Below are 71251 nucleotides of genomic sequence, written 5' to 3' on the forward strand. Positions count from 1 at the left end.
TCGCCCATCGACCCGACCCGACCCGGTCTGGTCCGGTCCAGTACGGTGCGTGGCGGGGTGGGGTGGCGGCGTGTGTGTGTGTGTGCGCGCGTGAAGCACACAAGAACACAATGGACCATCACACACCTTAGTAGTTGTACACTACCCATGTGTGTGATACAATATAAAGCCTACACCCCCTTTGTTAATTTTCAATGTGGGACAAAACACATTCTCATTTTTTTCAAGCTCTTTCAAGCTAACTTCAACTCCAATTCTCTATGAATTTTATTAAGAAAAATTCTTAAAATCATATATGAAAGTTTAAGTTCACATATCATGGAACAACTTCCAATCATTAGTGTTATGAATATGTGTATTAGTTTGATGATAAGTTAAACAAAACACTTAAGTAGAAATCTAGTGTTTGTAGCCTCAACGGATAAGACCATTTTGGCTATCCGTTGAAGGAGTAGCTTCACTTAGAAATAAGTTTAGTATTGTAGCACATTTCAGTCTCTGTATTTAAGTTGTACTTCTTAGATTTGTGGGAAATTATCAGTCATGTTGACTACTAGTGGATATGCAAATAGGAGGGCTAATTGTAAATATTTCATGCCTTGTAATTTTGTATAAGTGAAAAAGTATCAACTGATATTAAAGACCTTCAACGGATAAGAAACAAAGCTTCAACGGATGTCTCTAAAACTTCAACAGATAAGATCCATCAATGGATAAGTGAGTCAATGGATAAAGCTTCAACTGCTAATGCATCAACGGATAAAGCTTCAACGGATAAAGCATCAACGGATGAAAGCTTCAACGGATGCTTAGTTTAATAGCAGTTGATAGTGACAATTCATAAGCTGACAGAGGCACATGGGTTGACAGAGACAAACTGGAATGTGGCAGCCTCTAGGAGGAATCAAGAAAATGCAGCATATCCATTCTGGTGCAAACAAGGAAGTATTCAAAGATTCACAGCCAAACCTAAATTGCATTGGATAGAGAAATGAAGAAGAAACATGTGAAGAACCTTTTAATTGTATTTTACAGTTTTGTCTTCACTTGTAAACTTGGTGATATATAAACCAAGTAGTAGCTAGTAATTAGATGTGAATTTTCCAGAGCTGTTTAGAAAAATCCAGAGAGAAAATCATCTAGTTTGTACTAGGAAGCAGCTGTGATTTAATTTTTTGAATCACAGATTTTCTGAAATAACACATCTCTGGTGGAACAACAAATCCACCAGAAAAGTTTTTAAGTCTGTTGTGTTCTTTACATTTGTGTTTGAATATATATCTGTCTGCATTAGCTTAAAGCAATTCACACACACTTGTTCATCAAAACACATAGACTAGAAACTGCTCAAAACTTGAAAAAGTTTTGAGATTTACATTCAACCCCCTTCTGTAAATCTCATTGTTAGTTCACTGGGAATAACAATTGGTATCAGAGCAAGCTCTTAACATACAAAAAGTTTAAAGATCTATTCTGCTAACATCATGAGTGCACAGAATCCTCCTGCTACCAACATGAGTAGGAAGGATATTGGTATAAAGATTCCGGTCCTTGAAAAAGATAACTATCATCACTGGAAAGTGAAGATGCATTTACATCTACTGTCTCAGGATGAAAGCTACATCAACTGCATTGAAAATGGTCCTCACATTCCTCACAAAGTGGCCATAGCTGCTACTGCAACAGTTGCTGTTGGACAGTCCATTCCCAAGCCAAAAGCAGAACGGACTATTGAAGACATGGAAGAAATTCGCAAGGACAAGAAAGCCATGAACATTCTGTTTAATGGCTTAGATCAAGATATGTTTGACAATGTCATCACTAGCCAAACTGCAAAGGAAGTTTGGGATACTGTGCAAATCATCTGTGAAGGTACTGAGCGGGTTAGAGAGAACAAGATGCAGCTTCTTTTTCAACAGTATGAATATTTTCACTTTGAAGAAGGAGAATCATTAAATGATACCTTCAACAGATTTCAGAAACTGTTAAATGGATTGAAGCTGTATGGTAGAGTGTACCAAGTCAAAGATTCCAACTTAAAATTTCTGAGGTCTCTACCAAAGGAATGGAAGCCTATGACTATTTCTCTAAGAAATTCTCAAGATTATAAGAACTTCACACTTGAAAGACTATATGGAATTTTGAAGACTTATGAACTTGAGATGGAGCAAGATGAGCTGTTGGAAAAGGGAAAGAGAAAAGAAGGATCAGTTGCACTTATAGCTGACAATGAGAAAATTGAAGCCAGGAATGAGGAGAAGACAATGCCAAGTCTCAAAATTGGCACAAGCAAATCAGAATCAAGCAAGGGAAAAGAGCAAGTAGCTGAAGATGAAGACAATTCCAGTCAAGATAACTCTGATGATGTTGATGAACATCTGGCTTTTCTGTCCAGGAGGTTTGCAAAGATGAAATTCAGGAAAAATACAAAATTCACTAAGTCAAACAAAAACATGGTGGACAAATCTAAGTTCAAATGTTATAAATGTGGCATTAGTGGACACTTTGCAAATGAGTGCAGGAAGCCAACCTCTGATAAGAAGAAATTTGAGCAAGTTGATTACAAAAAGAAGTACTTTGATTTGCTCAAACAAAAGGAAAGAGCTTTTCTCACTCAAGATGATTGGGCAGCTGATGGCGCCAATGAAGATGATGATATGGAATATGTCAACCTAGCCCTGATGGCTAATTCTGATGAAAATGAAACTAGTTCATCAAGCAACCAGGTAATCACCACTGACCTCTATCAGCTTTCTAAAAATGAATGCAATGATGCCATAAATGATATGTCCAATGAATTATATCATTTGCGTGTTTCCCTTAAATCACTAGCTAAAGAAAACACTAGGATCAAAGAGAATAATGTGTTTTTAAGTGATAGGAATGTTGTGTTAGAGGATCAGGTTATTGAGCTTGAAAAGATTAAACTTAAATGCTTGATTATTGAGAGTGAACTAGAAGAAGCTGTTAAAAAAGTAGAAATTCTTTCTAAACAGTTAGAAAGTGAGCAAGAGGTAATCAAGGCCTGGAAAACATCTAGGGATGTTAGTGTTCAGATTGCCAAGGTTCAGAAAATTGAATCATTCTGTGAGAATACCTGGAAGAAAAACAAAAAGGAGTTAGAATTAATTGATGGATTATCAACGGATGTGGAATCAACGGATGATGAAAGTTATCCGTTGAAGGAAAAAGAAGAGCATCCGTTTAAGGCTCATCAATTAAAACAGGCAAGTGATTCTAAAAAGAAAAGTTTCAATAAGAAGGATGGTTCAACTTTCAAGAACTTTGTCAAAGAAGGAGCTAGCACATCCAAAGATGCCAGTAAGGTGAACATAGGACACATGACTTTAGATCAGCTGAAAAATAGGCTTCAATTGGTTGAGGATAAAAAGGAAACTAAAAAAAAATTAATAGAAATGGGAAGGTAGGGATTAATAAACCAACAATTACACACCTGATAAGTATGCTCCTAGAAAAAGCCGTGTGCATTGTAAAAGTGTTAATCATCTATCTGATAACTGCAAATCTGTTAAGAATGCTCCCATGCCTTTAACTCCCTCCATGCCTAACATGTCTATGTCACCTCTGCATGCTATGCCAGTTATGTCTCATCGGAATCCTCATGCACATTTTGCAAACATGCCATATGTTAATAATCCTTATTTTACTGCATTCAGTATGCCTCAGATGCCATACAACATGCATATGTGGAATAATATGTTTGCACAATCCATGCCTTATCAAATTCAATCAAATGTGCTAAATGATTCTGTGACTAACCCTACTCTTCAACCAACTACATCTGAGATCAAGGTTGACCCAAAGTTACCTAAGTCAAAAGATGCAGGAGGAATGAAGTCTAGGAAAAAGACTAACAAGGCTGGACCCAAGGAAACTTGGGTACCAAAATCAACTTGATTGATTTTGTTGTGTGCAGGGAAAAAGAAGGAATCTATGGTACTTGGACAGTGGCTGTTCAAGACACATGACAGGAGATTTCACCCTGCTCACAAAGTTTAAGGAGAGAGCTGGCCCTAGCATAACCTTTGGAGATGATAGCAAAGGGTTCACTATGGGATATGGCTTGATTACAAAAGAAAATGTCATCATTGATGAAGTTGCATTAGTTGATGGTCTCAAACACAATTTATTGAGCATCAGTCAACTATGTGACAGAGGGAACACTATTTCCTTCAATTCTGAAGTCTGTGTTGTCACAAGTAAGAAGGACAACAAAGTGGTTCTAACTGGAGTTAGAAAAGGGAATGTGTATTTAGCTGACTTCAACTCTACAGATGCAGAATCAATTACTTGTCTTTTCAGCCAAGCAAGTCCAGTTGAAAGTTGGCTATGGCACAAAAAACTGTCCCATTTGAATTTCAAAACAATAAATGATCTAGTCAAAAAGGACTTATTTAAAGGATTGCCCCTAGTAGAATTCACAAGGGATGGGCTGTGTGATGCTTTTCAGAAAGGAAAGCAAAAGAAAGTATCATTCAGTAAGAAGCTTGAATCTGCAATTGATGAACCACTACAACTGCTACACATGGATCTTTTTGGACCAGTCAATGTATTGTCAATTTCAAGGAAAAGATATTGCCTAGTGATTGTAGATGATTTCTCAAAGTTTTCATGGGTTCATTTTCTTGGATCAAAGGATGAAGCTAGTAAAATCATTATCAATCATATCAAGCAAGTCAACAATCATCCTGATTTCAAAGTAAGGAATATTAGGAGTGACAATGGAACTGAGTTCAAGAATTCAACCATGAAGTTGTTCTTTGAAGAAAATGGGATCATGCATGAGTTCTCAGCTCCAAGAACTCCACAACAAAATGGTGTGGTGGAAAGGAAGAACAGATCACTAATTGAAGCTGCAAGAACAATGCTTGAAGAGTCAAAACTCCCAACATACTTTTGGGTTGAGGCTGTTAACTGTACATGTTACACTCAGAATATTTCTCTAATTAATCAGGCAAAAGGCATGACTCCCTATCAATTGTTCAAGAGAAGAAAACCAACTTTAAATTTTCTGCATGTCTTTGGTTGCAAATGCTACATTCTAAGGAATCAACCTGATCACAAAGGAAAGTTTGATGCAAAGGCTGATGAAGGAATATTTGTTGGATATTCTGCTGGAAAATCATATAGGGTCTACAATCTAGGAACCAACATTGTCATGGAATCTGTGCATGTTGTGTTTGATGATAAAAAGATTGATGGACTAACAGATGAGGGACATCATGAAGGACTCAAATTTGATAACATTGAGATATATTGTGATGATAGTGAAGATGAGAATGATGAAGAAGGCACCTCGAGAAGAATACAAAATCTGCCTTTGGATAATGCACAGAATGTTGCATCCGTTGAAAGTCTTAATTCATCTTCCGTTGAAAGAAGCATTGCAGCATTTGTTGAAACACAAAGTGCATCATCCGTTGAAGTTCATAATGAAGCATCCGTTGATCATAGTCTGTCAACGAATAATCAATTCACTTCATCAATTGATAGAACTCCCAATTCTTTTCAAAGGATCAGCAACTCAGGGGGAGTTTCAACCAATCAACATTCTATCTCACATCATGACAATACTGAGGCAACCTCATCTAGAGATAATCTACCACCTCAAAGGAAATGGACCAAGGATCACCCTTTTGAACTGATCATTGGTGATGCTACATCTAAAGTGCAAACTAGAAGGGCTACTCAAGATGAATGTCTGTATAGTAGCTTTCTGTCACAGGAGGAACCTAAGAGAGTGGAAGAAGCTCTATTGAATCCAGATTGGATTTTAGCAATGCAAGAGGAGCTAAACCAATTTGAGAGGAACAAAGTATGGAAGCTGGTACCCAAAACCAAAGAACAAGAGTTCTATTGACACAAAATGGGTATTCAGAAACAAGATGGATGAAAATGGCATTGTCATAAGGAATAAAGCCAGATTGGTTGCTAAAGGCTATTCTCAACAAGAGGGGATAGATTTTGATGAGACATTTGCTCCAGTTGCCAGACTTGAAGCCATCAGAATCTTTCTAGCCTATGCAGCCCATGCCAACTTTAAGGTCTATCAAATGGATGTCAAGAGTGCATTTCTGAATGGGGAATTGGAGGAAGAAGTTTATGTAAGCCAACCTCCGGGATTTGAAGATCCAAATTTTCCAGACTATGTGTATTATTTGTTGAAAGCACTCTATGGAGTAAAGCAAGCACCTAGAGCCTGGTATGAGACTTTGTCAAAATTTCTTCTATATAATCACTTCACAAGAGGTACTGTTGACAAAACTCTTTTCTTTAGAAATGTTAATGGCTCTACAATACTTGTTCAAATTTATGTAGATGATATTATATTTGGATCTACAGATGATAAGCTTTGTAAAAAGTTTGTTATGCTAATGCAAAGTAAATATGAAATAAGCATGATGGGAGAGCTAACTTATTTTCTTGGTTTACAAGTTAAACAAGTTAGTGGTGGAATTTTCATTAATCAAACTAAATATATTTATGATCTCTTAAAGAAGTTTGACCTAATAGACTGTTCATCTGCAAAAACTCCCATGGCCACTACTACCAAGCTTGAATTAAACAAGGCTGAAAAGTCTGTGGACATTTCAAGTTATAGAGGCATGGTTGGCTCACTTTTATATTTAACTGCTAGTAGACCTGATATAATGTTTTCTACATGTCTCTGTGCTAGATTTCAAGCTGACCCTAAAGAATCTCACTTAGTGGCTATTAAAAGAATTTTCAGATATCTCAAAGGGACTCCAAATCTAGGAATTTGGTACCCTAGAGAGTCTGGTTTTGATCTAATTGGCTACTCAGATGCAGATTATGCAGGCTGCAAAATAGACAGGAAAAGCACAACTGGCACCTGTCAATTTTTAGGGAATAAGCTTGTGTCATGGTTCAGCAAGAAGCAAAATTCTGTTTCTACATCAACAGCTGAAGCTGAGTATATTGCTGCTGGTAGTTGTTGTGCACAGATACTATGGATGAGGAATCAACTATTTGACTATGAACTAACTGTTGACAAAATTCCTATATTCTGTGACAACACAAGTGTCATTTCCATTACTGAAAATCCAGTGCAGCACTCAAGAACCAAGCACATTGACATCAAGTACCACTTCATTAGGGAACATGTGATGAAAGGTACAGTGGAACTTCATTTTGTTCCAAGTGAAAAGCAGATTGCAGACATATTTACCAAGCCACTTGATGAATCAACATTCACAAGATTAGTAAGTGAGCTAGGTATGCTTAATTATTCATAAATTTATGTCCTCTTTATAATCTGCTTTGAAGCCTAAAATGAATTTGCTACAAGAACAAAGTTGGCTTTAAGTAAAGATTATTCTATCAATAGATATTCCCTATCCGTTGAAAGCCAAAATTGTTCTATCAACGGATGTTCATTATCCGTTGAAAGACAAATACATTTCTGGTAATTTTATCCTTCAACGGATAAAAACTGTGTTAATATTCAACGGATAACTATTTACCTCATCCGTTGAAGTGTCACATCAGTTACTTTAAGTGAGTCACAGCCGTTGATTCTTTTACTTACCCGTTGATACATATATGTACAGGTGTATGTATTTGTATTAAAGGCAGTTTTTTAGAATTTCTACAGTTTTCTTTATTCTCAAACGGCTGTAATTTATTTAAAAGTATCATTTAATCATTTTATTTACATTTTAATTCAAGAAAGTAAAAAAGCCCATTGAATTCTTATTTTCACTTTACGCTTTCTTGCAAATTTTACTCTCTTTCTCTCCCAAAACTCTCAAGTTTTTCTCTGCAACCTCTACTCACAACAATGGCACCAGTAGTCAAAATTATGTCTCAGTCTGGATTTGTTTATGAAAAGAACAATTTCGAAGCCTCGGTTGAAAAGAATGAAGCCCACTCTGATTATCACAAGATGATGGACTTCATCAAAAACTGCAAACTAAGCTATGCAATGCTGGAAGCCCCAACCATTTACTGTGAGGTAATTGAGGAGATTTGGACAACTGCAGAGTTCAACTCCACAGATATGACCATTGCTTTCTCTCTCAAAGGTAAGGATTAATGTATTAACTGTGATGATATACAGTCTTGCTTTAAGTTTCCTGAGAATAATGTTATGACACCACACACTGATAAAGATGTATCTGCTATGTTAGATTCCATAGGCTATTCTTTTAATTCTGCTAGTTTAGGAAGCATTAAAAGAAAGGATGGAGTTTTCTTGGAGATGCCTTTATCAAGGTTTTCTCTGGGAAGATTAGCAATTTTGATGCCATAACTTCATCTCTTATTAATCTACTCTACATGCTAGTTTCTGATAGGTACTTTAATTTTAGCAACTATGTCATGCTAGAATTAGGTTCCAGGTTAGGTAACAAAGCTAATAGACCTCATAACATCTACTATGCTAGATTCTTTATGTTATTGGCTAACCATGTTGCTGAAGGTTTGGTCATAACTAATGAGAGCAATAAACTAAAATGTTGGGCACAAGAGAAAAGGGTCCTTGCAGACCTTTTAAGAATCAACCTCAACAGCCAGGTGCCATTGGTATATTTACCAATAATGAATGCACCCCAGGTAAGTGAGGTAAATACTGCTGCAACTCCTACTTTTTCCAACCCCATTGTTTCTTTGCCTTCTAGTGCGGCCATGAAATCTGTGTCTTTGTCCCAACAGATTCCTACCAAAGCCACCAAAACTAAAATTCCAAAACACAAGTCAAAGAAAACCATCTCTGTTATTTCTCAAAAGACAACAGTTGTAACAACTACCAAAAACCCTGAAGGGAGTGAACAGGGTATGAGTGGTGAGGGGAGGGGTGAACATCAAGAAACCCCCCAGGATAAGGTGGGAGAGGTGAGTGGTACCCTAACCAGCCAAGCCACAGTCTCTCAAAAGGTTGTGGTGGTTCAAAAGGAGTCAAACACATCCCTAGTTGCATCATCCCAAAAGGATGCAACTATTGAAAATAGTCCCCAACCAGGGACACAGAACAAAAGAGGGAGGGACACTGAAGCCACACTTTCACCTGTCAAAACTTTTTCAAGAAGAAAGAAGGCTAAAACCCTAGTTTCCACACAGGGGGCACACACTGCACAGATACATCCACATGTATCTTTGCCTTCTCAAATTCAGCTTGATGTGGCTCCAGTAAATGTGGAGTCACAGCCCCATTCTCTCATAATAGACACACATCAATCACCAAATTCTCCATCACCCTCTCTGGATGTGGATATGATATTCACATCAATTCCTGATTCTCCTTCTTTAAAACTCAGGGAGGAGCCCCACTCAAATCCTGGTGATCATCATCTGTTAGATGACTTGTTGGATCATCAGCCAATTCTTTCAGACTTAGTTAAAGAATCTGTGTCACCTCACTTAAAATCAATTCACACAGATTCAACAATTATGTCACTTTCAATATCTACATTTTTTCCTTCTTCAACGGATATCTCTCATCCGTTGACAAGTGATTGTTCTTCGACGGATAAACTTAACAGCAGTTATCCGTTGATATCATCAGTTTCCACTTCAATGGATACTCCTATCCGTTGATGGTCTCTACACACATAACTGATTCAATTCCAAGTGTAGAAGACATGGTTACTGTGCAATCACTTCTAGGATTGAGGGAAGGGAGTGATAATTTGAGTGAGAGGCTGGGTTGCTCCCAGGCAAAATGAGAGGTTGCGAGTCAAAACATGCATGCTATTTCTTCCAGCATGGCAAAAGTAAGTGAGGGGAGTGCCACCTTAGTAGGTGAGGGTGAGGGTGTGAGGGTGTGTGTGAGCCAGGGGGAGCCCCTGATGCAAGAATATAGAGAAAATGAGAGAAAGGCAGGTACAGAAGCTATAAGGGTGGATCCAGCCATTGCTAGTGAGTCAATGATTATGGATGATGCTGACAAGGGAAGACAATTTCAGTAACATTACAAAGCTGAAATTGATAACATTTCCTTGGATACTGACACTTTTACTCATCCTGTTTCAGCCTATCAACTATTGGCTGCTCAGGGCAATGTGGAGGCAGAGCAGACTTTGAACATTGTACACACTTCAGAATCTCTTATAAGAGACAAAGCTGCTGTTAATAGCTCGCCTTCTCAAGCTGGTGAGCCATCTGAAGAATTTGGAGCAAATTCTAATGATGATGACTCTAATTCTTTGGATGGGAGCATGAACTTAGGGGGAGATGCAGGCCCAAGTTCTGTTCCAAATCTACCAGAATGGGCATGGGCAAAGGAATCTACACCAGGACAGTTTGGTGTAGCTTTGGTCAAGCAAGTAATGTCTATTCAAAAGGCCCTTTAGGAGACTACAAATGTTGGTACAAAGGCTATACTTCAAGCTCATCTAGACTTTCTGCATCTCTTGCAGTTGCAGCATATCAGACAGAATTTAAGTGTGGATGAACTCAAGCAGGATATTGCTGATCTGAAATCCTACAATGCTGAGAAGTTGGATTCAGTTATGCCTTATGGTACTATGCAAGATTTGTTGGTGAGATTGAGGAGAGAATCTGATGCTGACAAGAGGCTGGCCAGGTTGGAAAACAGAGTTCAAATCATTGAAGACTCTATGGTCACCATTCTTCAGAATCAACAATCTCAGACAAATCTACTAATGCAGCTGGCAAAAGCACAAGGCTTGACCCCTATCCTTGATGATAACAAAAAGGGGGAGAATAAAAGGGAAGGAGAAGGAGAGCCATCAACAACAGTTCAAATATCTAAAGTGTTAGTTCCTGCCATCACCACTTCTCCAACTCTTCAAATCAAAGGAAAGCTTGATGGAATTGATCTAATTCAGATAGCAGCAGCTGAGATGAAAGTCAAATAGCAAAGGAAGAAAATTGATGAAAGGATGCAACAAATCTTTGGTTCTACAACTTCTAAATCACAATCTGTGAAGCATAGCACAAAGGTGGAGCCAATCATTATGGAGCTCAAGCCATTTATGAGGAATAAGGTTGGAGAGACTTCTTCCAATAATCTGAAACATATGGTTCTCAAGCCCAATAACAGATGTAACACCCCCAAATCCGGGGTCGGGAATCCGGGTTGTCACGAGTTCCATTTCCCTTAATAACACCCAATCTTAATAAACAATCAACTACTCTGTACTGTGACCCCACAATAAACACACACACCACAAGTTATAGTCTCAGAGATGAATATCCAAAAGTAACACGAATCATTTTATTCCAAAATTATATGCCATTACACCTTAAAAGGGTTTCTGAATAGATTTACATTTCTTTGCCATTATTACAATTCATAAATATACATAATCTTGTACATCAAAAGTTGAAAGCCTAGCCTATTGGTAGCTCCTACCTCAGCTACGGCGGCATCAACGCCTATAGGAAACTGCGGAACGTTTCCTATCCGCTCACAAATCGGGAGCTTGGTCCTGTTCATCTTTTCTATCTGTTGTTGTGTGATGAAAGAAGAAAGCAAGGGTGAGCAGCAAGCCCACCAAAATAATATGTATAATGATTAACAATATATGAGCCTTCTCATAGTACTCATGAAAGTCTTGGTCAAAAGAAATGAACCAAGTTTGATATCTTAATGCGATGAAGTCACAAAATATTCAGTATATATACATATATACTTTTCAAAATCTTGGAAGTCCTCTTCCATGTATAATATACACAAAGTTCCAGTTTATAACTGTATAAAAAAATATCGTTGCAAGGTGATCTCATATATCTAACCTTGTCTCAACGTTTTTCTGAAAGTCTTTGATATGCATAAGATAATCATTTACTAGATATAAGTTTAAAAGATGAAGTTACAAGATACTCCAATATACTTATATCTTTTCCGAATACTACTTGAACTACCACCGTTCAAGTTATAATTAGTTTCAAAAGTTCATCACACTGATGAGACTACAAGATAAGACTTGAATAGATTCAATCTTTGAAATATTTTGAAGGAAATGAAGTTATGATATACTTCATTAAGTCCCGATATATATATACACCTATATATATACATACGTTTCCTGAAAACCTCTGTCATGTAAAGTATGAACAGAATTACAATATCCAATAAATTTGGAAAGGAAAGAATTTTGGCATAAACCTGATATCTTGCTGATCAGGCAAAGATACCAATAAGTAACCTTTTCTACTAGTAGATGGACGAATTCCCCACTGGTCATCACCCTGGTCACAATAGGACCTTATGTTGGACTGCCACTCAGCCACTTATGCATTTGATGGACTCCCACTGAGCCACTTACACTATCATGGACGCCCACTGAGCCCATGTTGCTTATGCCGACTCGATAGATGGACTTACTTCCCGAACGTTGGGTAAGTAATCAATTCATTTACCAAAAATGCAACCTTGTTGCGAATATAAAATACACCATAGAGCCGGATCCCTCAGGTTTTGAGCGAGTATTTAAATCCCCTTTTTAAAAGGAAGATCTTAAATATAAAAATGAGTTTTGGGATCCGCTCTAACTTTTAAAAATCATTTTGAAGACTCGAAAACACTTTAAAGAGTGTTTGGAGTAATGCTGATTTAATAAGATAAATCAGTCCCAATGTATTTAGAAAATATCTGAATATTATTATTTAAATAATATTCCCATAAAGAATAATCTTTATACAAATAATTGAAGTAGAAGTTGTAAGACTTATACTTGAAATGAGTATTAAATAACCAAAGATATACTTATACGAAGGTACTATCTTTATTTGAATAATCAAAAGTAAGTTTGATTATCGAACATTATTCTTTAATAAAATAAAGAATATTATTAAATAATAAGCGGAGTCATAATACCTCGAATGAATATTATAAATAATATTCATTAAATAAATAAAGGAGTCATACATCCTCAAATGAATATTCAATTAATAATCATTAATAATATAACTGAGTCATAAGCCCTCGAATGAATATTCGAAATAATATTCAATAATAAAATAAAGGAGTCATAAGTCCTCGGATGAATATTCGAAATAATATTCAATAATAAAATAAAGTTAAAGTTATCGAATAAACCTTATTCGATTAATAGTTTTGAAAACTATAACCATATATATATAAAAATATATATATTATACTCGGGAACATCGACTCCCGGTTTAGAAATATGTTCACCTTTTGATCCCCTATACTAAGGGTAAACTCAATACCTCTTATCTCTAGCATAGGTATTATGCAACTGTAAGCATTTTAACCAACAGATATATAATCCAAGAATATGAAACAGGCATGCATATATACCATATCACATGCTACAATATATCGCAAGAATTTGCTAATAACAAATATGCATTTATCACAAGATCATGCATATACACATATACATCACAACAACAGTATAACGGGTAGAAAACTTGCCTGAGTGCTCCCGGATAGACTTAAGCTTAGAGTGGGTCCGATAACCTATGAACAACAACATAAGTCGGAATTAAACCCCGGTCGCTTAAGAAACTAGACTTTAACCATTTAGAGTCCTAACGTTCGCTTTCGCGCTTAACGATTCACTTAAGTCGCTCGAGTACTCTCGGCTCCACCATTTTTAATAAATTAACCATTAAGGGTTTTAAGGCGATTCTTACGCGAGTGTCTTACCAACTGCCTAACACACTTAACATAATTGTTTCATACTTCAATTAGTCCTTTAAGGTCTCTAACCTATGTTTCGAAGTAAGGCGAGGGGTAATGATTCGTTCGCGAAACGTCGTTACTTAAAACGGTCGTTTCTCCTAAACCGTACATCGGAATCAAACGAACCACATATCAAAACGAAGCTCGTAACATGAACTATCTAAACATGGCAATGGTCAAAACCTAGCAGGGAGTTCTCGGGTCCTAATGTTATGAACAAAAGCAGTCTAAAGTAAATCGGACATTACGACGGCTATGTTTACGCGATTTCCCAATTTTATACCATTCCAATTCAACACCAAACCATCACCAATCAACCCACAATCACAACCCAATCAAAACCCCATCCATACTTTATCATAACAGCCCCAACAACTCAACATTAACAATTTATACTATTCTTTATCATGAATTTAAACTACACTTAAGTTCATTAATCAACAACCAAGATTTACAACTCCAAAAACATCCCAAAACCAACTAATCTCTACATACACAACCATCAAGCCTCTCATGAACTATAACACTCATATTATGCTCTTAACATTCAATAACAAAGCTTGGTTAAGATATTATACCTTCCTTGAAGCTTCTTAACACAACACAAGAGCTTTGAATGCCTAAAGAACCTTGATCCTTGCTTGTATAACCTTAAACTTTCATAAAAATTCAAGAAAACTAAAGTTATTTTTTGAAAGTTACTATTCACCATCTTCTTCCTTGAATTAATGGAAGAGATTGTGAAGGAATTAGAAGCTTAAACTTATAGGACATCCATATCTATGTACAAGGAACCTTAGATAATTACCTTGTGATTTAACAATGCTTGGAACTTGATTTTTGATTTTTCTTCCTTTGAAAAGAAGAAAAAGCCGAGAGCAATGTTGAAGAAATGAAAAATTTTGTGTTTGCTTTGATTTGTTTTGGCTAGCTAGGTTGTTTTGGTTTAGTTTTTGGTTAATTACCTTTCTAACCTTGAACTTTGTGTGGTTTACAATCATCCAACAATTCCTTCCCTTTTGTCATGCTTATGTCACCTTGCACATGTCATAATGCTTCCACTTGTCCACACCTTGTGATTTGATGATGTCACAATCCTTGGCTTCTTGTACAAGCTTGTCTTTTGGTCACTTATTTGTTTTACGGTTCGCTTATCTTTCGTTCTCGTTTATCGTTTGAGAGATCATATCCGGGATCTTATTACTTGGGTTCCCTTAACCTTTCTCAATACATTATATTCCTTTTATGATCCTCTCTTATAATCCTTTAATTTAAATCCTTTTTATCCTGTTACCTTATACTCAATTCTTTCCGTATCTAGTGGATTTCCGGGAAAAATCAAAGTGTTCGGAATTGGATTCTGACGATCTTTACATACACTTATATACCATATAGAGTACTAATAAAATCTCAGAATATCCATAACATAACCCCTATATAGTGTGGCATGAAAAGTTTTCTCATTCAGCATAATCTGCAAAATCACTATTCATAAGGGTTTCAAAAATTTCCAAAAATTGGGGTTATTACAACAGATCCAATAAGGACTCTGCAAAGAACCCTCTAAGCCTTGCTCAGCTGAAAGAAGTGGACTTTCCTCTTCCAAAGCCCGATGAAGACAAGGTTTTGGGTGGTAATATCATGAAGCACAAGGAGACCAAGGATGTGGTTGAAAGGAGGAACATGGCTATTATCTTTAGAGAGGGAAAGAGTATCTGTGTGATACAAGGACATCCCAAATTCTCAATAGCCAAGAGGGAAGAAGTCAGAAGGTTGAAGGAAGAAGCTAAAAAGTTAAAGGCTGACAAAAGAGCACAAGCAAAGCTTGAAAAACAGCTAAAGTCAAGTCAAGCTGAAGATAAGAAAGAAATTGAGGACAAAAGTGAAGATGCAGGTATGGGGGACATGATTAGTGATGATGTGGAAGAAAGGAGTAAGGAAAGAAAGGAATGGCAGAAAGGGAACAGAAAGAAGGCCAATGTAAAAAGAAAGATGGTAGATGAGACTGAAGAAACCCAATCAAAATCCAAACCACTACCTTCTATTCCTGAACCCACTATGCCTGACCCCTTCATAAACATCCATGGTGAAACAATCACTCCTAAGGAGGAACCAATTGATTGGGACACCATCAAATTGCCCACCTTCTTAACCACTTCTCCACCATCAAAGAAACAGAAAAGGAAAATCAAATCAACACCTCCTCTAACCTCAATCAAATTCACTCAGAAGCCTAAGCCTAAGCCACAAGCCTCTAAGGATGATTATGTTCACATTTGTGACATAAAGGAATTTTCAGACATTGAACTCTATCTGGATGAGCTGGAGGAAATAAGGGGAATAGATGCCTACAGACAGCTTCCAGAAAGACTAGTGTTCAAATACAAAGGAAGTGGGGAAAGGACTTGGCCTCTCTACAGGATTCTGAATGAAGGCTACTCTACCTTGGTTAGAGTCTACTCAGCCATAAAAAGGGATTCTGGCTTTACCAGGACTGCCAATACTGAGATTCTCAACAAGATTGCCAGCATAAGGAAGACTTGGTGGGAGCCCAATGCCTTGCCTAGAACATTACTCATCCAAGAAAGAGGAATCACAGTTCATAAATCACCTCACTAGTTGATGGAGTTCAGAGACAATAAAGGAGTCAAAAGATTTTTCAGACTTGAAGATCAGCTCAAGATTGCCAGTAATGAAACTCTCAAGGATATGCAATCTAAGTTGGACATCAATGAAGAAGATGAAGCTGAGTTCTATAGACAACTCCAACTCCAAATGGAGGAGAATGACAGGAGGCTAGGAAAGAAAACAAGGGGTCAAAGGAAAAGAAATTAATCTGCTCAGGTTAAAGGAGCACCCTTGGAAACAATGTAATTCTTCAATTCCATCTCAGCATACACATTTTTGCAGCACTTTTGAATTTCTGCTTTATTACAGTTCATATGTTTATTAAGTGTTTTTTTATCATCAAGTTAAACCCAAATTTATGCCTACAATTCTAGTAGACATAAATAGGGGGAGATTGTTAGGAATATGTGTATTAGTTTGATGATAAGTTAAACAAAACACTTAAGTAGAAATCTAGTATTTGTAGCCTCAACGGATAAGACCATTTTGGCTATCCGTTGAAGGAGTAGCTTCACTTAGAAATAAGTTTAGTATTATAGCACATTTCAGTCTCTGTATTTAAGTTGTACTTCTTAGATGTTGTGGGAAATTATCAGTCATGTTGACTACTAATGGATATGCAAATAGGAGGGCTAATTGTAAATATTTCATGCCTTGTAATTTTGTATAAGTGAAAAAGTATCAACTGATATTAAAGACCTTCAACGGATAAGAAACAAAGCTTCAACGGATGTCTCTAAAGCTTCAACAGATAAGATCCATCAACGGATAAGTGAGTCAACGGATAAAGCTTCAACTGCTAATGCATCAACGAATAAAGCTTCAACGGATAAAGCATCAACGGATGAAAACTTCAACGGATGCTTAGTTCAATAGCAGTTGATAGTGACAATTCATAAGCTGACAGAGGCACATGGGTTGACAAAGACAAACTGGAATGTGGCAGCCTCTAGGAGGAATCAAGAAAATGCAGCATTTCCATTCTGGTGCAAACAAGGAAGTATTCAAAGATTCACAGCCAAACCTAAATTGCATTGGATAGAGAAATGAAGAAGAAACATGTGAAGAACCTTTGAATTGTATTTTACAGTTTTGTCTTCACTTGTAAACTTGGTGATATATAAACAAAGTAGCAGCTAGTAATTAGATGTGAATTTTCCAGAGCTGTTTAGAAAAATCCAGAGAGAAAATCATCTAGTTTGTACTAGGAAGCAGCTGTGATTTAATTCTTTGAATCACAGATTTTCTGAAATAACACATCTCTGGTGGAACAATAAATCCACCAGAAAAGTTTTTAAGTCTGTTGTGTTCTTTACATTTGTGTTTGAATATATATCTGTCTGCATTAGCTTAAAGCAATTCACACACACTTGCTCATCAAAACACATAGACTAGAAACTGCTCAAAACTTGAAAAAGTTTTGAGATTTACATTCAACCCCCCTTCTGTAAATCTCATTGTTAGTTCACTGGGAATAACAATTAGATTTTAGGATTATCATCAAGAACATAATAAAATTTTTGATCTAAAATCCATTTTTCTAACACAAACAACTAGCATGAACTGGTTTAATTCAATTCCCTTGACAATTCTGAAGTGATACATCTTAGTTGATTATCTATTGCTTCAAACACTGAACCCCTGATCTTTAATACTTTAAATCAAACTATGTAACTGATACTGGAAGTCCTTTGATGTCTTATTCATCATGGAGTCTTAAACACAAAAATGAACTTCTTCTCATGACTTGATTGTGGACTTAAAGAGTCATTTGCATCTTTTAATTCTTTGTGTATATCCTGTCTTCATATTTAGGGTTCATGTGTTTCACAATTTTAATATTGTTTATCTGATCTATGACATGTTGAGTTATAATTCCTCGATTACATATTATGTTACATAATGCTTTACAGGGTTGGATGTGGTATAATCGTCTAAGTGAATACCTTACGAAAAATAATTATATTAATAATGTGATTTGTCCATGTGTTTTTATTAAAAGGACAAAAATGGGATTTACTATCATTGGAGTTTATGTTGATGACTTAAATATCATTGGGACCCCAGATGAACTTTATGAGACCATCTAATATTTGAAAAGTGAATTTGTAATGAAAGACTTAGGCAAAATAAAGTTATGCCTTGGTTTTTTGATTGAGCATTTATCTAAAGGAATCTTTGTCCACCGGTCCTCATATATTGAAAAGATCCTTAAAAGATTTATTATAGATAAAGCATATCCCGTGAGTACACTCATGGTAGTTCGCTCACTTGAAAAGAAAAAAGATCAATTTTACCCAAGAGAAAAGGGATAAGAACTTCTTGGTCCTGAAGTACCATATTTGAGTGTCATTGGTGCACTAATGTATCTTGCCAATTGTACACGTCCTGATATTTTGTTTTCTGTTAATTAATTGGAAAGGCATAATTCTGCTCCAACTCGAAGACACTGGACTGGTTTGAAACAAATATTCAGATATATTCGAGGAGCAATGGATATGGATTTGTCTTATTCTAAAGAGTCAAGAGTGGAATTTGTTGGTTATGCAGATGCAGGATATCAGTCTGATCCCCACAAAGGAAGATCATAAATAGGTTACATATTCAAATATGGTGATACCGCAATATCTTGGTAGTCTACAAAGTAGTCTCTTGCAGCAATTTCTTCGAATCATGCTGAATTTCTAGCACTTCATGAAGCAAGTCGAAAGTACGTGTGGCTAAGGTCTTTAGTCCACCATATTCGAAAATCTTGTGGCCGTTTAGTCAATAAAGGTAGTCATATAGTTCTCTTCGAAGATAAAGAAGCATGTATCACTCCGACTAGAGAAGGCTATATTAAAGGAGATCGAACAAAGCACATTGATCCAAAGTTCTTCTTCACCCATGAACTTCACCAAAGAGGTGAAATTGATGTTTGTCAGATTCAATCATGTAAAAATTCAACAAATTTATTCACAAAAGCGCTTCCTACATCTTTCTTCGAGAAAATGGTACACAAGACTGAAATGATGAGGGGAGATATGATATTTCTTTTACATTACATTATATACAACACATATACTCTTTTTCCTTTATTAAGGTTTTTCCACTGGGTTTTTTCTAATAAGATTTTAATTAAGCATGATGTTAGTACATGCCATCCAATGGGGAGTGTTATGTAATTAATTGGATGACTCTTGAATTACTCATAATTATGTTAACCTTTGGTTCCCCATATTAAACATCTAGACCTTTGACTTCACAATTTCTTAGTAACCTACACTGGTATACCCTGTATAAACACTCTATGTACTTTGTTGATAGATGGGTGAATAAAATGATGATATATTCTCTTTAGTTTTCTCTATTCTCTCTATATCTTGTATATATAATTTATTCAATTATATTAACACATACTTTTGTTAGTCATAGTTAGAGCTAGATTAGATAAGAAGTGAGATCAAGGTTGATCAAGTAAAATGCTAATTCATATTAAAAATTAACTAAATGACAAAATAAGTATTAATTAATTCATATTTACTAAGTAGCTAAATTACGGAACAAGTGGATGTCAACTTACAGTTAAACCTCGATCAAGTAATAATCGATAAAGTAATAACCTCGCTAAAATAATATTTTTCTCTGGTCCCAACATAACGGATACAGTGTATTTTTACTTCGGGTAAAGTAATAAACTCGCTAAAATAATGTTTTTTCTTGGTTCTGATCCTATTACTTTAAAGAGGTTTAATTGTATATTATCAAGTAGCTAAGCGAAATCAGGTGTATGCTTTTAAAAAAACTAACATTTAATTTTTCAAAAAAATAATTTTATTTATCTTTTCAATATAATTGTTATCTTTAAATAGAATTTTATAAACATAATATTTAATATATATATACACACACATAAACACACTATAAAATTAATATAATATATTTTTAAGTTATTTAAATATTTAAATATAAAATATATATATTCGGATATTATCGGATACAAATATGTCTATATATGTTTCTGTATCCACAATCGTCAGATTCGAATACAGATAATATCCGCTATTTAAATATTTAAATATAAAATATATTTATTCGGATATTATCGGATACAAATATGTCTATATCCGTTTCCGTATCCAAAATCGTCAGATTCGAATACAAATAATATCCGCTATTTAAATATTTAAATATAAAATATATTTATTCGGATTAGGATATTATCGGATACAGATATGTTTATATCCGTTTTCGTATCCACAATCGTCAGATTCGAATACAGATAATATCTGTTTTGTTTCAGATATGAATAATATCCGCTTTATTTTAGATACGAATGCAGATTTTCGGACGAATATCATATTTTTCGAATTTTTTTGACAGCCTAAATCTGGGAATGCGGTCCCAAATTTTAACCATTTAATTTAAATTTATTCAGATTAATGAAATTTTATAATCAAATATTTGATTTTATGATAAAACTATTCAAATAATTTATATTTTATAATTTTAGGGTTTAATTCTAAATCTTAAAATTTCAGACCAGATCCAGCTTTGGATCCAATTTCTAACCCGAACATGTTCGTTGGGGACCGATACTGCCCGAGTGTATAAGCTCACCGGAAGAGAAAGTTAAAACTGTAGAAACCCTAGCTGCGCCTGCTACAAATATTTGAGGAAAAAAGGGGCTAATTGAGAGATTATTTGATTCATTCATCTGAGAAACCCTAGCTGCTACAGAACCCTTGTTGTTTGGATTTGAGGGCCAATCCAATGTACGGAGTTGGTGATACTGAATCAGAGCGTACTGCTTTCAGAAAGGCAGAGAAACAATATAAGCTTTATTACCAGAATAACACTAAAAAGTCTCTCTCTCTCTCTCTCTCTCTCTCTCGCCCCCCCCCCCTCTCTCAGTCCTATGATTAAGCTTTAACGATTATTATTATTATTATTATGTAGGAAAAAGCAACCAAGAGCAGTGGATTTGACGCATGTTTTGGACTTCAAGTCAATCCTAAAATCATACAATGCGAATGCTCAACTTCCTTCTGGAGTTTCATTAGCAGCTGCCCCTCAATTTGATATCCCGGTCTTCAACTTAGACAAACACCCTGGTATATAAAATACTTTGTCATTGCCTCAAACTCACTTCTTTCTTTTCTCTTTACGCGATTGGCATTGTTTGCTAGTTATATTTGTTCAATTTTACGATTCTCGTTGCTTATAGTAATTATTAAGGCTTTTATTGTCTTGTACTGTAGGGTTTTGTTTTATACCACAAGCATTGAGCGTTGCAGAACAGTGTCATTGGATAAGGGAAAGTCTAACTAATTTTCCCCAACCACCGAATAGAACAAATCACAATGCAGTTTATGGTCCGATACATGACTTGTTCATTTCAGCTAAAGAAAAGAAGGTTTTAGTTGAAAAGCAAAATTGTCTCCCTGATAATGATCCGTTGCCAACTGATCTAGCTTATGGATGGGAATCGTCTCGAGAACCAAGTGCAACAAGTACTTGTAAGTCAATACCAGCGTCTACTTTGCTGCGGAAGTTACGGTGGAGTACTCTTGGACTGCAGTTCGATTGGTCCAAGGTCATTTTCGTAATTTAAATTTTAATGAATGTTAAGTGCTTGTTAAAATGTAGAATTACCCAGTAGCTTGAGAGCTCCGTGGATATATGATGACCTGTAGTTAGTAGTTATATTAAAGTTGTACCTTTGCCTTGGATGCCTTGGGAATCTCAAACTATTCACCACAAGTTGAGTAGAATCCCAAAGTTGATCCCAAATTTGTGATAAACTAATTATCTTTTCTTAGTTGTTCTTTGAACTGATAATTTAAAAGTTTACCCCTTGAGTTTGGACCTTATTTATGTGAGATATGATATTCATGACAAAAAAGGGTGCTTTGGAGTTGTTGTATTGACGATGTGAAAATATGTCATCTAGTTTTAAGAAAAGAATGATTAATCTAGTTAATATGGTGAAGTAATGGTGCACAACTCAGTGTATAGTTAGTGCTTTCTTCTCATCGCGTCCTCATGAATAATGCATTATCTAAGTAAAATAATGTTAAAGGGGTGTTCAGGTATAGTCAGGTTGATATGTAGCACTTACTGGAGAAGTCCCATGGTGGTTTAGCTCTACAGTCTTATTCTAGGTTTTTGTGCTAGTTTCCCCTTGTTTGTGCAAATTGCTAGTCTTCCCGCTAATTATGTGTTGTTTAATATGGATCTTGTGTTTTTTATGAATGTGACTTGTGGACTGATTTGCTTAAAAGCAAAACTAAGATATTTCTTATGCAGCGGAACTACAATGTTGGTCTCCCACATAACAAGATCCCTGATCTACTTTCTCAACTGGCTAAAAAGATGGCAGCTCCTTCCATGTCTTTCGGGGAAGAATTTCAGCCTGAAGCTGCCATAGTTAATTACTTTGGAGCGGGTATACTTTAGGTGTTATTTTGTTCATAATAGGATGTACATTTAAATGATAGATTTATGTTGTTGTCAAGCTATTTCATCTTTACCATAATATGTAATAAACCTTTTCTGTTAGGTGACATGCTAGGTGGCCACCTCGACGACATGGAGGCAGATTGGAGCAAGCCTATTGTAAGCATAAGGTATCTTGCCAGGATCACTTCTTCATTTATCTTTCAATGTAGAGTGGTAAACAATACACGTGGCTTGACAGAGTTATAATGTCTTTCTTTAGCTTGGGATGCAAAGCGATTTTCCTTCTTGGAGGGAAGTCGAGAGAGGATGAGCCTGTAGCCATGTTTCTACGTAGTGGTGATATTGTTCTTATGGCTGGAGAAGCTAGAGAGTGCTTTCATGGTTAGTATTATTATCAATTTAGTAGTTGCAAGTTTTTCTTTTCTTTTCTCCCCTTCTATTTATAGCTCATATTGACAAATTTGACAAATTTGCATCTTTTTATCATAGACCTTGTAGTTTTGCTCTTTTTTTTGGCATTTTTTTCGATGAAAAAATCAATATTCTGTATAATACATTCACATACTACTACTTGGTTCCACATACTTTTACTTCAAAACATCTTGTAAGTTACAGCATAAATGTAATCTTTAGTCACTTCTTAGGCTCTCTGAGCATCTCCAATAGGAGTTGCCCAAAAGGTTGCCAAATTTTGCCAAAGTCAATATATATATTAGTTTTTTATTTTATCTCTCCTCCATATCATCTTTGGCAACCTTTTTCAAAAATACACTCCAATAGTTGGCAACCCCAATAGTTGCCAATATGGTCCCTACATTAGTACAATAAAAATAAATTGCCAAATTGGGAATTTAAAAATGGAAATGAGTTTGAATAAATTTTTTGGACAAAAGTTGCATTTAACTAATGAGGAAGTTGCCAAGTTTTGGCAACTTTGGTTGGCAATCTCTTGGCAACCCCATAACTCCAATAGGTTGGCAACCAAAGTTGCCATGCCACATAAGTATTGGCAACCTACCCCTATTGGAGATGCTCTTATAAGTAAGTTGCAAAAAGAGTATAATATAAACATGGAGAAGTCTGCTGCTATCGACCTAGTTTTGGTTGCTTTAGTGGTCTCAGACACCAAGTAGGAGTTACTATATAATGTTGCCTTCCAAATTCATCATCAAATTATCCTATGCTGCTTTTTTTTTGGTCTGTGTAATAGGAGTTGGAGTGTTTGGGTTAGTTGCAATAAGGGAAAGTCTAGGGAGTTCACAATTTTTTTGTGTTTCTTCTGTGGTTTCGACTTTTAATATAAATATAAAGATTAGATAATTTCATGTTCACCTTGATTTCAGGTGTCCCACGAATCTTCACAGACAAAGAAAATGCTGAAATTACATCTTTAGAGCAACAGCTGTCAAATGAAGAGGATCTTTGTTATCTGGAATACATTAACAGGTCGAGAATTAACATCAATATAAGACAAGTTTTTTGAGTATTATTATTAAATTTTGTTTTTGGACGAACTGAGATAGAGAAGGGTGAAGGAAATGACACACACATGTAGTGATTGTCCCCGAACGGTAGATTTTGGGTTTCGGTGGTCTCAAGGTCGGGGTTGTAAAACTATGGCAATCATGATCAAGGACAAGATCGTGATGCATCAACAATTTATACAAATCATTCTTCCTGAAATCCACTTGCACTCAAACTTCTTATGCTCTGTTGTGCTAGATGTTCGTGGAAAATTAAATTCTTAAAACTTAAAAATCAAACTTCAGTTATTGTGCATCCGATTGCTACCATGATATTATGTTGACCTTCCTGTTTGAAGCACTATGAACTATGCAGTTGCTTTGTTTTAGGTAAATGGTAAATGGGAATGTTGATATACAACACACTGTGAACGTGAAGGGAGCAGGTTGCTGCCTATAAGTTCAAGTCGAGGAGGAAAATATACAACAGAGTCAACTTGTTTTAAAGAAAGGTGTCGTTTCTAGAGACTGTGAAAAACTAGAATGAGTTGTCACAAATCATTCCCTCAGACTCGCCAATTGGATTTAATTCACCTATATGTTTAAATAATTGAAGTAGTTTTTCAAAATTACATGAAAACATAATTGGATTATATTATAAATATTATGATAATTGGTGACGCAATAAAAAATAGGGGTGAGCAGAAAACCGCCCACACCGCACCAATCCGCACCGTAAAACGCGGTTTTTAATTTTCGTGGTGCGGTTACGGTTTGAATTTTTAATAAATCGCGCGGTGCGGGTTGTGATTTTTAATTTCTAAAATGCGGTTTAAACCTTACCGCACCGCAATATTTAATATATATATATATATATAATACTTATATTTCATAATTCCATTTAACATAGGAGTGCTTATTTAGTGATCATCTTGTTTCTGCAAGACTAATTGTTGCGTGGTGATCATTCAAAAATAATGAGACACATGATACAAAGCCACCTATTTAATAGTGAACTCGTTTAATTGCCGAGCCAAAATTCTACGTTAAACTTTACAGTGTGAAATTCTAATTTGTATTATTAAAGAATATTGACGACTTTGTTATATTATTTGAAAATTTAATTAAATTTAAGTTTTGTATTTATTTAAAATTTTCAAACTTGTAATGTATATATCGCAGTAATTTGATCAAACCGCATGTGCGGTTTGGTTTGCGGTTTGAGGAAAAAACCGCACCGCTCGCACCGAGTTCACCCCTAATAAAAAATAAGATTTAAAACATAATTAAAAAAATAATATTTAATTATACAATGTTTTGAAAAAGAGTATAAATCCTGTACAATGCATTGAGCCATTGAGTGGTGGCCTGGCCCTGGAGGGTTGAAGTAGAATCCAAAAGGGGTCGTAAGAAATATCGAAGAAACCGAGCAGCCCCATTCCAGTAGAGGCTGTTAACAATTTCACACATTGCTTCTTCCAAGTTGCTACGTGTACATAACACTCACCACTTGCCAACCTCTACAAGTAATCTTTACATAACCATAATAAATCTTATATTTATCACATACTCCATTTTATCCCAAAAACTCTATAACCGTAAACCTCAAAACATTCATTGCCTCTCGTATTCGAAAATGGTAGTTTCGACCGTGATATCTCAGGTAGCCACCGGGCTGAGCGTGCTGGCGGGAGCTGCTCTTGTAAAGTCCCTGGTGGACCAAAATTCAATGGCAGGACCTGGTGATTTCCCCAGGTGCCCCAGCTGCAATGGCAGCGGTCGTGTTAGTTGCTTCTGTTCTCGCTGGTCTGATGGTGACAGGGGTTGTCGTAGCTGTGCTGGTTCTGGTCGTATGGCTTGTAATAGCTGCGGTGGTTCTGGTACTGGTCGGCCTATTCCTGCTCAGCTTATTATTCGCAATCCTACTCCTCCTCGTTACAAGTAAATTTACATTGTGTTATACTACTCTCTCTGTTTGGATGTTTTGGTTTTATATATGTTGTTCCAATACTTGAGACAATAGAAAGACTAGAGAGCAACCGGAGATTATGTTGTTATTATTGTTGTAATTACAATTGATTTGATACATACTTGTACAATATTTATGACATGTACTCTTTCAATTGTTGTTGTTCATTGTTTATCAGTGTTTTGTGTGTATTTAGAGACTAATTCACTAACCAATAGTAAGGTAAATTAGTTGGAATTAAGGCCTGTGTTAGTTTCATTGTAGAATCTGGATATGAGTTTATCAGAATCATTTTAATGTGCGATGAATAGTCAAAGAGCCAGAGAAACATTATTGTATCTTGCTAAGAATCTCCTAGAACTCAAAGTTGATTCAAACCAGTCATCGCGAATATTTGGTCTATATTAATCAATTATTTAGATAATTTAGATTTTAGATTACTAGACGTCTCTTCAACATTCTTCCTGGCTTTAAATTTTGAAAAATATCTTAGTTTATTTCTGGAGGTACCCACTTTTGGCTTCTCGTGTTCTTGGGGGGTTCTTTGTCTCTTTTTTTTTCTTTTGTGCTTTGAGTTGTGTCACTGAAGGATATTCACATAGGTAGTTGTCAAGTTCTATTTTCATTACTTCCCAAAGTTTCTATGCTTTCAAATATGAACCCATACATACTATTATGAAATATGATAGTTGTATACATTGAACATCTAGAGAGCTTTCCCAAAAATCCAATAAAATATAGTATGGATATTTCCGTAGCTCATGGCTTATGGTTTTTGCATACACAAAATCACATCCATTATCCATAGAAGACGACCAACAGCTTCTCTGGATTTAGAATACTAACATCTTTAGACTACACCAAGAGAAACACATTTAAAAGCAATGGATCTTTAGGTAGTAGTGGAGGAATGCCTTCAGAGAAAGATGACTTTTCTAAAAAAATGGGTAATTCAGACCAAATTTTGAGGTAATATAAAGTTCAAGTTAGGTATCTTTTCAACAATTTTCAAAGGATGCCACTAGTACTACTACAACAATTAATATTGGAGTGTGGAAGTTTATTCATACGCATTTAAAATATCCAGTTTCAATATATTAATCATATGAAAGCCTTAAAACAATGTCAAGAAAGCTAAAGCTAAAAAGCTTAAGGTTGGTTTTAAAAGTATGTGCTTCTCTTTTCTTGATTAATTTAGTAGGAAGCAGATGAGGTGGGAGGATTCTATTTTAATGGCATGTTTCTTTTTTTCTTTTGTCAAATCTAGTGGCTTCTATATACATGCATCGTGAGACATTAATTTTGAAAAAACAGAAGATTAGTCCATAAAATTCTATGGACTTGCTAAAATTTGAAGATCTGTAAAATGGAATAGAAGTAGTTTAAGTTATAATGGCTCTAGCTGACCACTGGTTTTGTTATTGAAATGGAATAGGTCTCATGACCAAAGGTTTATTTATGCCTTTAAATTTGTACCAGAATCCTTTGGAGATCTGTCTATATATAAAGAACAATTCTTCAATTATGGTTTAACTAATTATTGTTTCCTTGGATCAATCATCATAACATGCATATCCTTGGTCATCGTATTAGTTTGGCCTTGAAAATTTTGCTACTCAATGGAGTAGGATGCAAGACATTGTTGAGAGATGAGAGGAGTCCATTGAAAAATACTGCAAAATTCAAAAATGTAAAATTTGGAACCTGAGTTGAGCCACGGATTAAATTCATAAAATTAGGAGTTTTTTTTTAATATGAGATGGGATGAACTTGTATATAGCCCCCAATAGATATGACTCGTGTGACTTCAGGTGTGGACAAATAAACTTAACACTCAGCTTTCGACGTGCCTAGTAAAAGTGATTCACTGAGAATGTAAGAACACTAAATACCCTGGTCGCATGATATTAAATTTATGTAAACACAAATATTTTTTCAGAAATTAGTATTGCTCAACTTTTAAGGTAACAGGCTTACATGGGTTGAATTTTGCATAGTCTGCCATCATATTCAAGTATAAGCACCTGTGTCGGACCTTTGATACAGTGTGTGCTTCATCTGCTTAGGGACCTTAAGAGTCGAGATATATGTTGCATCAATCAAGTCCGTGCTCAGTTTATCAACACCACCGATGAATCACATTTTTAAGATAATTTGAAATCCTATAATGTTTCTATCAAGTCTTTGAATGACATCTCCAAAGTATAACTTTTGTGCAATGATAAAAAAAACTATATGCTCATAAATTTTCCAAAGTAGGCAGTCTCTTTAGTTATGGACATTGAAATTATAGAGTCTGCAGACTTCTAAAATTACTTTATATAACATTAAAAAACGAGGAAGAAGCTAAGTTGGCTAGCATACTAGTGGTAGTATGTGACAACCTTGGATGGACTTTGTGACCTTAAAGAAACATTAGCTGCTTATAAATGGCTACTAGTGCACAATACAAAACTTTTAGATAGTGAGCAACTTGTTAGAGTAAAATCTAAATGGAGCTGCAGGTTTCTTTCGACATCTACAGAGCTTCTGTAATTTAGGAATAGGTTATACTTAAAACTGGGCTAGGGTGTTTAAGCTTCTTTCTAGAGATACAAAGTTTATGTAGTGCAGGGACAGAGGAAGTGGAGTGGAGGGCATGGACAGCCACACCCCCAAAATCAGGAACATTAAGAAACTAGTGTTAAAATGTCTGTGTACATATAAATTCTTATTCTTGTATTTTATGAGTAAAAGTAAGTATTATATAAGTTTCAGCCCAAGAAAAGTATATATGTGTGCAATCTTCAATTTTTGATAGAATTGATGGTATTTTTCAAATGCTATAATATTTTTAATATAGATTAAAATATTTATACATTCTTCATATATATGGAGCAAGTTAAATAAAGTTTTGCCCTGGAAATCCTCATATTTTCTCGCTTTGTCCCTGAGGAAATGGATGCCTGAAAGTATGCCACAATGGTAATATTTTAAATTGGAGTTGACGTAATTAAATTTTAATGTGTTTTCTTTGAGTAGTCTCCATTGGAGCTTATGGTTTTTAGGTCATTCCTACTCCTTGCTGGGGATTGTTTAACCCTTTCTCTTGGTCACCACAGGCGTATTCAGTCTTCTGAGTTGCTTTTGCTGATTAAGAAAGGTAATCAGAGTGCAGCGTGCTACTTATCAGAAGTGGTAAGCTAATAATAATTGTAAGTGCCCGACTTTTAAATGTTTTACCAAAGAATCCGATATCATCAGAATTAATACAGTTTTATAGTATTTACTGAAGAATGTAAGTGCATTTCTTGTTTAATATAAATGGCAGACATTATGTGCCTTGACACTGTTAATGTCAATATGCCTGAAAAATGCACCTAAAAAGCTTCTTTAGCTTACTGTTCCAAGGATCAGGTGTTTTTTTTTACCGTTTTTCTAATATGATAAAAGATAGTTGAGTTCCTGATAAGGTCTCATCAGGCTTGAATGTTGAAGTAGCTATGTTAGAAGAATATAGGAGGATCACTACAGAATTTAGTGGATACATTTGTGCTACAACTACAATTACTTAATTATTTTATGTTGTAACATTCTTATGTGAAGGAATTTGTTTCCTTCTGACAGTTATTCCAATCTGCAGGCCATTCTTTTACCATGTTTGCAGTTCACCAAATGATTACCCTTTCTGTTAATTCACTTCTACTTATGATCAAGGATATATATGCAGTGATTACAATACAATGATGAATGCAGTTTTGAACAACATTTTAGATTTGTTGCGTTTTTAAGTCCAAAGAAGTATTTGTACACTACACGAAATAGATACATCACTCAAAGCACATGTTAAAACCCTTGTGGCAGAAGATCCTTGATGTTCTTGTGACAAAGAATTTGCAGTTACATGTCTCTCTTGCTTCATCTCACTTGGGGCTGAAAGCCTGTAGTAGTACATCAAAAAAATAGTAAGTACAGAACTAACTTATTCGTTGATGAGTATGAATGTGCCATATAGTTATTCGTGTATCAGAATATGTATGTGAATTAACTTATGTGACTGTGTACCCAGGTATATCTTAATGTAAAAGACAGAAATGTAGTACTATGAGGGTTGCTACTTACAGCAAATATTGTGGCATGACCAGGATCGGCAAGGTGAGCAAAGAGGTTGTCAATAGGTCCAGTACCGGTATATTCAGCTTGGAACCAGGCACCCATGACAGCTAACATAGCCAATCTTCCATTCTTGATCTCCTTTACCCTCAACTCTCTGATCTTCGCAGGTGAACCACTGCCCCAGCCAAGTGGGTCAAACCACAAGCCACCGGGGTAGCCAACATCAGTTCCTGTAAGCTTGTTGTTAGGGAAGATAGGGTCAGTGTTTACACACCCTGGCTTGAGTATGTCAGCCCACCGTCTTCCCTCAGCCCAGCCAATAAAGATCAATTCGACAATAAATAGAGTAGTTTTGTCGGTGAAGTACTCTTGTTCACCAGCTGTGTACCATGATGGGGTGTTTAAAACTCCAATCTTTGTCAGAAATTCGGGTATGAAGATACCAGCTGCACCTAACATTGCCCATCTGCAGTGTACAAGCTCTGCTTGCTGGTTCCATTTCAAGGTCTCGGGATCAGATCCTGCATAAGAAACAACATCAAAGGTTAGTGATTTTGTATTAAGAAACAGAAATTAAATCCTGATCCAACCAGTCAAAGTTAAATAGTTTGTTTACCTAGACCAAGAGGATCAAAACCAAAATCGCCTGGGAGACTGCATATGAAAATTAAAAGAATTCAACATGAGTAACATAATATGTGCAGACTACTAATAGTAATGAATTATAGCTTGTAACCAGCACGAGACCTGCCATCAAGCCATGCGGGAGGGGTGCTGCCAGGGAACCAGATGGGTCTTTCAGGGTCAGCGACAGCAGCAACAGTGGTGAATGATCGTGTTTTAACAGGTGCGCCTAATTTGCTCAATCTGAGGCTTCCTCCACTAAGAAAAGAAGCCTTTGTTGTTCCCACAATAGATCCACTTTTTTGGGAACTGGAATGTGACAATGAATCGGTTATATGATCAGATGCTCAAATTAAAATCAAAATTCTTGACATTTAAACAAAAGTATCATGCAGACTACTAACATATAAAATACTATATGAATGCACGTTTTTAAACTTTAAGGGTTCATATGTACGAAATGCAAAATGTATTAAAATCTCAGAAAATCGTGCTCGTGTCAGGAAAGGAAAGGAGCTTGCCTGTTAGAAGAGAAAGCAACAGGTGCAATGGCTGAAGCGGCGCAGGTAGCCATGTCAACAGATTAGTAGATACAGGGATTAGTATATTTGAGCGTGTGTTGTTAGAGAGTGAAATGAGAAGTGAGGAATTGCAGGCATGAAGAAGCTGGTTAAAGTCTGTAGTAGGGGCTTATCTAGACGGATATCGAATATTAGAAACCAAGGTCTGATTGGCTGATGAAATCACATTCAGGTCCCACAAAATTCAGGACCTTCACTTGTTCCAGCAAAGTTGAAATAATAATCTTGAGCTGGTGGATCACATTCACATCCGGTAGATACACTCTCACCATTCATTTTGATTTTACTTGAGCCAGCCACCACATATTTTAGGGACTATTCTGGCATATAAATGAAATCAGGCAGTGAAGCAACAAATAAATATGTAAATTCTAAGATACATTATGTCAACGTTGTTTTAACTAAATATTGGAATTTGTCATCTTTGTATACAGATTAAGATTTGAGATCTAAGAATTTATGGTTATTGATCTTCAAAATTTGCTCAGGGGGTTGTCATTCTCTTCTTCATATTTCTGTCGTAATGAGCAAAATATAGAGCAGTGCTAGTGCAACAATAGCTTTTGGCTAAAATAATTGGTTAAAAATTTAAAATGATATAAAATATTGATTATATAAAATTTATGAACCTGTAAGTGATTATATTTTAACGGAGGTGACTATAATAATTGGTTATATTTTAAAAATTGGTAAGTTGATTGTAATTCAAGTTATTATAAATAAAATATTTAATAATATGATAATAGATGATGTAGAGTTATGTTACAGGTTTTTAGCGGTTTAACAAATTTAATCAAATATGATGAGATTGACTAAAATTTTAATTAAATAAAATGTATCTTTGGAAAGTAATTTATTTTTATATAATTTCTATAATTATATATATGATATGCCATCTAAATTTGTAGCTGAGAGTTTTTTAGTATTAAAGCTTAAGGTTTAGTGATGGATTGTTTTATTTCATTCTTATTTTAACCGATCATTTTATTCTTATTCTCATTAATTCTTATTTCCATATGCCTCGTTTACATTTCCGAATCACATTTTGCCATCACCGATCCAAACGTCAACTACACGTAAAATTAGTGTTAAGTTTTATATTCTGGGTATAAAACACAAAACACAATGTAGGGAGTGTTTGGATTGATAAGAGAAATGAGATTCGGGAAAGTGAATGAGGGGTACAGATAAGATTGGATATGAAATTGTAGCCAAGGGATAAAGAGGGTATAATTTAACAAAATAATAGGAATAAAGTTCCGCTTTCAAATATTAAATTGTCGATCCAAACATATGGGTTTGAAGTTCCCATATTAATTGGGTGAAATATATTAATTAATTTATAAATATTGTAACAAAAAAAGTTATATTGTAGCTCCAGTGAAGTGGTCAAGAGGATTGAGGTTACATGTTTATCCGACTATAAAAATGTTGGGAATCCTGAAATTTGTCTGGTAAAAAAATTGTCCCGTAAAGATTATCAAATGAACATGTATAAATATGTGTCAATAAATATGTGTCTACTTGAAACTTTATTGGATTTGAATTGGAAATAATATAATAATATTTTACTTATTATTAAAATTAAAACACTTTATAACATAATTAGAATATATATATATATATATAAATATATAGATTAAAAGAAAAAGAGACTCGTGAAATCGCATGTCTACAATAAAACGAGGGCTTACAAGTAAAGCCCATATTTGAAATGAGAGCCGGTCCATGACCCAAAGTTATATATAATATAATCAAGTCTACCTATTCTTGTTCGTCTCTTGTTGCTGCATTCAGATCTACCATATTGTAAGTTACTCTATCCTACAATTGCTTCCTCGTATTATTTCTATTTAAATCCCTTAATTTCAATTATTATTTTGTTAAATCTGATATAATAATAATGACGCTGTTGCTGTGTTAATTATATTTGTTAATTGTTAATTGTATGCTTAGCTAAGCCAGGGTTTTGAAATTGGCGTTGTTTGAATAGGGGGATTAAATGGCGTTTATAATGGAGTTTGCGGAGAATTTGGTACTCAAATTGATGGAGGATCCTCGTGAGAGGGATCGAAAGTTTCGAGAGCATTTGTATACTCTTAAGGACAAATGTGCTAAGACTAAGGAAATGTGGGCTCTTCCTATTCGTCCTTATGGTTTCTGGACTTTTGATAGGCATAATTCTCAGATCTTCTGGGACTCGCAGATTAGTCAGGTCCCCGGTCGTAGGGATCCTTATGATGATCTCCTTCAGGATAGTAGTAACGACTCCTCCACCTCCACTTGAAATTGTATGTCCCTCCCTCCTCCCTCGTTACATGATTTTTTATTACTAAATTAATTGTATTTTGGATATTTATGTTACTGCAAAGACTGTCTATGCGTTTTATTGTTTCAATTAAATATCCCCCTATTTTATTCATTATAAGAGATTTGTGTTATTAGTTAAATTAGAGTAAGTTAAGCGTTAGTTTAGAAATTGCATGTATCATTGGTTAAATCGTAGAAAACGATTTTTGGATAATAGGATACAGTAAAGAGCTATTTGCTGAGTAGGAAGTTTGGTAAAATACAAAGATGATGTTTTGTTAATTTACTAAGATATTTTCTTCTTTGAAATCTTCAGACACAAAACATATTTTGTTCCACTAAAGAAACCTTAAACCCTCCTCAGTTAGAAAGACTTTTCAAGCACCTATCTTTTTAAGCCTCCTCTCTCTCGTTATGTGATTGTTGATTACCAAATTAATCGATTTTGGATATTTACGTTCCTGCAAAGACTATGTTTATACAGTGTGTAGTTTTGATTAAATATCCTGTTATTTTATTCAGTAGAGAAATTTGTGTTAGTTATATTAGAGTAAGTTAAGCGTTAGTATAGAAATTGCGTGTATCGTTTGTTAAATTGTAGAAATCGATTTTTGGATTATAGGAGACCTATATTGCTGAAGAGGAAGTTTGGTAAAGTACAAAACAAGATGATGTTTTACTAATTTACTAAGATCTTTTCCTGTTTGAAATCTTCAGATATAAAACAAACCTGATTGCACTAAAGAAAACTTAAACCGTCTTCAATTAGAGAGGCTTCTTAAGGATTGATCTTTTAAAAGATTTATAAATTAGTATCTCAAAAATCAAAATATTCTCAGGAATTTATTTTGGCAGTAGTATTGAATTAGCACTAGTTGTTCCACTAAGGGTAATTGTATCCTTTTTTATCTGAAGTTAGTTATAGGAAGTCAGAGTTTATAAATACTTGCAAGTGTCCTGTATTTCTCATTTTGTGATTTATGAAAAGGAAATTATATTCCACCCATCTCGCTTTGTCTCTCTAGGGTTTTAAGCTCAACCTCTCTCTAAACTCTGTTTTTCTCTCATTTATGCTCTTAATTTCTTCGAATCTCTGTTAATTCTTCTCTTTGCTTCTTATCTCTTACTTTTTGCACTCGTATAACATAAAATACCACAAAGTACACTAGAAACCACTTGTAAACCATCAAAAACTTGGCATTGAGTCTACGACCAGTGACACCAGAAAACACTTTGAAACTATGGAAAACTTGACACCAAGTCTACGAGTAGTGACATGGGGAAGGAATACAGTAAAGAGGAAAATGAACTCGATTATGAACTAAGAAACTAAAAAAAAGTAGAACTGTACAACTCCCGATATATATTATTAATATATATACATGTAATCAAACTTCAATTAATTTGTTTTAAGCCGAACTTTTTTAAAATAATCGGGGAAAAAAAGAAAAAAAAATAATGATTTTTTTCAAAAATCAATAGAACGTAATCAAGAACACCAAATAGAAACAAATAATGTGGTTCGGTTTTGCTCACCCCAATTTTTTTCACCCTTTCTTTTTTCCTGAGATTAAATAAACCTATTATGTATGTACTAATGTGTATGATTTATAAATAATATTTTCATGTTTAGAGTTTAGACATAGATACATACTATTAATACACACACACACACACACACATATATATTAATATTATATTATTGTTAATTGTATATGTATTAGATATTTATCTTAAATATAATTGACTAATAATAAAAATAATGTACCGTTGTATGTAATAATATTAATTTTTAACCAGGTATAAGTAGTAGTTATCAGGCTAAAAGTGATTCTATTTTTTTATATGCTTGTACTTTTATATACTCTATAGAACTCATGTACAAATATATTACAGTATTTGGGGTGAACAAATACTATTGTGAACAAAACCGAATAATATACGAATAATGTGGTTCGGTTTTGCCCACCCCAAATAATAGACTCATGTACAAATACTATTGTGACCTGACTTCTCAATTTTATTGTTGGTATCAATGTGTATTCTTATCTCCGTGGAAGTAACTGGCATAAGATTCTCATCACCAGCCTTAGAAAGAAAAGGCCCGGGTCTTAATATGTATTGTTCTCTTAGAAATTAAACAACTTTTGTGGAAGTACCTAGTATAAGGTTCTCAGAAGTCGCCCATAAAAAGGAAAAGCCTGATCTAATGTCTAAATACAGGTTGGCGTCATAATGCAATTTGGGAATAACAGTCCCAATTTGATGTTATGTGCCTTTTGTAAAGTCTTTCTTAAACGGCGGGATTTGTGTTAATTTCCTATGTTCATGTCCGACATACTAGCTATATGTCATCATTCTTTTTTGTCTGCTCATAAATTTAGTTCTCATTTTGTGCAGGTATAATGAAGTGGAACTTGCTGAGCTTGTCTGTGATGGAGAAGATAGATGGACGAGATTTATGTAAAGTCAATACTTTGTTGTTGGAACTTACATATTTGTGTGTGGCCTTGTAATTCTGTGTATTATGAAAGTTAATAATCGTCCATTATACAATGGCTGTGCTTATGGTTGGATCTATACTGTTTATTGGCATGTTCTTTCCTGAATGCTAACCGTTTTTAGATCAAATTTGTTTGCACTAATGGGTTCATTCTGCAATGTGAAAATTCAGTACTTCATATATTTCGTACCCAGCTCAGTGCAACAAAGATCAAAGCTGTAAAGTAAATTTAGTTTGAGGACATAGCCACATGCGTGCATTGCTAGAACTCTGACCTATGCACTTGGCTTGTTCCCCGATGGAATTAGAAGATGTATGACAACTGAAGCGAGCTTTGCAAACTTTTTGGCACCTTGATCAATTGTATTTTAATTTGACGTTTATGTCGGTAGTTTTAATACCTTCAGAACCCAGTTTTTTATACCTCTAGTCCAGTAATATTTAACCTTTCAATCAAAATGGGATTAAATTTATCTGGAAGAGAATGAGATTAATTTAGATTCATTTATTTGATAAGATACCCGTCGAGAAACTTGTAAAGGCAATAGCCACTAAGACTATCCAGTCTCTTAGCCTACAATCTTAGTCTTGACGAGATTCGCTAGAAGCAGCAGACTTTCCTCCGTATGCTGCTGGCTCAACCTGCTTAAAAACCCTTGCTATTTCATCAATTGGAACTGAAGGCAGATAGCAGAAGACGGAATAACCTTTGCCAGCCATGCCAGCAATGACCTCGTTATACTTCTCAGAAATGTGAGATACAGTTTGAAGTACCATTTGGGCCACAACGTTTAGGGGGGAAATCTTGTTAATTTCATACCACAACTTTGCCAATTGAATCAACAGCGACTCCTTGTACAAGCCATAAGCGTAATGGAGTGCTGCAGTTGGACCATCAGCCTTCACCACCTCGCCCAACTGCTTAGCTGCATCTGATAGTTGAATGACCACAGACTTGGCTTGCCCGATAAATTGTTTCACCAAAGGAGGAGCGAGCTTGTCATATCCATGTGCCGCTTCATCCACCTGCAATCAGCAAATCAACATATACATTAACCATTGAATCCGAACAAAAAGGCCAAGAGATTGAAGCTAGAAACTGTAGTTAGTTGGTCGCGACCAAATAGAGTAAACATTTATTCAAATCAAACTATGTTAATTTTGCAATAATTTGAGGATTTATGTAAACTGGAATGCCAAATCACAAGAAACGCGGTCAGACTAACACTCCATCTGAAATGAAAACATGACTGGTCTAAAACAATGTGTGTTTAAAATACCTTAGTGTCGAGAAAGAGAAGAACAGCATCAGGCACGTCCTTAAATTGAACGTAGAGAGGGATAAGAATCCGGGTAATGGTTATTTCCACATAAACAAGCGTAGATTTAAAAGCGACTGAATGTTCACGCTGCTGCTGCTTGGTGTGACGCTGGTACAAATCGGACAACCAAATCAAAACATGGATCGCAATGACTCTTACGAATCCCAGGTGCTTCAGTGCTTGCTTCTGCTCAGGAACTCGCTTCTTCGTCCTCTCCCCCTGCTTCTGTACAAACTACAAACCAAACAAGCAAAACAATAATAAAAGGATTAAACAAATCAGCGCTCGACCTCCGAATAAACTAAACAAAAATGATCAAATAATAATAAACAAAGTAGTGTGATAATAATGTATGTGACAGAAAACTTAACAAAACGGACCTTGTTGGGAGCCATGTACATGTATGTAAGAATTATCTCTCAGAGTCAGTCGTCAGGAGAATGAAAGCAAAATTGATATTAAAATAGTGCTATGATCTTATATAAAGGATCAGAGAGAGTATTAGTGTAACAGTAACCACATTTTCACTGTGTCCACCGTTTCTAGAGTGTAACGCCTAATGTGGTTTGGCCATACTCAAACAAGTTCAATGTACAAACAACTCAACAACTGTACATTACCAATGTACAAACAACTTCTCATCAAAACTAAGTGGGCCCCTGTATTTTATAAGCAGCATCTTGCTAATTTTTTTGTTTAAGCCCTTAACCCAACACTCCTAAACAACTGCATGCATATATGCACTCCGTCACTGGCCCCCCAAATGCTTAATTTACTAATGTTACTATAATGATTTTTATAGATATGCATCTACTTCTAATTTGTTCGTCAAATTTCCAATAATTTTTTCTTTCTATGTAGTTATTATTGGCTCAGTAATATATATATATTGTACCTAAAATCAGCCTTAAGCCGGATTTATATCCCATAGAGGGATTAGATGGATTGACATAATGGATTAAGTTTTCTGGATGATAAAGTAAGGATTATGGGCCTAAGTGGGCTGGTATGATAGGTGTAGTGAGACAATGGTTAGGGTGTGTTATGAGTATTATCATAATAGGTAATAAGAGCGGCCTCTTACAAATTAGCCAATACCCTAGACTTCTTAGAATATCCGAAAACCCAGGGGTATTCAGGAAATAGTACTTAACCGGGCTATTATGATAACATTGAGTTTTAGTTGGAAACGGACTCTATAGCGGGTCAGGAAGAAGAATACGATTCCTAATAATACACAACTACTTATAAATAGATTTACTTAATATATGTATGAAATATACATATATATGATGCATAAATATAATAATTACATGGATATAGGACCTTGTTCATGTAAATATAGGATATGTTGACCATTTACAAAAATTGGACACTTGTTTTCTTTACCAAAACACTCGGTGGAGCTCTCGCGAGACCTATTCCGGGCACCCCCCACGGCTGAGTAGGAATTACTCCGCCACCACGCTTGGAATCCTTGCAAATTCAGTCCCAACGCAGCCATAAACACCTCCCGCTTCCGGCAGATCAGGCGTATTCGGTTTTTCACAATACACCCGATTTTCGGCCCAAATCTCCGTGATTCTTCCGTTATTCCACAAATAACCTCCCCGAATGTTGTACCAAATTCCTCTCAATATCCATGTTTCTAAAATTTTACTAATGTCAGGCACCTATGCTTTTGTAGTTTATATATTTAACGAGCCTTTGTAAATTGTAATTAACTTCATTATTTTGTTCTTATTTGACAAATTTGAAATCACACAATACGGGTGAGTTAGTTAACATTTCACTGAAACTGAAGTATGAATTATGAATAGAACTTGATAACCGTGGTCAGCAACCTTCAGGCTTCATGGACTCCCATAATTTCACACCGGAGTTTTATACCGACATGACATTAACATCTAATAGAATTGAAAGATAACTGAACTGAAACGGTAGGTCAAGGTTCTATTTCAATGAAAGTTTAAACTCAAAATTGACATTAGTATCACAAAACCAATATGCCCAACAAAGTGGTGATCCAGCCCCTGAGCTGATGTTCGCATTCTTACACACTACCAATAAACTGGTATTTAGCAAGAAAAATATGTAAATATTCATATTATTATATCCTAGCAGAGAATGATGATACATATAAAGGTCTTCACTACCAGTACTTGAACAAACAAAACACAATTTCCACTTTTAATAAATGGAGGCATCTTTATCTTGGAGTTGGAGGAACATTTGATTTTGCCATTGCAACCCATGAAACAATTCCTGCAATTAGAATAACCCATCCACAAATATCATACTTCAGATCACTCGATGCAGCCTTCTTTGAGTTCTGGAACATGAAAATTAAAGAAAATTATATTAAAAATAACCATAGTAATCAACCCACGTTAAACTTTGATGTGAAATAGGTGGAAATGGTACGAACAATAAGACCATTATAACAAAACAGGCAAATTAAACTCCAAGCACGAAAATACAGTATGAGCTAGCTTGCCCTTCAAAATATTTGTCAAAGTAAACACCACACAGTACATGGCAAACTAGTAGCGCACAAAAAAAACTGCACTCAATAAAAAACGTGATTGTTCTAAACCAAATGTGGCAATAACATAACCAAAACTTCAATTTTTTTAATCACATTTTCCTATACTGCTTGTATTGAATCTTTGCAAAATTGCTTCATTGTCTACTTTCTTAAGCATCGCCTAGTTTATCCGAGAATCTACCACTGTGATCCAAAGTACTATTTTATACAAGATTCATAGCAGGAAGAACTCTTTTAAAAAATAAAAAATCAATGCTAACATAACTCACATATAAACCATAGTAAATCCAGTTTTAATTGGCTTTCAAACCATTGTTTGAGCCAATCCTCCAACCTTTTTTAGATCTCTAGATCACCAAATTTGAGATTTGATGTAATTCTCAAGATGATCGAAATGCCTAGAGATGTATTTCATCAATCTAAGAAGGATAAATTTAGTGGGACAATTTTTGTGTTTGTCAAAATCTGAGAGAGAAAAGATGGAGCAAGACGTGTTATACATGTAAGTAATTCCATATAAACATTATTAAAGTGTTAATTCATCTTAAGAAGTTAAAAGAGCGTTGGTAACCAGAAATTGTCTACCTACATATTTTGTTAGTAATAATAAAGGATCAAAGAAGAAGATCTATGCAATCATCGAAGAAGAAATATAAATATATAACCTCTGACTTTACAGTCGCAGAACCTCCAGCCATTGCCTGCTGAAAACCCCCATGTTTATGAAGCTCCATGTGCATTTCTGGAGCCTAAGAGATAAGTACAAGGTTAAGCAACACTGTCATTACATCTATGCTAATAAAGAATACAATATAACAGAATAAACAAACATGAGATGTAGCAAGAAAGAACGGCAGCACAGGCCCGTAGAAGATGGAAATACCTTGGCGGTGGCTTCCAAGGACTTAATATAGAGGTCATTTCCTGGACTCTAAAAGAACAACAAATACAATCCATGTCAGGATCAAATCAAAAGCAGAAGACCAGTAAATACACCATTAAAAACATAAATAAAAGGTGTTTACCTCGTTTACAGCTTTCTGGAAACATTCAGATGCCTTGTCAAAGTACGGCTGAGCATCACTTATGTCCAGAGTTAAAAAAGCTTGAGAAGTGAATGCATTCCCTAAACACCACAAAGCATCATGCTTTCTAGGATTGATAACTAATGCCTCCTCCAACCTTCCAACCGCATCTACGTAATTTGTCCACAGTCCACAAAAATCATTAAAAAAAGGCAAGCAACAGATTAACAAATAAGCAAACACATATGAAGTCCTACAACCAAAATAAACATAAGGAATACCTCTAATCATCTGCTTTGATTCAGTGATACCACCGAATTGAGATAATTCGAGTAGTGCTCCTCCCCATCTAGTTAGATTCTGTAAAGGTACACAAATTTACCTCCCAAACTCAAAAAAAAAAAATCAAAACTTTTGTTTATATATATATCAAGTAATTAAATGTACATACATTTAATTGCCACAGCTAAGTATGATTTCAGAGTTTTAAGCATATATAAGATGAAGTAACATTGCAATTTACATTAGCAACAAGAATATGACAAGTGATTACTTGATAAATAAACTGCCATAAATGTATATATTGTGAGGTAGCAAGGACATATATATCCACCTTATAACAGCACAAAGTGTAAGATCAAACAGATATTAAGAGGCAACAAATTTAGGTCTATATTAAGAGAGGGAGAGACAGAGAGAGAGAGGGAGAGAGAGAGAGAGAGAGAGGGAGGGAGAGAGAGAGAGAGAGAGACAGAGAGACAGAGAGGGAGGGAGGGAGAGAGAGAGAGAGAGAGGCTAACATCCGCATCGTGGGGGTTCTTATTGTAATTGGCTTCAGCAGTAATTCGAGCGTGCTCAAAGAGCATCAGTCGTTCAAGGTCAGCTTGATTAGGATCCATGATTTGTCTGTGTGCGTGTGTTGGAAGGAGCCTTGATATTTTGATTTTTCCTTTTGCTTCTCTCTCTGTGTGTATATATATGTTAGCAGCAGCAGCCCAAACTCACAACCCACTAGGGTTTTCGTTGAAAACAGACAAGTTCGCGAGGAATTGCGAGCGACCTGTTTGGCCGGTTAACTTAAAATCAACCAATATATCAACTACATTTACTTTTCCTGTCCAGATTTTAATATTACGGGCGTAAATCCCGTGCGATGCACAGGTTCTCGTTAATATTTTAAATTTTTATTTATTCAGTTATATTATATTTTAAAATATAATGATTATAAATTTATAATAAAAATAATAGAATAACTTGTGGTCATAATTTAGTTGAATAAATAAACTATTTCTAGTAGTTTAACGATTTAGTAGTTTAGCAGATATATAACACTAATAATACTATTTATTTATACGATAAGTTGTATTCGTAGTTTAGTAGGATAAGTAGACTATGTTTATATTTTAAATAAACGTACTTGCATTAAATTGAATCAAATAACAATACATCCGAGATAAATTCCGGAGCGACATGAACCCACTCCTAGAAATCTGACATAGAATGTGCAACCCTAGTTATAGTATGAGCTACACCATTCGCAGATCTGTGAACAAACCTCACTAGCACCTCATCAAAGTGCTTAAAATAATCAATACAATCTAACACAATTGTATGAAAAAATGAGCGTCCCTGAAGTCCCCTACATGCATCTGCAAGCACTTTAACATCCGTTTCAAAGACACATTTTTTTATAATTCAAAGTCTTTACCCATGAAAGAACTTCTTTTAAGCTAATCGCTTCTGCTTCCCGCGGCTGCATTCTTGCTGAAATCCTTTGAGCTCGAGCTCGAATAAAATTTCCAGCTTCGTTAATCACACAGCCAGTCCCCATGCTTCCAGTTGTATCAAATATAGCTGCATCGATATTCACTTTTACCCAACCTTGAGGCGGTGTAAGCCAACGTCTCGGACTGGAGCTAATAACAGGCATGTTAGTGTGTTTCTCAAGCTGACTTTGTTTCCAATCATGTAGCAGATTCAACGCACCTTCATGAACCCCAAAGACTGATCCTACAATCTTGCTCCACACCCAACGATTACGTCGGTTCTATAGACTCCAACAAACCATTGCTATCAAAATTAAATTCTCTCGAGTGCAAACACTAAAAAGAAAATAAAACACTTCCCATACCGTGCTTTGGTTTTGCAGAGTAATCACCTCCTGGATCCCTACTTTTAGCCACACTTCTTTGGAAATTTAGTAATGGAATAGTACATGCTCGATGTTTTCATCTGGTCCCAAACATCATGAACATTTGGTATCAATTTGTACTCGTTTCTCCGTTAAGGCCACAGCTATTGGTATCACAGACCTGCAAACTCGCCACATAAAATTCGTCACCTTCCCTGGGAGGTCCATTAACCATAACTTTTTCCAAAACTCTGTATTTGGCCATTATTGTTCACCTATTAGTTGTCTATAACAGCTTTTCACAGTAAAAATACCTGTTTGCTATAGGATCCAAAACCATGAATCTTGTTTCACATGCTTTGACACTGGAATGCTTTTAATCAGCTCGATATCCCTATCCTCAAACATATCCTGCAGAATTTCCTCGTCCCATCTGTCCTTACTATCAGCCATTAGATTCCCGATCTTCACATGTTCTAGTTCGCTGGGCATTGTAGTAACGAGATAACCATTATGCCGACAAGGCAACCATGGCATTTTCCATATATTTGTACTTTCCCCGTCCCCAATTCTCCTTCTGCATCCTTGTTGTATAACCTCTTGAGCTTGGAGAATACTTCTCCACATATAGCTAGGATTTGACCCCAACTTCGCATCTATAAAACTGGTATTAGGATAGTACTTAGCTTTCATCAATCTAGTAACAAACGGATTGTCACCGTTCATTGACCTCCACCCCTGTTTTATCAACATTGTGATGTTAAACTTTTTAAGGTCTCTAAAACCCAACTCCCATTATATTTACCTTCACAGAGTCTCTCTCATGCTAACCAACGAATTCCTTTACCACTCTCACCTGTTCCCCACCAAAAAGCATTCATTTGGCGTTGTATACCACTGCATACTTCAGTCGGGATGAGAAATAAATTCATCCAGAAATTGGGTATTGCTTGTGCTGCAGTTTTAAGAAGCACCAGTTTTCCTCCCTTTGACATTTTCTTATTGCTCCAATTTTGCAACTTCTGGCTTACTCTCTCTGTTAAGAATCTGAATGCATTATTTTTCCTCCTTCCAACATACATTGGGAGGCCTAGGTAATTTCCTGGAAATTCTGACTCTTGTACCTGGAGTATAGTACAGATTTGTTGTCTGCAAGTTATATCAGTGTTTGGGCTAAATGTCACAACCGATTTCAGAAAATTAATTGATTGACCTGAAAAACTTTCATACCTCTCCAATATACTTTTCATACTCCTTACTTCTTGAATTGTGGCCCTAAAGAAAAGATAACAATCATCTACACACAAGATATATAGATAAGGGGAGATGGGATCCCCTTGTCTAATTCCCCGTCTTGGCTGAACATGACCAAACTCACTACCATCTCGAATAAAATTATAAGAGACCGTTTCAACACATCTCATAACTCTTTCCACCCATACCCTGTTGAAACCAAATTTGATCATCATACTTTCCAGGAATGTCCATTCAAGACGATCATATGCTTTAGATATGTCTAATTTCAACCCAACCACGCCATTTTTTCCTTGAGTTTTCCGATGAATATAGTGGTTAAGCTCGAAAGCAATGAGAGTATTGTATGTCAATAATCTACCTTCGATAAATGCACTATGATTTTCTAAAATCAAACTTGCTAAACATTGCTTAAGTCGATTAGCCATTACTTTAGATAAAATGCGAAATAGGACGTTACACAATGATATCGGCCGCAAGTTCTTCATTTGTTGCGGTTGTTTTATCTTTGGTATCAAGCAAATCAACGTGCGATTCACACCTTCTGGTAACTCCCCTGTGACAAAGAATGATTGATAGAATTTAACTACATCATCTCCCGCTATGCCCCAGTAACCTTGGTAGAAACCTGGATTCAATCCATCATACCCAGGAGATTTTTCGGGGTACATAGAAAACACCGATTCTTTTACTTCCTCATGTGTGGCGCCCCAAAACCCGGGGTCAGGAGTCTCGGAAGCCACGTCATCCAAACTCACACAACTCACACTACAATATATAAATACTCACGCTTCACGACCTCACACTTATCACACACACTTACAGGTTATTGTCTTGGAAACGAACCATCATAACTAGAGTAATTTTATTACAACCCAAATATAATTAGTCTTACCGGGGTGTGACCTTCAGGTAAGGCTAGTCCGCCGGCCAAATATGCGTTTCTTGTTTCTTACCTTACATAAGTCATATTTATAAATAAGACGAACTATAAACAACTGAAAACTAATCTAGCTTATTCTGACTGCCTGTGGTACAACACCAAACAATCTACGGAACAGCTGGCCATTTCCTACCCGTTTCCTGGCTGTGGATCTCATGGCAGGCATCTTGATTCACTGTTGTGTTGTGTCAATTTAAAAAAACAAGTGTGAACTATAATGCCCAGCATATTAATGTACAGTATGGAAATGACTGTATGATAACATCATATATGATAATTATGTTTTATTCAAAAATAGTTTTCCTTTGTGATACACACCCTCTTATGAAAATAATTCTTTAAGGGATTTTAATATCCTGCGAATACCTTAATAGTAATCCCAACACCTAGGCTTGGGTTACGAGCTTGGGTTACGGTATTGCATCACAATTCCAATTGGAAGAATTAGGACATTCGTTGGAGCCACCGCATACGATGATCAGTCGTACTGCGATAAAAGTAACATTTTCTACTAGTAGAGGGACGACATCTTCACATCTTGGTTATCACCCTTGCCGCATACGGGCTATGTGTCCTTATTTCGGGTATACACACACTCCGCAGGTCCATAGGTACATATTGTATCGTCTCCTACGATACCAGTAATCTATCCAATACACGAAGTACTTGGATCCTACCCCTCCCTTGTCCTTTAGGAAATCCTATCATATCTCGAGAACTCGAACCACATCGAAGTTCCTCCAAGCGTTTTGCTTGTTGATAGGCATATCTTTACTTTATATATATATATATGTACTTCCGAAAGTTTCGGAGGAAGTACTAAGGATGTGAGTTGACCGTTGTCAACAGATAATTAAATAAGGGGGAAAAGTTTCTCCTTGAAACTATATTCAAAATATTAATAAGTCGGGATAATATTCACCGACGAACTGAAATTATTCGAATGATATTCCGAAATCAGAAAGTACGTTTTAAATCAGGATCTAAGATTATTAAATCAATAATAAACCCTTTAATACATAATTAAATGGTAATCGATAATAATCAAATCTCGAATTATTTTACTCTCTAAAAGATTATTTAAAATAATATTCCTCAACTAGTTTGTGTCTACATAATTAATTAATCTATAATGATTAATCGGTTTTGAAATAATTAATCGTCGGAGTATACTACTCCCATAATAAGGAATAAGTATATAGTATTTATTATTCGAACAGTAAAATATAGTTAAGGGAATATGATCGTTGGGAAAATCGTTTTAATAAAAGTTCGAGGTGTTTTAATGTTTCGTAAGTGGACGATGAGTCCCTTTAAAAAAAACGTAGTACTATGGACTTATAACCGTCTTATAATATCACCGAAAATGATTCCTGGGTTTAATCTTAAATCCCGACCGATTCTCGGTCTTATATAATACGTCACGCTTAAAGCGAAATAACATTTCACGATATATACTTTATCGTACAACATCGCTATATTATGCGAAATTCAACAACTATGTATCATGACAAGCATGGTATATATGCAATGATAGTAAAACAATCCTTTCACAACACAACAGTAAAAATGGAGTTGGGTTTGTAAACTTGTCTGGGTATCTCGAGGTGGAGGATGCTCTAGGTTCCGCTCGAAAATCTATAACCATAACATAATTCATTTTGTTAGGTCCCGTTCTAATTTACGGCAACTCGAACTCATGCGCTACTTGTTATGAATCCTCTCAACTTATACTACCCTTATTATTCCTTTAAGTCATATTCACATTATGGTCACTTCATTTTTCTAAGTATCGTAGGTTCATTCTCATTATCGTCGTCGGCTCCGCTTATGGATTCTTACGGTTTCTACTCGCGCGGTCTCGGCTCCGACATTTTTATAAAATTGGAAAATCATTATTTTCGCTTGAAATTTTTATGGAAGTTAGGAAACTAAATATTTTACTCTCTGTAAAAATTTCATGATTTATGAACACTTTTAAGTCTATCCTGTATATTTTCAAAGTTCGTAATTCGTAGCAGTTTTTGTCGCGTAAATCACTTCTACTAAAACGGCCATAACTTTTGATCCGTAAATCGGAATCAAACGATTCAAGCGCCTAAACGATTCTTATAACATTGTATATCCTAAACAAATGTTATTTTTCAAAAATCTATAGTTTACAACTTCGGGACTTTCTGCAGAAACTTAAAGTTACGATTTGTTGGTTTTAACGAAGTTACGTTTACGATCGGGGTTTCGTTTACGCCCTAACTCTTAACACAACCACCAAAAATCATCATATCAACATCAATACACAAACTCCTCTCAAGAGCATCATGTTCTTGAGGCAACAACAACCAACCTTAAATCTACTTAACTTAATCATCAAGATTTCATTAATAACACTCATTACACTAGATTTACTACCTCATACTAAATGGATCTTAAAAATGAATCTTAAATAAAGTTGGGCCAAAGATTTTTACCTTTCTTGAAAGCTTGATATGTATTCTTGAGGATTGTGGAGGCTTGGAAGTGCTTGGTACGATTTTTAGAACCTAAAACCACCATTGAAATCAAGAAACCAAAGAGAGGTTACTATTCATACTATTCACTAGTGAGTTTCTTGAATTTATTCCACCCATCAAACCTTGATAAAAAGAGATGAAAGAATTTTTTTACCTTATTTTAGTTGCTAGGAGGCTTGAGAATTAATTGGGTGATTTTACAAGAGCTAGAACTTGGAGATTTTGAATTGGATTTCCCCATTTTCTTCAATATTGCCGAATGGAAAAAAGTGATGGGGGGGTATTTATACTCCTCTTGGTTGCTTTTCTTGGATGCTTTGTTAGGTTGCTTCTAGGAAGATGAGGTGATATCTTTGAAATTGATTTTATTCTCCTAGTATAGCATTCTAGGTTGATTCTTGGTTGCATATCTGAGGGACAAATCCTAATAGCTTACTAGGTTACAAGCTAAACTACAAGGTTAGCTTCTTTAGCACACTATTTTGCTAGCTAGCTTGATCATCCTATGGTTAGCTCACTATTTGATGAAGTAACCATGGTTACTTCCTTACCATGGTTTAGTTAGTGCGTTACGTTTATTTAATCGTTTACGCGTTCGCTCGGTTACTTAAATGTTCTCCGTAATACTTACTCGTAATTGGTCTGCGAAGTAATTCATTTCATATTTATTCCTTATATTTTTATTTATCATACTTGAATATAAATCCGTAGGATTTTAATCTCGTAATTATATTGTGATTCTTGTAATCCTCGATAAGTCGTAAATACGGTCGTTTTTCAAAGTTCGTTTTCTTCGAAAACTAATAGCGTTTACATACACTCATTTGGTACGTATAGTCGTAATATCAATTCTGAAACTCATTTTCTCATGCACTACATAGTGTGGGCTCAAAAGTTTTTCCCGTCTGTCAGGGTTACTATTCATTAAACGTTTTACAAGGTCTCAAAAATTCGAGTTATTACAGTCCTCCCCTCTAACAAGGATTCCGTCCCGGAATCAATTAGAAAATAAGTGGGGATATCTATTCCTCATTGCGTCTTCAAGTTCCCAAGTTGATTCCTCAACATTTTGATTTCTCCATAAGATCCTAACCAGCTTCACAGTTTTGTTCCTCAGCACTTGTTCTTTCTGGTCCATTATCCTTACTGGCTGCTCGATGTAGGTCAGGTCTGGTTGTAAATCTACCTGCTCGTACTCTATTACATGTCGTGCATCTGCATGGTACTTCCTTAACATGGACACGTGGAACACGTTGTGTACTTATTGCAAATTAGGAGGCAAGGCGAGCTCGTAAGCTAGAGGTCCTATTCTCCTCAAAATTTCAAAGGGTCCTATGAATCTGGGACTCAGCTTCCCTTTCTTTCCAAATCTCATCACTCCTTTCCACAGAGATACCTTCAATAGCACAGAATCTCCTACTTCATATTCCCTATCCTTCCTGGTCTGGTCGGCGTACTTCTTTTGTCTGTCCTGGGCTGCTACCAGTCTTTTCCTGATGAGTCCCACCATTTCCCTGGTCTGTTGGACTAACTCTGGTCCTAATATCTTGTGTTCTCCAACTTCATCCCAACACAGGGGAGAGCGACATCTTCTTCCGTAAAGAGCTTCATACGGGGGCATTCATATGCTAGCGTGATAGCTATTGTTGTAAGCAAATTCGATCAGGGGTAAGTGGGCATCCCAATTTCCTTTGAAATCAATGGCACACGCTCGTAGCATATCTTCTAGGGTCTGAATAGTCCTTTCGCTTTGTCCATCATTCTGGGGGTGGTAAGCGGTACTCATGTTCAGTCTGGTGCCTACACATTCCTGGAAGCTTATCCAAAATCGGGAATTAAACCTTGGGTCTATATCCGACACTATGGCTACAGGAACGCCGTGTCTCACTACAATTTCCTTCAAGTAAATATCTACCAACTTGTCTACGGTGTATCTTTCGTTGATTGGTCGGAAGTGTGCGGACTTGGTCAATATATCTATAATAACCCATATGGCATCGTAATTGGTCTTTGTCCTTGGTAAGCCTGTCACAAAATCCATGGCTATATGCTCCCATTTCCATTCCAGAATCTCTAGGGGTCGTAATAGTCCACTAGGTCGCTGATGTTCAGCCTTCACTCTCTGGCATGTCAAGCACTTGCTGACCCACTTTGCTACTTCTCTCTTCATGTTAGGCCACCAATAATATTCCTTAAGGTCACGGTACATTTTCGTACTTTCTGGGTGGATTGAATATCTAGAGTTGTGCCCTTCGTGCAACAACTCATCTTTTAACTCTTGCACATTTGGAATTCAAATTCGGGACACATACCTCATGATCCCTTTCTCATCCTTCTCGCATCTCACTTCTTCACCGGTCAATGTTCCTCTTTCCTCACTCATCTTCTTTTCCTGAGATACTCGTATCTTTTCGGTCAGCTCCGGTACCAGATTAATCTCAAATAATCCTTTCATTCCCCTACCGGTTATCCTTACGTCAATTTCCATCTTCTTAAATTCCTTAATCAACTCCTCGGATGTCATTATCATCTTTCCTTCCTACTAAGGGCATCAGCCACCACATTGGCTTTACCCGGGTGATACAAAATTTCACAGACGTAGTCTTTTATCAACTCTAACCATCTCCTCTGTCTCATGTTCAGTTCCTTTTGAGTGAAAATATATTTGAGGCTTTTATGGTCAGTGTAGATCTCGCATTTCTCACCGTATAGGTAGTGTCTCCAAATTTTTAGGGCAAATACTATGGCTGCTAATTTTAGATCATGCGTAGGGTATCTGTTCTCATATTCCTTCAATTGTCGAGAGGCATACGCTATAACTTTATCGTGCTGCATCAGTACACATCCTAATCCTTTAAGCGATGCTTCGCTGTATATTACAAACTCTCCCTTTCCATCGGGAAGAGCGAGCATTGGTGCTGACACCAGCCTCCTTTTCAGTTCTTGAAAACTTTCCTCACATTTCTCTATCCAACTTTTCTGTCTTCCGGGTAAGTCTAGTCAGTGGACCGGCTATCTTAGCAAAATCTTGCACGAATCTTCGGTAATATCCTGCTAAACCCACAAAAATCCTGACCTCCGTTGAGGTAGTTGGTCTTTCCCGATTGGATACGGCCTCTATTTTGGCAGGGTCAACCAAAACTCCTTTGTAACTCACCACATGTCCTAAAAACTGAACTTCTCTCAACCAAAATTCGCACTTCGAGAACTTGGCATACAATTTCTCATTCCTCAAGATTTCTAAGACTATCCTCAAATGTTCTGTGTGTTCTTGCTTTGTCTTTGAGTAGATCAGAATATCGTCTATAAAAAACTATCACATATATATCCAGGTACTTTTTGAACACTATGTTCATCAAATCCATAAAGGCTACGGGTGCATTGGTTAACCCAAACGACATAACTAAAAACTCGTAGTGTACATACCTAGTACGAAAAGCAGTCTTCGGTATATCTTCTGGTTTGATTTTCAACTGGTGATATCCTGTTCTTAAATCTATTTTGGAAAAATGTACAGCTCCTTTGAGTTGATCGAATAGGTCATCAATTATGGGAAGAGAGTACTTATTCTTAATAGTCAGCTTATTCAGCTCTCGATAGTCTATGCATAATCTCATGTTGCCGTCTTTTTTCTTTACGAACAGTATTAGCGCTCCCCATTGAGACACATTGGGCCTTATCATTCCATTATCTAATAACTCTTGCAGTTGAGAAGCTAGTTCCTTCATCTCAACTGGGGCTAGCCTATATGGGGCCTTGGATACTAGTGCCCTTCCTAGTGCTAACTCTATAGCGAACTCTATTTTTCGGTCAGGTGGCAATCCTGGTAAGTTTTCTGGAAATACATCCTCGAATTCATTTACTACCTGTATATTAGGGACTTCCTTCTTGGTATCTATCACATAAGCCAAATAGGCTTCGTTACCTTTTCTTAACAATCTTTTTGCCTGAAGCATGGTTAAAAATTTGTGGTTCTGTTGTTGACCTTTAAACACTACTTCTTTTTCATTCTGCACTCTTATCTTTACTTTCTTCCATTCACAATCTATTTGCGCTCCGTTACTGGATAACCAATCCATTCCTAAGATTATATCAAATTCTCCTAACGCGAATGAGATTAGGTCGACCTCGAAGATCTTCTCTTCTAGTTTCAACTTGCACTTAGGGTGTACTTGATTTACAGGAATTATTTCTTTGTTTGCTATTTCCACTCGTAAGATCTCACGTAAGGGTATGGCATTAAGTTTTAACTTTTTAGAAAAATATTGAGATATAAAAGACTTGGTTGCTCTAGAATCAAATAGGACATTTGCATGTTCGGAATTTAACAAAAGGGTACCTGCTATCTCGTCAGTGTTTCGGACAGCATCCTGAACAGTCATGTTGAAGGTCCTAGCAGCTGGGGGTCTGTTGGATGCAGCTTTGCTCATTCCTGAGGCTGGGGGCTTCAATGTTGGGCAATCCTTTCTCTTGTGTCCTACCTTTCCACAACACGTTATATTGGACCGGGTGCAGATGTTGGCAAGGTGTCCGATTTGGTCACACCGGTAACATCTCAGAGGGGCTCTTGTCTGGGTACACACTCCAAGGTGTCTCTTCTTACAGGTTTGATACTCTGGTATTGGGGCACGTGGTTGGCTATGAAATGTTGCCCTAGATTTTCCGTCGCCCTGGCCAATGCTCTCACTCAAGGCCTTTCTGAATTCGGGGCCTCGTGCAGGTTGGGACACCGCTCCCCTGATGAACTTGCTCGGAAGGCTCCTGTTCCCGGTTCCTATTCCTTTGCTTCCTATCTTCTTCTTCCTATTTTCCTTCTCCTTCATACTCTGCTCACTGTCGGCTTCAACAATCGAGACTTTATGTACTAAGATGGCATTTTCTGTCAGCTCTAATACTGCTACTCGGTTCTGTATCCACTGTTTCAGACCAAGCTGAAACCTTCGCGCTTTCTTTTCTTCGGTATTCACAAACTCAGGCACAAATCTCGACAACTCAGTAAATTTGGCCTCATATTCTGCCACAGTCATCTTATCATGTTTCAACTCCAGAAACCTAATCTCCATCTGGGTTTCCATAAACCTAGGGAAGTACTTGTATAAGAACAGTCGGGTAAATCTATTCCATGGAATTACAACATCAGTTTCTAGGTTTCGTTTGGACTCCCACCAGTAGTTAGCTTCTCCTTTCAGCATGTAAGAAGCGAAAATGGTCTTATGTCGTTCCTCAACACCTAGTATCTCGAAGGACTTTTCTATCTCTTTGAGCCAGGCCCGTGCTTCAACGGGGTCGGCAGATCCTAGAAACTTTTGGGGTTTGAGAGATTTGAAGGCTCTAAAGGCAGTAGCTGTAGTCTGTTGGGCAGCATGTGGCTGTGGTGGAATAGGCTGTTGGTTCAGATTTGCTCTTAGCAGTTCCATAAATTCATTCAAGGGGTTTCCTCCCTGATGGGTATCATCAGCCTCTTCTTCTATATATTCTTCCTCATCATATTCATTATAGTCTAGGTCTTCTCCACTTTCCTCATTCATTACTGGGTCAGGTTCACCTCGTTGTTGGTTAACAGATTCTGTCGGCTGTGCCCTGGTTCCTCTTCTATGGGGTGGCATTGTTTTGATATTAAAAATTGGTAAACATATTTGTAATTATAACTGTTGAATTATTTTATTCATATGTAAACATGTCATTTATTATCTAGCAGGTTTTTATAAAGTGCAATAATGTTGACATCATTTCTTAATAACTGCTTAGATATATATTAATAAGATCTCCCATTTATATCTTGGGGATGAAACAACTAGCCGAATTCATACATGCTTGATTACAATATATCACTACTAGTTCTGAATACTGAAATGAAAATACATAAGCCGTGTACCCCGAAGGGCTAGGAACGCTATCTACTACTAGCTATCCTATCAAAATTGGTGACAAGTCACCCAGCCTTCTTCAAGGTCTATATCTAGTCACTAGTCTCTCAGTCACTATCACTGCGAGTGAAGTCACGCACCCTCCTCATCGCTCATGCAATCATCAGCTCTGCATCAACTACCGGGATGTATCCTCCAACTGATGTCATCCTCATCTGAACCCTGGTACAGAGCTCGATCCCGTCGATCTCTCTGCGAGCTATGGCTGGGGAAGCAGCTCTGAAATCTCCTGGGTATCCTAGTCGGGTGGCTCTCTCAACTGTCAGTGCCTGGCGTAACTCCACAATACGAGCAGATACCGTAGTGATCTCAGCATTAAGCTGACCCACTATCCAGTCATGTACGGCTACATGCATGGTCGCCGGTGGTGGTAGAGGTGAATCTGGGTCGCTAGAGGATATGTCATGAACCTCGTGGAACTGTGCATGTATCGCCTCCTCATCATCATCATCAGTATAGGGCATAGGGCTCTGGATCCCTTGGGGTGGTGTAGGAGAGCGAATAGCCTGGTGAGGGTACATCTCTACATCTCTCCAGACTACGCCATTAGCTATGGGAACAAGAAGCTCAATCTCCTCCTCTAGTACATCCTCAATAGGGTCATCATCTGAATCATCAATGGGTGGGCTCTCTGGCTCGGGAATAGAGTTACGCTCAGGAATCATGACATCATCAACAGGATCAACCTCCCTCCTAGGCTCCACTGATACCTGACACAATAGGCAAGGTGTTACTAACTTAGAGTTGGAATTCCTTTGAGGGTAAAACTGTCAAGACTACCCGTGTAGCCCGACGACGAACTCGACTTGAGCTCTAATTGATTATTTTATTATTCTTATGTCTACGTATTTTATGTCCTATCGTTTCCAAGATTTGATAACCTAAGGCTATGATACCATTTATGTGGCGCCCCAAAACCCGGGGTCAGGAGTCTCGGAAGCCACACCATCCAAACTCACATAACTCACACTACAATATATAAATACTCACGCTTCACGACCCCACACTTATCACACACACACACTTACAGGTTATTGTCTTGGAAACAAACCATCATAACTAGAGTAATTTTATTACAACCCAAATATAATTAGTCTTACCGGGGAGTGACCTTTAGGTAAGGCTAGTCCGCCGGCCAAATATGCGTTTCTTGTTTCTTACCTTACATAAGTCATACTTATAAATAAGCCGAACTATAAACAACTGAAAACTAATCCAGCTTATTCTGACTACCTGTGGTACAACACCAAATAATCTACGGAAGAGCTGACCATTTTCTACCCATTTCCTGGTTGTGGTTCTCATGGCAGGCATCTTGATTCACTGTTGTGTTGTGTCAATTTAAGAAAACAAGTGTGCGCTATAATGCCCAGCATAATAATGTACAGTATGGAAATGACTGTATGATAACATCATATATGATAATTATGTTTTATTTAAAAATAGTTTTCCTTGGTGATACACACCTTCTTATGAAAATAATTCTTTAAGGGATTTTAATATCCTGCGAATACCTTAATAGTAATCCCAGCACCTAGGCTTGGGTTACGGTATTGCATCACAATTTCAATTGGAAGAATTAGGACATTCGTTGGAGCCACCGCATACGATGATCAGTCATACTGCGATAAAAGTAACCTTTTCTACTAGTAGAGGGACGACACCTTCACATCTTGGTTATCACCCTTGCCGCATACGGGCTATGTGTCCTCATTTCAGGTATACACACACTTCGCAGGTCCATAGGTACATATTGTACTGTCTCCTTTGGTACCAGTAGTCTATCCAATACACGAAATACTTGGATCCTACCCCTCCCTTGTCCTTTAGGAAATCCTATCATATCTCGAGAACTCGAACCACATCGAAGTTCCTCCAAGCGTTTTGCTTGTTGATAGGCATAGCTTTACTTCATATATATATATATATGTGTACTTCCGAAAGTTTCGGAGGAAGTACTAAGGATGTGAGTTGACCGTTGTCAACGAATAATTAAATAAGGGGGAAAAGTTTCTCCTTGAAACTATATTCAAAATATTAATAAGTTGGGATAATATCCACCGATGAACTAAAATTATTCGAATGATATTCCGAAATCAGAAAGTACGTTTTAAATCAGGATCTAAGATTTTTAAATCAATAATAAACCCTTTAATATATAATTAAATGGTAATCGATAATAATCAAATCTCGAATGAGTTTACTCTCTAAAAGATTATTTAAAATAATATTCCTCAACTAGTTTGTGTCTACATAATTAACTAATCTATAATGATTAATCTGTTTTGAAATAATTAATCATCGGAGTATATTACGCCCATAATAAGGAATAAGTATATAGTATTTATTATTCGAACAATAAAATATAGTTGAGGGAATATGATCGTTGGGAAAATCGTTTTAATAAAAGTTCGAGGTATTTTAATATTTCATAAGTGGACGATGAGCTCCTTTAAAAAAATGTACTATTATGGACTTATAACCGTCCTATAATATCACCGGAAATGATTCCCGGGTTTTATCTTAAATTCCGATCGATTCTCGGTCTTATATAATACGTCACGCTTAAAGCGAAATAACATTTCACGATATATACTTTATCGTACAACATCGCTATATTATGCGAAATTCAACAACTATGTATCATGGCAAGCATGGTATATATGCAATGATAGTAAAATAATCCTTTCACAACACAACAATAAAAATGGAGTTGGGTTCGTAAACTTGCCTGGGTATCTCGAGGTGGAGGATGCTCTAGGTTCCGCTCGGAAATCTATAACCATAACACAATTCATTTCGTTAGGTCCCGTTCTAATTTACGGCAACTCGCACTCATGCGCTACTTGTTATGCACCCTCTCAACTTATACTACCCTTATTATTCCTTTAAGTCATATTCACATTATGGTCACTTCATTTTTCTAAGTATCGTAGGTTCATTCTCATTTTCGTCGTCGGCTCCGCTTATGGATTCTTACGAACTCGCGCGGTCTCGGCTACGACATTTTTATAAAATTGAGAAATCATTATTTTCGCTTGAAATTTTTATGAAATTTTGTAAACTCAATATGTTACTCTCTGTAAAAATTTCATGATTTATAAACACTTTTAAGTCTATCCTTTATATTTTCAAAGTTCGTAATTCGTAGCAGTTTTTGTCGCGTAAATCACTTTTACTAAAACGGCCATAACTTTTGATCCGTAAATCGGAGTCAAACGATTCAAGCGCCTAAACGATCCTTAACCATTGTATATCCTGAAAAAGGTTATTTTTAAGAATCTATAGTTTACAACTCCGGGACTTTCTGCAAAAACTTAAAGTTACGATTTGTTGGTTTTAACGAAGTTACGTTTACGATCGGGGTTTCGTTTATGCCCTAACTCTTAACACAGACACCAACAATCATCATATCATAATCAACACACAAAATCCTCTCAATAGCATCATGTTATTGAGGCAACAACAACCAACCTTAAATCTACTTAACTTAATCATCAAGATTTCATCAATAACACTCATTACACTAGGTTTACTACAACATACTAAATGGATCTTAAAAATGAATCTTAAATAAAGTTGGGCCAAATATTTTTACCTTTATTGAAAGCTTGAGATGTATTCTTGAGGATGGTGGAGGCTTGGAAGTGCTTGGTATGATTTTTAGAACCTAAAACCACCATTGAAATCAAGAAACCAAAGAGAGGTTACTATTCATACTATTCACTAGTGAGTTTCTTGAATTTATTCCACCCATCAAACCTTGATAAAAAGAGATGAAAGAATTTTCTTACCTTAGTTTAGTTTCTAGGAGGCTTGAGAATTAATTGGATGATTTTACAAGAGCTAGAACTTGGAGATTTTGAATTGGATTTCCCATTTTTCTTCAATATTGCCGAATGGAACAAAGTGATGGGGGGGTATTTATACTCCTCTTGGATGCTTTGTTAGGTTGCTTCTAGGAAGATGAGGTGATATCTTTGAAATTGATTTTATTCTCCTAGTATAGCATTCTAGGTTGATTCTTAATTGCATATCTTAGGGACAAATCCTAATAGCTTACTAGGTTACAAGCTAAACTACAAGGTTAGCTTCCTTAGCACACTATTTTGCTAGCTAGCTTGATCATCCTATGGTTTGCTCACTATTTGATGAAGTAACCATGGTTACTTCCTTACCATGGTTTAGTTAGTGCGTTACGTTTATTTAATCATTTACGCGTTCGCTCGGTTACTTAAACATTCTCCGTAATACTTACTCGTAATTGGTTTGCGAAGTAATTCCTTTCGTATTTATTCCTTATATTTTTATTTATCCTACTTGAATATAAATCCATAGGATTTTAATCTCGTAATTATATTGTGATTCCCGTTATCCTCGATAAGTCGTAAATACGGTCGTTTTTCAAAGTTCGTTTTCTTCGAAAAGTAATAGCGTTTACATATACTCATTCGGTACGTATAGTCGTAATATCAACTCTGAAACTCATTTTCTCATGCACTACATAGTGTGGGATCAAAAGTTTTTCCTGTCTGTCAGGGTTACTATTCATTAAACATTTTACAAGGTCTCAAAAATTTGAGTTATTACATCATGCGTAACTGGTTCGATCAATTTCAAATTCTGCTCCTCTGTGACTTAATTAATGATCTCATGCTCAGAAATTCTGTCTGTTGTCACAGTCGCCTGGAACAATTCTTCAAAATAGTCCGTGATTATATGTTTTATATCTTCAGGATTATCCTTCCAAACTCCATGTTTATCTTTTAATCTTGTCACCTGATTATTCCTTTTCCTTTCATTAGCATAACTATGAAAAAATCTTGTATTTTGATCTCCTTCCTTGAGCCAAAACTTTTTTTCTCGTTGCTTCCAATAGACCTCCTACTTTTCAAGTAACTGCAAAAATTCCCATATAGCTTTAATTTACCATCCTATTCCGTATCCATCTCGTCGATATCTATATCTTCGCATCTCCTTTCTAGTTTCTTGGATTTTGATTCTCATCTCCTTCACTCTACCTCCCCCCCCACTCTTCAAGCTTTAAACAATAATAGTTCATTTTTTCGACAATATTTCTACCCATCATATGTGTCCAACTTTCCTGTACTAGATTAAAACACTGCTCTTCTTTGATCCATATGTTATCAAAATGAAAACATTTTTTCCTTGGAGCATACATCAATTATTCAATTCTAAGAAGAGAGGCATATGATCAGATGTCGATACCTCGATGATTTTGACAGTAGCTCGAGGAAACATATCTCTCCATTCTTGATTAGCCAATACCCTATCGAATCTTTCTTGAACCAATATTGAAGTACCCCTCGACTTTTTCCATGTGAATTCGTTGCCAATATATCCTAAATCACTCAGCCCACTTTCACACACGACTTCTTTAAATCCTTTTAGCAACACAGTTTCATGTCTACGTCCTCCTTGCTTTTCATGAACATACATCATTGTTAGTAATATGTTGTGAACTTGACGATAAATTAAACAAAACACCTTAGTATATTTAACTTACTGAATTTTGTAGCACTCGACGGATGATTAAATATAGTCCCGACTGATGATGTAATATAGTCCCGACGGATGATTATTTGACATCCGTCGGGTGAGTAGCTTATGTAACAAATAAGTATTGTAGCACATTTCTGCAAACAACTTTGTGTAGACTTTGTAGGAGCATATGAGTCATGTTGACTACTAGTGGATATGCAGAATATGTTGATTAATTGTAAATATAAGATGTCTTGTAATTATGTATAAATGAAATGGAGTCAAGTGACAAATAGCTACCCGACGGATGATCAACAAATAGCTACCCGACAGATGATCAATAAAGCTACCTGACGGATGACAAGCATGTACCCGACGGCCCGACGGATGATCAAATTCAAATATCTGTTGACAGTGACAACATAGTCACATGCGTTGGGTGTTTGCAAAAGGAACGTGGCAGCTTGTTCAACAGGGATTTGAGAACAAATAAGCATTACCATTTTCATGCTATTATGAAGATATTCAAAGATGCTGAAATAGAGTAGTGAAGTAGCATGGAGTTAGACTAGATATGTTTTATTTTATTATCTTGTCTTATTGTCATGTAAACTTGGTGATATATAAACCAAGTGTAGCTAGTAGAACAACTAACTAAGCACACACATTTTTTAGAGAAACATTTTCAAGCTGTATTTTGTAGCATTTCTCTGTAAGTTTAGTTGTTCTACTGGTAAGCAGCTGTGAGCTATTCAAGCTTCACAGGGTTCTCATTCGATATATATATATATATATATATATATATATATATATATATATATATATATATATCCGGTGGATACTTTCAAATCCACCAGAAAGTTTTAAAAGCTTGTGTTTTTATTACTTTATGTTTTGATTCATATAAATTATTTATTCCGCACTCTGCAAATCAAACACTTATATATTATCAAATAAGAACTGTTTTAAAAATCTTGAAAAAGAAGCCAGAATTACATTCAATCCCCTTATGTAATTCTTGTTGTATTGTTAGGGAATAACAATTGGTATCAGAGCAAGCTCTTGAAGTACAAAGAGTATAAAGATCACAACAAACAACAAGATGAACAAGAAGGATGTTGAAGTTAAAATTCCTTTTCTGGACAAAGATAATTATCACCACTGGAAGGTGAAGATGCACCTACATCTTCTTTCCCAAGATGAGGCATATGTGGATTGCATAGAGAGAGGTCTTCATATACCAATGAGAGCTGCAACAGCAAATGAGCCATCTGTTCCCAAGCCTAGGCATGAATGGTCGGATCCTGATATTGAGCAAGTCAGAAAAGACAAGAAGGCCATGAATATATTGTTCAATGGAGTTAATGGTGATATGTTTGATAACATCATTAACTGCAAAATAACCAAAGAGGTTTGGGACACAATCCAGATTATCTGTGATGGTACTGAGCAAGTAAGGGAGAACAAGATGCAGCCGCTAATTCAGCAATATGAGCACTTTCACTATGAAGAAAGTGAGTCTCTCACTGACATTTTTAGTAGATTTAAAAAGCTACTAAATGCTCTGAATTTGCATGGAAGAGTCTATCAAACAAAAGACTCTAACCTCATGTTCCTTAGATCTCTTCCAAAAGAGTGGAAGCCAATGACAGTCTCATTGAAAAATTTACAGGATTACAAGGAGTTTACCTAGGAGAGACTGTATGGCATCCTAAAAAATTATGAGCTTGAAATTAAGCAAGATGAGAGGATGGAGAAAGGAAGGAAGAAAGGAGGGTCCATAACACTGGTTGCTGAGTTAGAGAAAGAGAAAGAGATGATGGTAAAAGTTGTTGAGTCTACATCAAAGGTCTGTGAAAGCAAGGGCAAAGGGCTAGTAGATGAAAATGAAGATCATTTGAGCCAAGATGATATGGATGATATTGATGAACATCTAGCATTCCTATCCATAATATTTGCCAAGCTCAAATTCAAAAAGAATTTTGGAGCAGCCAAGCCAAATAGAAACATGGTGGATAAATCCAAATTCAAATGTTTCAAATGTGGCTTGGCAGGGCATTTTTCCAGTGAATGTAGAAAGTCTAATTCTAGCAAGAAGAAGTTTTAGTCTGTTGATTATAAATAGAAATACTTTGAGTTGCTCAAGCAACAGGAAAGGGCTTTCATTACATAAGAAAATGACTGGGTAGCTGATGGATTGGATAAAGATGAAGAAACAAGCTATGTCAACCTAGCCCTGATGGCCAAATCTGATGAAACAAAAATAAGTTCTTCAAGTAATCATGTAATCACCACTAACCTAGCACATTTGTCTAAAGCTGAGTGTAATGATGCAATCAATGACATGTCCACAATGTTATATCACTTGCGTGTTACACTTAAGTCCCTCCCTAAGGAAAATGCTAAAATTAAAGAAAACAATTTGTTTTTAAGTGAGAGGAATAATGTGCTAGAATCTCAGTTTATTAAATTTGAAAAATTGAGAATTGAGTATGAGATTGCAAAGGATGAATTAACTGAGTCCTTGAAGAAAGAAGAGATTTTAAAGAAGCGTCTTGAACAAGAACAAGAAGTGATTAAAGTATGGAAATCATCCGGAGATGTCCATGCTCAAATCACTAAAGTTCAAGGTATTGAGTCCTTTTGTGATGCAGCATGGAAGAAGAGTAAGGAGAAGCTGGAATCCAATTTGGTTGAGGATAATCAAAAGGATCATCCGTCGAGTGACAAAGAGCCACATCCGTCGGTTGTGAGCAAACCTGTGAGCAAAGCTAAGCTTGCCAAGCTGAATGAGAAATATGGATCAATTTCTAAGAACTTTATTCCAGGAGAATCGAGTCAAGTTAAGAAAGACAGAAAAGTTAATGTTTGTCATCTGTCCATCAAGCAATTGAACGACAGATTAGAAAAGATTGAGGTCAAAAGATAAACTAAAAAGAAAAATAATAGAAATAGGAAAGTAGGAATTAACAAACATAACAACTACACACCTAATAAATATGCACCAAGAAAAATATATGTCAAGTGTAGTAGTGTTAATCACTTGTCTGTTAATTGTAAACTTGCCATGCCTACTCCTTAAAAGAGATGTGTCCTAAGTCCAATCATGTATGATGATTTAGGAATAACTTTTATGTAATCTTTTTTGATTTCATTGATATTAATAAAAGATTTGTTTTGGTTTTATTGCGGGCTTTATCTATTTAAGTGTTTAAATAAGATATACCATAGTTTAGAGTAAAGCTTTTTATGGATTATGATGAGATCAGAATAATGAGACCTAAAAGATGATAACTCTAAACTTAAATATTTCCTGGTCGTAGGATTACTAACTGGTAATTAGTAATCCGCAAAGATCGGTACATACTATGCTTGCTTCATTATGAAGGATGTCTATTCTCATAGACATTTGTGTGGTGACACTATAGCTAGTATGTAGGTGCTTATTATAGAATAAGTTCACTAAACATGACTCACACAGCTGAACAACTGATGGAGTTCACTCACGTGTCAGCAGTTGTTCACATAGTGATAGTTGTACAAGTATCCTTAGACTTGAGGTCATCATAGTCATCTTGTGTACACTGAACTATGCTTTGGTTTAGTTCTTAGTCTCCAGGGACAATTATAAGGGCTCTACTGGGTATAGGAATTTGTACATGAAGATAGTGCATGATCAATAAAGGATCTACCCCTTCCAGTGAAGGAAGAGAATGTTCAATGCTGATCCACTTATGGTAGTTCAGGAATCTCTGGCCAGAGTGAATGAAATTAGAAAGGAGTTTCTAATTTACATTAAATAGAACTAAGCATAGTGAATGTGAAAGCAAATGATTAAATAAGATAGGCTTGACACAAGTTTCATGCCTTGTAATTAATCGTGATATTGCAGGGTAGAAGGAATTGATTGTACGGTAACTACTCACTGAATAGGTTCTTGGTATTCTAAGCAGTGAATTCGTATTATCCGGATAGTCGCGATATGCTGAGAAGTATCCCTCACGATGTAGAATAAATATGATTAATTTATTAATTAATCATATTTAATGAATTAGAGAATTTATATAAATAATGATAAAATAGTTTTATTATTATTTATTTCTACTACCGGCTTAATATTGTGGCCCATAAAAGAGAATGATTTAATGGTGGAGGAATTAATTAATAATGCCTGATAATTATTTATTTGTGAAATAAATAATTAATTCGTAGATTTAATAATTGATTAAATGAGATTTAATTAATTCTTAATATTATTAATTAAGAATTTAATTTTGGAAATTAAATCAAGTGAGAGAATTATTTTTCTAAAGTGTTTAGAAAAGGGATTAATGATTAAAAGGTGTTTTAATTATTAGTTAATTGGTTAATAAGAATAATCAATTAAAGGGTTACTAATAATAATATTTTATGGAAAATTTTCAGATGAAAATTTTGCCTATAAATATACTATTATAAACCCTATTTGCCTCAACCCAAATAATTAATCCTAATTCTAAAGTAGAACAAGAGGGAGGCAACTAATTCTCTCAACCTCCTCCTCCTCCATTACATTGATCTCTTGGTGGATACCGGTGGAGTGCTTCACACTTGAGGAGCAGCTGCTAGGAATCTCCGCTCATCGTTCTTGGATCGCTATTAAAGACCTCCATCTTTCCATTAACGTAAAGCTTCTTAAGGTAAACATACTGAACTACGAATTAAATATTATTTTTCGCCGGAGGGTTTCGGTTTTTTAAGATTTAAATTACATTTCCGTTGCGTTTATGTGCTAAAAACCCTACAATGGCATCAGAGCTACTTGCGAAAAGTTTTTAATTCGTTTATGTGTTTAACTGTTTTCGATATATGAACATGTACGTGATTCGCCATAATTTGATGTTGGGATAATATGCTTATATATGTATGGTTTTGAATATATGATATTCATGTGAGTTGCATAATCATAAGATGATTATGTAATCTGTATATATACTGATATATACATTATTTATGTTTGTTCTAATTATGAGAATCATATTAGATACGGATTCTGAATTGGTTGCTGCAGATTTGCTGAAATCTGGTCTGGTCTCCGATTTACGCAAACGAATACCCTATTCCATTGGTACACGAGCGTCTGAACAAAACTGATAGCAGAAGCTATCAACGACTCGTCTGTAAGGCGTTTGACGTCGTTAACTGCCATAAACAGTGATTCATGTTTTTCTGATTTGATTATAATTTTTCTGATTTTTGTCATATTTTTTTTATGATTAGATCATGGATAATATGATATGTTAAGATCAGATTATGTGTTTTAACATGATTTTATGTGTTGTATGAGCATGGTGGATGGTTATGGCCTTTCGACCTTAGTGTAATGGTTTTGGTTTTGGTTTTAAATACGACTTGCATGTCGTCAATCTTTGTAATCATAAATCTCGAATGTAAGTTCATTAGATTAGTTCTACTTTCAATCTATGTAATGTAATTGAAGACTCAAGAAGGCTATCCAATGGAGGTGATACAAAGAAGAAGACGAGGCATACAACAAGTCTAAACAAAGAAGAAGACTTATGTAATAAGTAGTTGTATTTATTCCCATCACCATATTAGATTGACCTTGATCTTTATCATGAGCTTGATAAAGATCACATAGGATGGGGCCATAACCAAACACATTTACTTTATTGCACTTTACATTTACTTATTTATTTAATTTTATATATGAGATATATGCCTATGTTTACCATGCGATGATAGATTTAGGTGAACTTAAATCAATATAAGGCGTGCTCTAGAAAATCTAGAATAGGAATCGTTTCTTGCCTTAACAATAATATTATGAATACAATCATGAGATTCTTGTGTTTATGAAACACGTAATTAAATATGAATTTTCAATATTGAGAGAAATGATGTTTCTATCAAAAGCATATTTCTATTTGTAAGAAAGGGGTATTAAGTGACGCCTCTTGACAATGCTCCCCCCGATCTGGAAATTATCTGATTATCGATTATTGATTTGAAATATTTAATTTAAAAGGAAGAATCTCTTTATAATATGATTATGATTGTAACATAATATAATCCCTCTAAAATTAAATAATAGCAAGTCGTAATTGGCCAATGACACAACGGGCTTGTGTCGGTCATAGCCTTCCAACATGGTAGAAAGTGGTTCTTATTTTTAAATCATTGTTGTTTCGTGCTACAGCCGAGGGCTTTGATTTCGGAATAAGAAATACTTGTCTATTACATAGAGATGTGTACATTGGACTAGAATCTAAAGGTCGTTACGTGCTACAACCGTGGGCCGTTGGAGACTGATTCAATTGTACGCAATGTTGGGTTAGACTTGACTTAGAATATTGAGTTTTTCGTGCTACAACCGTGACTCAATTATTCAAGATGCTAAAGTTTTATTAGGGAATAACATAAGATGTAATTTACAAGAGTTGTCTGCATACTGAACATCACATGACGTTTCGTGCTACAGCTGAGGTTGTGTGATGGAATGTAGGATCCCTATTCCCACTAGCATTATGAATGCTTAATTTTCACTTAGGGGTTGTATAAATTAGATAAACTAGTGGGAGCCACTTATGAATAAAGACCCGATTCATATAGTGTATTGAAATGAAATTGAATATTTGCTAAGTGTTGTTATGTGTTCATCATTTACAGATTTACTATATTCATTATGTCTTCTGCACTATCACTCCGGAGTATACTAGATGCTCACAAGTTGACTGGTCCTAATTTTGCTGACTGGCTTCGAAACTTGAGAATTGTTCTCATGGTTGAGAAGCTGGAATATGTGCTTGACTCACCTAAGCCTACTGAACATGCTAGCGATACACATAATGATGGACATGTTGTGTATCATAAGTGGCTAGATGATGCAAATGTTGCTCAATGCATCATGCTAGCTTCCATGAACATTGAGCTACAGAAGCAACATGAGCATATGGATGCTCACACTATCCTTATGCATCTACAAGAGTTGTATGATGCGGCAGGGAGGACAGCTCGATATGAGATATCGAAGGAACTGTTCGGTTGTAGGATGTCTGAGGGATCATCTGTGAATGACCATGTACTTAAGATGATCAATTTGATTGAACGTCTTGGACAACTTGGTTTTGCCATGGATGGGGAGATGAGCCAAGACTTGGTCTTGCAATCACTTCCGAGTTCGTTCTCGCAGTTTGTTGTGAACTTTCACATGAATAAGCTGGATGTCAGCCTGCCTCAACTCCAAACATGTTGAAGATTGCGGAATCGAATTTTCCCCCTAAGAAGAGTTCTGTTCTTCTAATTGGTGAAGGTTCCAATCCTAAGAACAGGAAGAAGAACCCTTCCAAGAAGAAGAAAGTAGGTGAGAAAAAGCCGGTTCCACCAAAAGCTGAAGACCCCAAGAGCAAAGCTGTTTGCTTTCACTATAACAGGGTGGGGCACTGGAAGAGGAACTGCAAGGTTTACCTTGCAGAATTGAAGAAGAAGAAGGGTAGTGAGACTACCGCTTCTGATTCAGGCATGTTCATGATCGAAGTTAATATGCCACTAAGTCAAATTTCTACTTGGGTATTAGATACCGCCTGTGGTTCTCATATTTGCAATTCGTTGCTGGGACTAAGGAGAAGTAGGACTCTTGAAGAAGAGGAGGTGATTTTACGGATGGGAAATGGAGCAAGAGTTGCTGCTGAAGCTATAGGATCATTTCATTTACATATGCCTATGAGCAAGACTATTGTTCTAAATAATTGTTATTTTGTTCCCTCGATTGTGAGGAATATTATTTCTATTCCATGTTAGACTTGGCTGGATTTTCGTTTGTTATTCAGAATAATAAATGTTCAATTCTTAGAGATAACGTTCTTTATGGAAGTGGTATTTTAAACAATGGTCTGTATGTATGTGACGTAGAGCATAATTTACTACAAATTGAACATACTAATAAAAGAAAAAGGGACGATGAAAATCTCACTTTCTTGTAGCACTGCGGACTTGGTCATATTAGTGAAAATAGACCGCGGACATTGCATAAGGAAGGGTTACTTGACCCCTTTGATTTTGAATCATATCCTACATGCGAGTCTTGTCTATTGGGTAAAATGACCAAATCTCCATTTAGTGGACATGGAGAGAGGGCTGCAGATTTGCTAGGATTGGTACACACAGATGTATGTGGACCAATGTCTACGCAAGCTATGGGTGGATTTTCATACTTCATTGCTTTCATAGATGATCGATCTAAATTCAGATATGTGTATTTGATGAAACACAAGTCTGAAGCCTTTGAAAAGTTCAAAGAATATAAGTATGAAGTGGAGAAACAAACCAAACATAGTATTATAACTCTTCGATCAGATCGAGGTGGTGAATACTTGAATGGAGAGTTTCTAGCTTATCTCAAAGAAAAATGGTATAGTCTCCCAGTGGACTCCTCCATATACTGCACAGTTGAATGGGGTATCTGAAAGGACAAATCGAACTTTGTTAGACATGGTTCGGTCTATGATGAGCTATGCGAATCTTCCAGTATTCCTGTGGGGTTATGTATTGGAAACCTCAACATATTTACTGAATAAGGTGCCTTCCAAATCTGTTCCTCAAACTCCATATGAGATATGGAAAGAAAGGAAACCGAGTCTTAAACACGTTAAGATTTGGGGATGTCCAGCTTATGTCAAGAAAGGTTACCCAGATAAGCTGGAATATCAATCTGTAAAATGTAATTTTGTGGGATATCCTAAAGAGATTTTAGGGTATTACTTTCACACCGATCATCGGGTGTTTGTCTCCAGACATGCTACCTTCTTGGAAAAGCAGTTTATCCTTGAAGGAAACAGTGGAAGCAAAATTGAACTTGATGAAGTTCAAGAAGCACAAACTACTACGGATCAAGTGGAAACACCTGTTCAGGCTGAACAACCTTCTGTGGAACAGCCCATTCGTAGGTCAGGGAGAGTGTCTCGCCAACCTGAGAGGTATTATGGCCTTGTCATTGAGAATGGCAATGAGTTGTCAATCATTGATGATGACGACCCTGTGACCTATAATGAGGCTATGAGTAGTGTTGACTCAGAGAAATGGTATAGTGCCATGAAATCCAAAATGGAATCTATGTATACCAACCCAATATGGACTCTAGTTGAGGCACCTGAAGGTGTTAAGCCTATTGGGTGTAAGTGGGTATACAAAAGAAAGATTGGAGCAGATAGGCAGGTGGAGACCTATAAGGCCAGGCTCGTGGCAAAAGGATTCAGATAAACGCAAGGGATTGACTTTGATGAAACTTTTTTGCCTGTAGCCCTGTTCAAATCAATTCGGATTTTGCTTGCGATTGCTGCTTACTACGACTATGAGATCTGGCAAATGGACGTGAAAACGGCCTTCCTCAATGGGAAACTTGAAGAGGAAGTATATATGACACAGCCAGGGGGTTTTCTTTCCAAGGGAAATGAACACCTAGTGTGTAAGCTGCTGCAGACCATATATGGTTTAAAGCAAGCTTCTCGTAGATGGAACATCTGTTTTGATGAGACAATCAAAGAGTTTGGTTTTATCAAAAACATAGATGAACCATGTGTCTACAAAAGGGTTAGTGGGAGCGCAGTAACATTTCTTGTATTGTATTGAAAGAAGAGACGTCAAGAGAGTTGACACACATAACAACGTAGCAGACCCACTCACAAAGCCACTTTCTCAAAGTCACTATGATCATCATAAAGACAAGATTGGTATTAGATACCAGAGTGATTGGCTTTAGTACAAGTGGGAGATTTAAAGAGATGTGTCCTAAGTCCAATCATGTATGATGATTTAGGAATAAATTTTATATAATCTGTTTTGATTTCATTGATATTAATAAAAAACTTGTTTTGGTTTTATTGCGGGCTTTATCTATTTAAGTGTTTAAATAAGATATACCATAGTTTAAACTAAAGCTTTTTATGGATTATGATCAGATCATAATAATGAGACCTAAAAGATGATAACTCTAAACTTAAATATTTCCTGGTCGTAGGATTACTAACTGGTAATTAGTAATCCGCAAAGATCGGTACATACTATACTTGCTTCATTATGAAGGATGTTTGTTCTCATAGACATTTGTGTGGTGACACTATAGCTAGTATGTAGGTGCTTATTATAGAATAAGTTCACTGAACATGACTCACACAGCTGAACAACTGATGGAGTTCACTCACGTGTCAGCAGTTGTTCACATAGTGATAGTTGTACAAGTATCCTTAGACTTGAGGTCATCATAGTCATCTTGTGTACACTGAACTATGCTTTGGTTTAGTTCTTAGTCTCCAGGGACAATTATAAGGGCTCTACTGGGTATAGGAATTTGTACATGAAGATAGTGTATGATCAATAAAGGATCTACCCCTTCTAGTGAAGGAAGAGAATGTTCAATGCTGATTCACTTATGCTAGTTCAGGAATCTCTGGCCAGAGTGAATGAAATTAGAAAGGAGTTTCTAATTTACATTAAATAGAACTAAGCATAGTGAATGAGAAAACAAATGATTAAATAAGATAGGCTTGACACAAGTTCCATGCCTTGTATTTAATCGTGACATTGCAGGGTAGAAGGAATTGATTGTACGGTAACTACTCACTGAATAGGTTCTTGGTATTCTAAGCAGTGAATTCGTATTATCCGGATAGTCGCGATATGCTGAGAAGTATCCCTCACGATATAGAATAAATATGATTAATTTATTAATTAATCATATTTAATGAATTAGAGAATTTATATAAATAATGATAAAATAGTTTTATTATTATTTATTTCTACTACTAGCTTAATATTGAACCTACAGGGCCACACCATAAATGAGAATGATTTAATGATGGAGGAATTAATTAATAATGGCTGGTAATTATTTATTTGTGAAATAAATAATTAATTAGCAGATTTAATAATTGATTAAATGAGATTTAATTAATTCTTAATATTATTAATTAAGAATTTAATTTTGGAAATTAAATCAAGTGAGAGAATTATTTTTCTAAAGTGTTTAGAAAAGGGATTAATCATTAAAAGGTGTTTTAATTATTAGTTAATTGGTTAATAAGAATAATCAATTAAAGGGTTAATAATAATAATATTTTATGGAAAATTTTCAGCTGAAAATTTTGCCTATAAATATACTATTATAAACCCTATTTGCCTCAACCCAAATAATTAACCCTAATTCTAAAGTAGAACAAGAAAGAGACAACTAATTCTCTCAACCTCTTCCTCCTCCATTACATTGATCTCTTGGTGGATACCGGTGGAGTGCTTCACACTTGAGGAGCAGCTGCTAGGGATCTCCGCTCATCGTTCTTGGATCACTATTAAAGACCTCCATCTTTCCATTAACGTAAAGCTTCTTAAGGTAAACATACTGAACTACGAATTAAATATTATTTTTCGCATGGATCCTGCGGAGGGTTTCGTTTTTTTTTAAGATTTAAATTTACGTTTTCGTTGCGTTTATGTGCTAAAAACCCTACACTCCTATGTCTGCACCTCCCTCTTTTCCCAACACGACTGTCATGCCTACCATGCCTATGAATACTATGTCTACTCAGAATATGAATGCACAATTTGCTAATATACCATTTGCACCTAATCCATATTATGCTGCATTTAGTATGCCTCAAATGTCATTTAACATGCCTTACTGGAATAACATGTTTGCAAACATCATGCCTTTTCATCAAAATGTGCATGATAATTCTGGTCTAATGTCTGGTTTCAAAGGTTCAATTAAAATGACTAAGGATGAATCATAAATTCCCAAGTCAAATAAAATTAAATCTTATAAACA

At 35.9% G+C, this 71251-nt stretch overlaps 8 protein-coding genes across 9 annotated transcripts; 3 read left to right on the forward strand and 5 right to left on the reverse strand.

The window, feature by feature from the left end:
* The first annotated feature begins 20811 nt into the window (after positions 1–20811).
* Positions 20812–24518, forward strand: LOC141671570 (DNA N(6)-methyladenine demethylase ALKBH1A). Of its 2 annotated transcripts, none has more exons than XM_074477851.1 (7): positions 20812–21129; positions 21224–21378; positions 21526–21860; positions 22574–22712; positions 22827–22893; positions 22965–23107; positions 24070–24518. In XM_074477851.1, the coding sequence occupies exons 1-7, from the start codon at positions 21038–21040 to the stop codon at positions 24207–24209; spliced, it is 1071 nt and encodes a 356-aa protein (XP_074333952.1). In that variant the 5' UTR covers positions 20812–21037; the 3' UTR covers positions 24210–24518. The 2 variants fall into 2 exon arrangements, with proteins under 2 accessions (XP_074333952.1, XP_074333958.1); XM_074477857.1 differs by having other exon boundaries at positions 22986–23107; positions 24070–24514.
* A 1070-nt stretch (positions 24519–25588) lies between these two features.
* Positions 25589–26325, forward strand: LOC141671590 (uncharacterized). Its single transcript, XM_074477877.1, has one exon. The coding sequence runs from the start codon at positions 25826–25828 to the stop codon at positions 26132–26134; it is 309 nt and encodes a 102-aa protein (XP_074333978.1). The 5' UTR covers positions 25589–25825; the 3' UTR covers positions 26135–26325.
* A 3563-nt stretch (positions 26326–29888) lies between these two features.
* Positions 29889–31551, reverse strand: LOC141671582 (chlorophyll a-b binding protein, chloroplastic). Its single transcript, XM_074477867.1, has 5 exons — positions 31406–31551; positions 31001–31193; positions 30870–30907; positions 30260–30774; positions 29889–30078 (listed from the first exon to the last, which is right to left on the reverse strand). Exons 1-5 carry the CDS (start codon positions 31449–31451, stop codon positions 30061–30063), a joined length of 810 nt encoding a protein of 269 aa, XP_074333968.1. The 5' UTR covers positions 31452–31551; the 3' UTR covers positions 29889–30060.
* Positions 31552–33121: 1570 nt separating this feature from the next.
* On the forward strand, positions 33122–36399 carry LOC141671610 (uncharacterized). Its single transcript, XM_074477892.1, has 3 exons — positions 33122–33267; positions 33452–33749; positions 36169–36399. Exon 2 carries the CDS (start codon positions 33461–33463, stop codon positions 33743–33745), a length of 285 nt encoding a protein of 94 aa, XP_074333993.1. The 5' UTR covers positions 33122–33267; positions 33452–33460; the 3' UTR covers positions 33746–33749; positions 36169–36399.
* Positions 36400–36538: 139 nt separating this feature from the next.
* On the reverse strand, positions 36539–38138 carry LOC141671599 (REF/SRPP-like protein At1g67360). The gene is made up of 3 exons (XM_074477883.1): positions 37974–38138; positions 37552–37827; positions 36539–37297 (listed from the first exon to the last, which is right to left on the reverse strand). Exons 1-3 carry the CDS (start codon positions 37992–37994, stop codon positions 36854–36856), a joined length of 741 nt encoding a protein of 246 aa, XP_074333984.1. The 5' UTR covers positions 37995–38138; the 3' UTR covers positions 36539–36853.
* Positions 38139–39521: 1383 nt separating this feature from the next.
* LOC141671618 (mitochondrial import receptor subunit TOM20-like) lies at positions 39522–42222 on the reverse strand. The gene is made up of 6 exons (XM_074477898.1): positions 41967–42222; positions 41448–41526; positions 41167–41336; positions 41025–41072; positions 40807–40890; positions 39522–39925 (listed from the first exon to the last, which is right to left on the reverse strand). The coding sequence occupies exons 1-6, from the start codon at positions 42063–42065 to the stop codon at positions 39803–39805; spliced, it is 603 nt and encodes a 200-aa protein (XP_074333999.1). The 5' UTR covers positions 42066–42222; the 3' UTR covers positions 39522–39802.
* A 616-nt stretch (positions 42223–42838) lies between these two features.
* LOC141711686 (uncharacterized) lies at positions 42839–43562 on the reverse strand. The gene is made up of 2 exons (XM_074514300.1): positions 43479–43562; positions 42839–43213 (listed from the first exon to the last, which is right to left on the reverse strand). Exons 1-2 carry the CDS (start codon positions 43560–43562, stop codon positions 42839–42841), a joined length of 459 nt encoding a protein of 152 aa, XP_074370401.1.
* Positions 43563–43618: 56 nt separating this feature from the next.
* LOC141711691 (uncharacterized) lies at positions 43619–44979 on the reverse strand. Its single transcript, XM_074514314.1, has 4 exons — positions 44740–44979; positions 44528–44572; positions 44203–44421; positions 43619–44035 (listed from the first exon to the last, which is right to left on the reverse strand). The coding sequence occupies exons 1-4, from the start codon at positions 44977–44979 to the stop codon at positions 43619–43621; spliced, it is 921 nt and encodes a 306-aa protein (XP_074370415.1).
* Positions 44980–71251: the final 26272 nt, after the last annotated feature.

This window comes from Apium graveolens, chromosome 1, assembly GCF_009905375.1.
Source record: "Apium graveolens cultivar Ventura chromosome 1, ASM990537v1, whole genome shotgun sequence".
In the NCBI taxonomy this organism is placed as follows: domain Eukaryota; kingdom Viridiplantae; phylum Streptophyta; class Magnoliopsida; order Apiales; family Apiaceae; genus Apium; species Apium graveolens.

Bases quoted from the DNA above. Each gene is read 5' to 3' on its own strand.
- LOC141671590 (XM_074477877.1), top strand. From the start codon at position 25,826: ATGGTAGTTTCGACCGTGATATCTCAGGTAGCCACCGGGCTGAGCGTG.
- LOC141671582 (XM_074477867.1), bottom strand. From the start codon at position 31,451: ATGGCTACCTGCGCCGCTTCAGCCATTGCACCTGTTGCTTTCTCTT. The intron at 31,194-31,405 runs CTAACAGGCAAG...ATTCATTGTCAC, and splicing joins TGCACCTGTTGCTTTCTCTT to ATTCCAGTTCCCAAAAAAGT. The intron at 30,775-30,869 runs GTAAACAAACTA...TTTCTTATGCAG, and splicing joins TTTTGATCCTCTTGGTCTAG to GATCTGATCCCGAGACCTTG.
- LOC141671610 (XM_074477892.1), top strand. From the start codon at position 33,461: ATGGCGTTTATAATGGAGTTTGCGGAGAATTTGGTACTCAAATTGATG.
- LOC141671599 (XM_074477883.1), bottom strand. From the start codon at position 37,994: ATGTACATGGCTCCCAACAAG. The intron at 37,828-37,973 runs GTCCGTTTTGTT...TTTGGTTTGTAG, and splicing joins TGTACATGGCTCCCAACAAG to TTTGTACAGAAGCAGGGGGA. The intron at 37,298-37,551 runs GTATTTTAAACA...TGCTGATTGCAG, and splicing joins TTCTCTTTCTCGACACTAAG to GTGGATGAAGCGGCACATGG.
- LOC141711691 (XM_074514314.1), bottom strand. From the start codon at position 44,979: ATGGCTAATCGACTTAAGCAATGTTTAGCAAGTTTGATTTTAGAAAAT. The intron at 44,573-44,739 runs GTATGGGTGGAA...TCTTTTCTTTAG, and splicing joins TCAAATTTGGTTTCAACAGG to GGCCACAATTCAAGAAGTAA. The intron at 44,036-44,202 runs GTATGCAGTGGT...TTGATAAAACAG, and splicing joins TATTTCTCATCCCGACTGAA to GGGTGGAGGTCAATGAACGG.
- LOC141671618 (XM_074477898.1), bottom strand. From the start codon at position 42,065: ATGGATCCTAATCAAGCTGACCTTGAACGACTGATGCTCTTTGAGCAC. The intron at 41,527-41,966 runs GTTAGCCTCTCT...GTACCTTTACAG, and splicing joins AGAACCCCCACGATGCGGAT to AATCTAACTAGATGGGGAGG. The intron at 39,926-40,806 runs GTTATATATTTA...TTCATGTTCCAG, and splicing joins CTGCGACTGTAAAGTCAGAG to AACTCAAAGAAGGCTGCATC.
- LOC141711686 (XM_074514300.1), bottom strand. From the start codon at position 43,562: ATGGCCAAATACAGAGTTTTGGAAAAAGTTATGGTTAATGGACCTCCC. The intron at 43,214-43,478 runs GTCTGTGATACC...TGGAGTCTATAG, and splicing joins TTTATGTGGCGAGTTTGCAG to AACCGACGTAATCGTTGGGT.
- LOC141671570 (XM_074477851.1), top strand. From the start codon at position 21,038: ATGTACGGAGTTGGTGATACTGAATCAGAGCGTACTGCTTTCAGAAAG. The intron at 21,861-22,573 runs GTCATTTTCGTA...TTTCTTATGCAG, and splicing joins TGCAGTTCGATTGGTCCAAG to CGGAACTACAATGTTGGTCT. The intron at 23,108-24,069 runs GTTAGTATTATT...CCTTGATTTCAG, and splicing joins AGCTAGAGAGTGCTTTCATG to GTGTCCCACGAATCTTCACA.